The 71126-nt window shown below is 48.9% G+C and overlaps 1 protein-coding gene across 2 annotated transcripts; it reads right to left on the bottom strand.

The window, feature by feature from the left end:
• Positions 1 to 8782: 8782 nt before the first annotated feature.
• On the bottom strand, positions 8783 to 50848 carry olfm1b (olfactomedin 1b). 2 transcript variants are annotated; one of them, XM_055660303.1, is made up of 6 exons: positions 50395 to 50848; positions 34092 to 34241; positions 29211 to 29366; positions 21311 to 21530; positions 18936 to 19042; positions 8783 to 10072 (listed from the first exon to the last, which is right to left on the bottom strand). In XM_055660303.1, exons 1-6 carry the CDS (start codon positions 50482 to 50484, stop codon positions 9398 to 9400), a joined length of 1398 nt encoding a protein of 465 aa, XP_055516278.1. In that variant the 5' UTR covers positions 50485 to 50848; the 3' UTR covers positions 8783 to 9397. The 2 variants fall into 2 exon arrangements, with proteins under 2 accessions (XP_055516278.1, XP_055516277.1); XM_055660302.1 differs by lacking the exon at positions 50395 to 50848 and adding an exon at positions 42098 to 42294.
• Positions 50849 to 71126: the final 20278 nt, after the last annotated feature.

The raw sequence follows: 71126 nt of genomic DNA on the forward strand, positions 1-71126 counted from the left end.
AAAGGTGATTTAAAAGCCTGCGATTTGTAAATGAATCTGGATCCAGTGTGTAGGAAGTGGTTGGAGAGACTTCAGTGTTTCCATTCAACCAGCTGGTGCCAAACAGGACGTTGAGGAATAACAAGCTGCCCAGAAGCATGAGTGAAAAACATGTTGTTGGTGTGTGTGTGTGTGTGCGTTTTGCTCGACAGGTGAATGGGTTTGTAGCGGGGCAGAGGCAACAAATGATGTCACCCAGCGGAGCTCTGGGAGTTCTCTCCCCTGCGGGGAATCTGTGACTTCACTGCTGCGTTAAATTAAACTGGCAATTGTTCTCAGACTGAACCACCCGTCACACCAACCAAGTGCCATCTCCACGCGGGAGTTTCCAGCCGCTTACCAATAGACAATAGTTGCAGCAGTAGGCCATTCGGCCCTTCGAGCCATTCAATGTGATCATGGCTGATCTTTTTTTTTTTTTTTTTTCCAGTCTCCAAAACATCCTTTATTATTCAGTTACACTTCATCAAATGAACAAGAATCTCCCTTCACTGAAAGGGTTCTGCTTGACATACCCTTGACGTGCCCATCGCGACCACCAGGTCCATGGATAGATTCTTCCCGACAACCCCCATCAGGTTAATTGTACATGGATTAGATAGGTTTGGAGGGATATGGGCCAAGCGCAGGCAGGTGGGACTGGGACTAGTGTAGATGGGACATGTTGACCAAGTTGGGCAAGTTGCGCTGTAGGGCCCTATTACACAACATTAACCCTAACTGTGAACGTCTATGGTTCTCTTGTTGCACTAAGGACTTTAGCTTTTTTTTTAATTAATTTTTTAAAATAATAATCTTTTTATTATTTTGCACGAGTACTGTGATCATAAATTTATATGTTTAATGATTGAAAAAAAATTGTATGATGCTATATTTTCGGAGTCAGTGATTTACCCCCCAACAACACTGCGAGGCTCTTCCACAATCTACACAGCACAAGTCAGGAGCGTGATGGGTGAGTGCCCACTGGCCTAGTTGAGCGCAGCTCCAACAAGACACCGCTTCCTTACAGCGCCAGAAACCCGGGTTTCATCCTGACTATGGGTACTGTCTGTACAGAGTTTGTACGTTCTCCCCGTGACCTGCGTGGGTTTTCCCCGGGATCTCCGGTTTCCTCCCACACTCCGAAGACGTGCCGGTTTGTAGGTTAATTCATTTCAGTAAAATTGTCCCTAGTGTGTAGGATAGTGTTAGTGTGTGGGGGTCGCTGGTCGGCACGGACTAAGTGGGCCCAAGGACATCCTCCATGCTGTATCTCTGAACTAGACTCTCAATATACTCCACGCCACCCAGGACAAAGAAGTCTGCTCGATTGTCATCCCATCAATAATGGCTCAGAGAGCATTGGCTGAAGGGTCCATTCCAAGGAAGCACTAGTTCTATGTTTAAGAAGGAACTGCAGATGCTGGAAAATCGAAATTAAAGCACAAGGCATTGGGGATTCAGTATTGATGTGGATAGAGAACTGGCTGGCAAACAGGAAGCAAAGAGTAGGAGTAAACGGGTCCTTTTCACAATGGCAGGCAGTGACTAGTGGGGTACCCCAAGGCTCAGTACTGGGACCCCAGCTATTTACAATATATATTAATGATCTGGATGAGGGAATTGAAGGCAATATCTCCAAGTTTGCGGATGACACTAAGCTGGGGGGCAGTGTTAGCTGTGAGGAGGATGCTAGGAGACTGCAGGGTGACTTGGATAGGCTGGGTGAGTGGGAAAATGTTTGGCAGATGCAGTATAATGTGGATAAATGTGAGGTTCTCCATTTGGGTGGCAAAAACAGGAAAGAAAGCAGACTATTATCTAAATGGTGGCCGAATTGGGAAAGGGGGAGATGCAGCGAGACCTGGGTGTCATGGTACACCAGTCATTGAAGGTAGGCATGCAGGTGCAGCAGGCAGTAAAGAAAGCGAATGGTATGTTAGCTTTCATTGCAAAAGGATTTGAGTATAGGAGCAGAGAGGTTCTACTGCAGTTGTACAGGGTCTTGGTGAGACCACACCTGGAGTATTGCGTACAGTTTTGGTCTCCAAATCTGAGGAAGGACATTATTGCCATAGAGGGAGTGCAGAGACGGTTCACCAGACTGATTCCTGGAATGTCAGGACTGTCTTATGAAGAAAGACTGGATAGACTTGGTTTATACTCTCTAGAATTTAGGAGATTGAGAGGGGATTTATAGAAACTTACAAAATTCTTAAGGGGTTGGACAGGCTAGATGCAGGAAGATTGTTCCCGATGTTAGGGAAGTCCAGGACAAGGGGTCACAGCTTAAGGATAAAGGGGAAATCCTTTAAAACCGAGATGAGAAGAACCTTTTTCACACAGAGAGTGATGAATCTCTGGAACTCTCTGCCACAGAGGGTAGTTGAGGCCAGTTCATTGGCTATATTTAAGAGGGAGTTAGATGTGGCCCTTGTGGCTAAGGGGATCAGGGGGTATGGAGAGAAGGCAGGTACGGGATACTGAGTTGGATGATCAGCCATGATCATATTGAATGGTGGCGCAGGCTCGAAGGGCCGAATGGCCTACTCCTGCACCTAATTTCTATGTTTCTATGTTTCTATGAAGGTGGACAAAAATGCTGGAGAAACTCAGCGGGTGCAGCAGCATCTATAGAGTGAAGGAAATAGGCAACGTTTCGGGCCAAAACCCTTCTTCAGACTGACATAAGCACTGCTTTATGTTTGAAGCAATCATTTCATCCAGTGCATGGTGGCTGTAGTGCAGTCTACATACAAAACTCATTGTTATCACTCACCTTGGATACTCCAGCACAGCACCACCAGCACCAAACTCCAAACTCACAAACTGGACCAACAGCGCAACACCAACACGCATGGTTCTCCGCTAAGTTGCACATCACTTTGACTTGGAAGTGTATCACTGGTCTTCATTATCACTGGGTCTGAATCTTGAGGGGGAAGATTTATGATGAACGTGAGGGGCAACTTTTTCCACACAGGGGGCGGTGGGCACATGGAACGAGGTGCCAGAGGGAGTAGTTCAGGCATGTGCAATGAGAACGTCACAAAGATATTTGGACCGACACTGGTTTTGGACAGATTTAGGCGGCCATGGGCCAAACGCAGGGAAATGGGACCAGTTTAGATGAGGCATCATGGTCGGCATGGAAGAGTTGGGCCGAAGGGCCAGTTTCTGTGCTGTACGAATCAATGTGGAATTCACTCCACTGAAGTTGGAACACGGCGAGACCCAATTAATGAGTAAAATTAAAGACGTTACGAGGATGTGGCCAGCACTCGAAGGCCTGAGCTGCAGCACAGGGACAGGTTAAGCAGGCTGCAAGTTTATTCCTTGAAGCGCAGGAGGATGAGGGGTCATCTTTATCGAGATGTGCAAAATCATGAGCTGAATGGATCGGGTAAACGCACGGAGTCTCATGCCCAGAATCGAGAACCGGAGGACATTGGTTTAATGTGAGGCGGGAAAGATTTAATAAGAACCTGCGTTTACTTACAGAGGTTGGTGGGTGTATGGAACGAGCTGCCAGGGGAGGTAGTTGAGACAGGTACTATGGCAACGTCTAAGAAACATTTGGACAGGTACATGGAGAGGGCAGATTTAGAGAGAGATATGGGCCAAACGCAGGCAGGTGGGACTAGTATAGATGGGACATGTAAGTCGGTATGGGCACGTTGGGCCGAAGGGCCTGTTTCCTCACTGTGTGTATAACTGTAAGTAAAGAAGTTCCTAACCACCAGGGTAGGACGAAGGTCTAGGATCACACCACATCCAGCTGGGAATGTTGGCAAGCAACCAACAGGAGGAAGAGGCTTCATCCACATTCATCCTCAGTCTAGATGGAGATCACAGGCTTGTGTGGAGAGGACTATGCTGACCTCTTTGCAAATATATCTCGCTGAAGTGTGGAGGGTATAGCCCCACAGCTCCAAATCCCTGCCCCTTCTCCCTCTCCCTCAAGATTCCCATCGCCCATCGCAGTAGAAGCTGATTCTAACGGGTTCTGTCTGTGGACTCTGTAATATCTCATCCGCGGTGCTGACAGCTCCAGCTGCTCCAGCTGCTCCAGCACTGCGCTGCAATGTCATAATTCATAGCCTGAGATCGACAGCTTCTCCCCCAACGATATGAAAGGGAATGTGGCCGTGGGAGAAGGATGAAAGAAGACATCAGCTGTGAATTTGTTGAATGGCAGCAAAGGCTAGGCTGAACAATCTCCAGGTGTTATAATCCCCCTACTATAACATTAGCTTATTGTAGCTTAGTTCAGAGATACAGCGTGGAAACAGGCCCTTCGGCCCACCGAGTCCGTACTACCCAGCGATCCCCGCACACTAACATTATCCTTCACACACTTGGGACATTTTTTTTACAATTTTACCAAACCAATTAACCTACAAACCTGCGCGTCTTTGGAGTGTGGGAGGAAACCGGAGCACCCGGAGAAAACCCACACCGGTCACGGGGAGAAGGTACAAACTCCAGGCAGAGAGCACCTACAGTCAGGATCGAACCGGGTCTGTGGAGCTGGAAGGCAGCAACTCAACCGCCGCGCCACCGTGCCGTGAAACCGCCTGGACTCACCACTCCATATTGTTGTAACAGTCTTACGACCCTCGCTTTAAGTTCTCTCAATTCTGGAGAAACTCAACGGGCCAGGCAGCATCCATCACTGGAGAAAAGGAATAGGCGACGTTTCGGGTCGAGACCCCTCTTCAGTTTAGTTTAGAGACACAGCGCGGAAACAGGACCTGTTCTGTTCTGTGTACGTCTTTGGAGTGTGGGGAGAAACCGGGGCACCGTGGAAAATTCACGGAGAACGTACAAACTCCGTACAGACAGCACCTGCAGTCAGGATCGAACAAGGATCTCTGGCACTGTCCCACTTAGGAAACCTGAACGGAAACCTCTGGAGACTTTGCGCCCCACCCAAGGTTTCCGTGCGGTTCCCGGAGGTTTTTGTCAGTCTCCAGAGGTTCCCTGTTCTGGTTTCCTAAGTGGGACAGGGGCTTAAGGCAGCAACTTAACTGGTGCACCACCGTGCTGCCTGGAATATTCAGCATTGCTGTCAAGATTGTAACCTCTGCACCACCCGCCCTCATCCTCCCCACCTTCTCCCTCTCCCCCAACCTACAAACGCATTTCTCGGCAAGTTTCAGATCACCCATATTTTTTTTGAAAATTGCAGTTGCTGCTGGAAAAACACATTGGATTGCTTTTCTCCATGGAAGATAGGATATCAATGGAAGTTGATGGATTTGTTTTGAGTGCTATGCTGGCAGGAAGCAGCAACAATAATCACATATCAATTCCACTGCTGTAACCTTTCCAGGTCAATATCCCAAGGGCAGCAGTTGTGGCATTTTATCTCTTCAGCTAAATACAGAAATAACTGGAAGGTTACCGCTGAGTCTCGTTGATATTTTGAACAGTCATGGTGAGGTGGCAGAAACAAGGAGAAGAAACCGAGGTTCGACCTTGGCATCAAGAGATAAGATCCCCCCCCCCCCGTTCACAAAGGACTGGGGAGACCCCTGCCTCTCATTGGCATAAGGGACAGAAGTTTAGGGGTAATATGAGGGGGAACTTCTTTCCTCAGAGAGTGGTAGCGGTGTGGAATGAACTTTCAGTGGAAGTGGTGGAGGCAGGTTCATTGGTACCATTTAAAAATAAATTGGATAGGCATATGGATGAGAAGGGAATGGAGGGTTATGGTATGAGTGCAGGCAGGTGGGACTAAGGGGGAAAAAAATTTGTTTGGCACGGACTTGTAGGGCCGAGATGGCCTGTTTCCATGCTGTAAATTGTTATATGGTTATATGGTTATATGCACCATCCTATCGAACCTTCAGGTTAGATACTAATCTCTCTCCGCATTGCGATAGCACACATCTGTGTGAAGACCTGTCCACTTACATGAGTTCATAAGGTCTAGGAGCAGAATTAGGACCATTCGGCCCATCAAGTCTACTCCGCCCTTCAATCATGGCTGATCTATCTTTCACTCTCAACCCCATTCTCCTGCCTTCTCCCCATATCCCCCGACACCCATGCCAATCAAGAATCTGCCTATCACTGCCTTAGAAATATCCATTCACTTGGCCTCCACAGCCTTCTGTGGCAATGAAGTCCACAAATTCCCAACCATCTGACTAAAGAAATTCCTCCTCATCTCCTTCCTAAAGGAATCTCCTTTCATTCAGAGTCTATGACCTCTGGTTCTAGATTCTCCCACCAGTGGAAACATCCTCTCCACATCCACTCTATCCAGGCCCTTTCACTATTCGGTAAGTTGCAATGAAGTCCCCCCACCCCCTCATCCTTCTAAACTCCAGCGAGTAGAGGCCCAGTGCCGCCAAACGCTCATCATATGTAAACATATGTACACTTTGTCCCATCAAACACTTCTAGAAACTCCACCATTTGATGTTTTCCATCAGCGGGTTATAGATGGTGCACATCAAAGTTTAATATATCAACTTGGTGGGTTGGGATTCATTACTTATGTACAATTACCTAAGTCAGAATGATTGAGTCTGAATAGTTAAGGGAAGAATTGACAAAGGTGTTTGCATTTTATGTAGGACTTTGATAGAGCAAAATTGGACAACTATGTCCACTGGAAGGTTGGAAACTATCGTTAGTAGATGAGTGTAGATGAATGGCAAAGGGCCAGAGGAAAGATGACAATTTATTTAACACAGGGAGGTATAAAGGTTTGAATGAACAGTCAACGCGGAAATAAATGTTGAAAGGGATTTGGATAAGTAATGAAGGGAGAACTGTTTAGGGTGTGTGAGTGGGGCTAATTGAAACACTCTTTCAAAGTGTCGGTTCAGTGGCGGTGAGGGGAAGGGCCTTCGATGCTGCGGGCTGTGTTGATTTTGATGAGTGGGTGTGAGAGGTTGCTGTTCCAGGCTCATCAGCCAGCAGCTGAAGGAACATTTTTGCTAACAACACAAGGAGTGAAGGATTCACAGCACATCATTGGACTCCTTTTAATGATAAAATAGAAAGAGGGAAGTACAGAGGTTGAGTTTAACAGTCGCACCGTTCCCTTCTAACAAAACAGTCAGTAGCAGCACAAGCCGACCTCCGCCTTCGTCGATAGTTGTGGAGATAAAATTCAAATACACGCGCACACACGCACACACACACACACACACGGACACACACACACGCACGCACGCACACACGCACACACACACACGCACGCACACACGCACACACACACACACACACACACACGCACACACGCACACACACACCCTGACACACACACACACACACACACACGCACACGCACGCACACACACACACACACACACGCGCGCGCACACACACACACACACACACACGCACACACACCCACGCACGCGTGGACACACACACACACACACACACACACACACTCACATACGCACACACACACACACGCACACACACACACACACACACACACACACACACAGACACGCACACACGACACACACACACACACACACGCACGCACACACACACACACACACACACACACACACACACACGCGCACACACACACACACATATACACACACAAGCACGCACACACACACACACACACACACACACACACACACACACACACACACGCGCACACACACACACACACACACACACTCACCCTGACAACGGATGGACACACACACACTCACACTCACAAACAGCAGTCATGTTGAGATTCATGCACACGCACATACACACACACGCACTCACTCTTATGCATATAGACACATATACATACACGCACACGCACTCACACAAATAAAGATATGTAGGGGTCCTCCCCAATACATGCATAAACACTCAAAGACACATATGCACACACATAAACACGCACACACATATATACACGCACGCACACATGCACACAGCACAGAAAAAGTAATGGGCACACATAAGTGACCGAGATATACATACACTAAATACACAGACACACTCACCCCTCATTCACACAAATGCACAGTTTTTGCAAAGGAATGGAACCATATTGTAGCAGCTGATAACTGTAGGATTTACTAATGTGATGATGACATGGTCTGGCCGTCGGCACCTTATTGATGGGCTGAAGATGCAACTTCTACAAGTAGCCCTGGGTTGACCTTCAGAACCAAACCTTAAAATACCAGGTGCTTATGATGGAAAAAAGTACTCCAAGTTAATGACATCTAGATATGAAGCACCTCACGTTGCAATATCAACACACGTTTGTTAAATGGGCTATAACAATGTGCCACCGACAAGCTGTGACACATAATTCACGATATGACTCACTTAATGCAGAAACCAGTTTTTCGACAATTACATCTCTTCACAATAAATAGCAACCTCCTTCCCAGTGATGATGATGAGGCAGCTGTGTAAGTTTGCAGCAGGTAACAATGAGAGGCAAATCCATCCAGTCCAATAGTCCCATCCAGTAGATTCTTCCCGCTCCTTTGGTAGTGGGTTAGTAGTTGCAACCTGGTCTTTGTCACTGTCTTCCCCCTCCCCTGGTGCCTGGGGACTGGGTGGTGAGGGGGAGGGAGACATGGGCGTGAGGGTTCATCTGCCCCTGACATCGGCGGGAGTATCGGAGATAGATTGATCAATGGGCACAGATGCCTCTTGCGCATCAGCTGGGATCATTGACGTGGTTTATTCAGGACCCGCTCCCGGTTCCATTCCCACCACGGATCCCTTGGTTTGGTGGGAAACCACTTGGGTTCACCCCCCCCCTCCCCCCCCCCCCTCAACATTTGAGGGGGGTGGGGGGGGGGGGGGGGGGGGGTGAGGTTAGGAGGAGGGGGGGGGGGGGGGAAATGGAGTGGGAATAGAGTGGGAAAGAGTAAAATGTGGAGTTGGTAGGTGAGGGGAGAGATGAAGTGAGAGGAGAGCGGGCAGAAGGGCAGGGAACGGGGCCTGGAGGCAAGATCAGGAAGGGTGGGGAGGTGGCAGAGGGATTGAATGGAGGGTGAGAGGGGTAGAAGGGAAGGTCGGGCAGAGTGGGTGAGATGATATGATGGAGCTCCCAGATGGAGAAAGCGTTGCGAGAGGGAGAGATGGGGGGACATGATGGAGAGGGGGAAACGGAGAAGTGGAGGACAAAGATGGAGGACTAGGAGAAGGATGGGCAGGAAAGTGTCCATTCCTGGTTGAGTCCGACTCCAGCTCTTGTTGTGTTGGGAACCGGACAAAGTCAATGTTTAACGAGAAGCTCTCTCAAACGAGGAGAATAACCTAGACAGTCAATGATGCTAAGTGTTGTTTCTACAGAATATATATGCACCTGTACACCTCTACAGATCTATATCTCTCTCTATGGACTGCCCCGCCGTATAAATGAAGGCGAGATTTAGAATTCGTCGGACTTTATGATGTGAAAGAGGGTGACATTGTAGAGGACCTGGTGACCATTGTTCCAGGTGTACAGGGCTCTGTCCTTGGGATTGTAATCCAACATGGAGATGTGGGAGTACTGGTTGTGGAACTGGATGTCGGTGTACTCGTAGGTGGAGGTGTTGGTGTTGTACGAGTAGTAGACCTTGGCGCCACCCAGGTGGGAGTTGGTCATGTAGAGGGTGCCGCAGATCATGAAGGTCTCGCCGGCGCTGCGCTTGGGGTAGCCCGTGTTCCAGCTGCGCACCACCTCCAGCGTCACCAGGTCCAGCTTGCTGATGACGATGTTGCCCGCGTTCTGGTTGGTGGCGTAGACGGCCCACAGGCCGCCCTCGTCCACCATCAGGTCGATGTCGGAGTGGCCCCCCCACGAGTAGGGGTACACGTTGTTGTAGCCGGCGTAGTCCAGGCTGCGCTGGATCAGCAGGCGCTCGCTGGGGATGTGGAACTTGATGATGATGTGGCTCTGGTACTTGTTGAAGTAGAGCGTCTGGTTGTAGACCACCTGCCCCGTGCCCGACCACGGGTGCGGCAGCCGATGCACCGTGAAATTGTCCGTGCTCGTGAAGTCCTGCAGCGACTTGTACACCCGCACAAAGCGGTTGTTGTGGTAACCATCCATGTAGTAAACCTGGGGGCGGGGGGGGAGATAAAGACACCATCAAGATGCATTCATCATTGCCTGCAGCTCAATGTCACAGCTGAAGTTTTTTTGGCCTTCCATCACAGCTATGTGATGGATGTTTATGTAAAATGTAATTATGTTGTGTCTGGGGTCTATTGTGTGTAATGTATGGCTGCAGAAACGGCATTTCGTTTGGACCTCCAGGGGTCCAAATGACAATTAAATTGACTCTTGACTCTTGACTCTTGAACTTCCCTGTCCAGTAGACACAGGGCAAAACCAAACAGGAGAGCTTAAAATTGGCAAAGGGTTTGACTGGGGAACTGAATGCCCTTCACCTGTATCCACCTCTCACCTGCCATGGGAAATCTCCCTCACATGTATCTACCTATCATTCCCCAAGTCAAATCCCACTCACCTGTAACCACCTATCACTGGCCACCCACAATAGACCTATATTCTATTGTCCATGACCCTAACCTGTATTCGCCCATCACTTGTGGAATTCTCTGCCTCAGAGGGCGGTGGAGGCAGGTTCTCTGGATGCTTTCAAGAGAGAGCTAGATAGGGCTCTTAAAGATAGCGGAGTCAGGGGATATGGGGAGAAGGCAGAAACGGGGTACTGATTGGGGATGATCAGCCATGGTCACATTGAATGGCGGTGCTGGCTCGAAGGGCCGAATGGCCTACTCCTACACCTGCACCTATTGTCTATTGTCTATTGCCAGATCAAATCCCCCTCACCTGTAACCACCTATCACTGGCCAAATCACATCCCACTAACCTGTATTCACCTATCACTTGCCAGATCAAACCCCTCTCACCTGTATTGGAGTGCGGGAGGAAACCAGAGCTCCCTGAGAAAACCCACACAGGTTACAGGGAGAACAAACAAACTCTGTACAGACAAGCACCCATAACCAGGATCAAACCCGGGTCCCTGGTGCTACAAGGCGTCAGCTCTACCACTGCGCCACCATGCTGCCCCGTCACTAAACTAAACTCAAATACCAGAGTGCACAATATATTTTCTCAGCATTGCAGTGTAACAGTTCCAGAGAAGATGAGCTATAACGGCAACGAGGTAGGTTGGAAGATCGAGACTGGACTCGAGTTTATGGAAGGATGGTTCAGATGTCTGCTGACAGATTGCGGACAGTTCACCATGCTGGGAATGATCAGATGGTGGGTGGGCTCAGCTGGATACTATTACAGCTGAAACCATTAGAACAGCTGGATATTAAACTATGGCCATAGGGACCTAGTACTGTGTCAGGAGGTTTTCACTCAGAACTAAATATAAATAACGAGAAATCTATGCGCAGAGCACCTGACTACTATACACGTAAGATCAATATGTACATGGTTTCATGTGCTTGCATTACATCTGCTGTAAGTTCTACCCTAAAGGAAATTGGACCAGGCATTTGCAGCTGGGATTTACACTTTGCACGACAGCTAACTTCTTCCAGCATCATTCGGGCATGAAATTAGAAATGGATCGAACGACCGACAATCTGGAATTTATATTTTAAAACTCTGGGTCCAACAGTGGCCAGCCTTGCGGGAAGCGGTGAAAACAGCGTGGATTAAAGTATCTGGGACGCCAATGCTTTTGCTTTCCGAATGCGGCTGGCTGAATTTTCACTGCTCTGTGCAGTGCAATCATTGCTGCTGGGTCATTCAGCGCATGGCGAATGCGGGAAGCACGGCACACGCATGCACCTTGCATTGGCTACAAGCTTGCAGCTGCATGGCGAGGGGATATGATGGCAGACGCGCAGTGTGTCTCCCTGGCAACTTCAACACCCCTCCATCGCAACTGCGGGACTGTACTTTAGTTTAGTTTAGAGATACAGCGCGGAAACAGGCCCTTTGGCCCATCGAGTCCGCGCCGACCAACGGCCACTCCGTACACTATCCTACATACACTGGGGACGATTTACAATTTTACTGGTCAATTAACCTACAAACCTCTACGCCTTTGGACTGTGGGAAGAAACTGAAGCACCCGGAGAAAACCCACGTGATCACAGGGAGAACGTGCTAACTCCATACAGACAGCACCCATAGTCAGGAGAGAACCTGGGTCCCTGGCGCTGTGAGGCAGCAACTCTACCGTTGTGCCACCATGCCGACTGTACTGTAAGGCTATGGAGGGTGGAGTTTAAGGCACTGCCTCACTTCCCAGAGACCAGGGCAGGGATGACATGGCAGCTTCACGCTTGGCTCCCAGGGAAACACATGGAGGACATTTTATAGTCACACTGTGCAGAAACAGGCCCATTGGCTCCAACGTGCCCACGTTTTAATGCAGCAAATCAGGGAGAATCACGCTCACAAATGTTTAAGGATACGTGAATGAATACGTTTTATTGGCCAGGAATTCACATACAAGGAATTTGCCTTGGTGCTCCGCCCGCAAGTGACAACATGACATTGGTGACACACATTTCACCAATTTAATATTGTTTGTGGGTTACCAAAATGGGTTTTAGGGCTAAATAAATAAATGGGGATATGTCACAATTGTGGGAATGGTCATATGATGGGCCGAATGCAAAGTGCCGGAGGAACTCAGCGGGTAAGTCAGCAACTGTGAAGGGAATGGACAGACGGGATCCTTCTTCCTGCTGTCCTGCTGTGGTTGCCTCAGCTGGATACTGTAGAGAATTCATCAGAAAAACTGGATCATCGAGGATTATCTACAGAGACCCTGCCTGCTCAGTATCAGAAAGATTTCTCTCAACTAGCAATGTAACTAGAAATCTAAAGTGCATAGCACCCGATTAATATGTACATAACTTCACTTTGTGCATGTTTTAATGTGCGATTTGTCTACATAAAATGACACACTGAAATTGGGTCAAATCTGATTCATCGGTAAGAGTACCTATTCTGATCTCCACACCCAAATTTTAAAAAAATCGATAGTATATAAGGGCTAACATCAATAAAATGTCCTTCGTAACTCAGGCGTTCCCCGAATGCTCTTTGGTGTAATCACCATTATGATCTAGAAAGCACAGCTGACAATTTGTAGACAGGACAGCCTCCAAAACAGCAAGGACATGAGTTCAAGGTAATTTAATTTGCAACATTGCTTAAGGTGTGAATATTGGATGTGATCTTTCATTCCCACTCAGGAGAGCAGGAGGGATTTCAGAAAACACCATTGATAGCGGAGGCACGGTGGCGCAGGTGGTGGAGTTACTGCCTTACAGCGCCAGAGACCCCGGTTCGATCCTGACCTCGGGTGCTGTCTTCTATGTTCCTATCACGGGTTATTGATAGGGGACGATCAGCCACGATCACAATGAATGGCGGTGCTGGCTCGAAGGGCCGAATGGCCTCCTCCTGCACCTATTGTCTATGTTTTTCTATGCACGGAGTTTGTACGTTCTCCCTGTGATCGCGTGGGTTTCCACCAAGTGCTCCGGTTTCCCCCCAAAGGCGTGCGGGTTTGTAGGTTCATCAGCCCTCTGTGAATTGCCCCTTAGTGTGTAGGGAGTGGGATAACAATGGAACGTATGTTGGCATGGACATGATGGGCCGAAGGGCCTGTTTCCATGCTGTATCTCAAACCTAAACTCAACTAATAATAAAGGATGCCAGCGGAGTGATATTGAGGAATTTTGCAGAGGATGAAATCTTTATTGACCAATGGGGAGGAAAGCTTTGAACTGCACGACGACATCGATGACAGACACAGAATGCTGGAGTAACTCAGCGGGACAGGCAGCATCTCTGGAGAGAAGGAATGGGTGATGTTTCGGGTCGAGACCCTTCTTCAGATGGTTTGGACAGTGGGGCAGAGAAGGGACAAACAGAAATGAATGCAGAGGAGCAGGTGCAATAGGGTGAGGACATCTAGAGGAGGAGAAAGAGGGACTGGACATCCACAGGTAATTAAAGGCAGCAGGACATCCTAACAAGGTGGTTATGGAGGATGCTGCTGTAGTAGCAGAGTGAAAGCGGTTGGACCGGCTAGATGCAAGAAGATTGTTCCCGATGTTGGGGAAGTTCAGAACAAGGGGTCACAGTTTAAGGATAAGGGGGAAGTCTTTGAAGACCGAGATGAGAAATTATTTTTCACACAGAGAGTGGTGAATCTGTGGAATTCTCTGCCACAGAAAGTAGTTGAGGCCAGTTCATTGGCCATATTTAAGAGAGAGTTAGATGTGGCCCTTGTGGCTAAAGGGATCAGGGGGTATGGAGAGAAGGCAGGTACAGGATACTGAGTTGGATGATCAGCCATGATCATATTGAATGGTGGTGCAGGCTCGAAGGGCCGAATGGCCTACTCCTGCACCTATTTATTTATTAAAAAATATAGTAGAGAATTGAGGTTTTCCAGGTTTCAATATGGTTCTGCGTGTGAGACCCTGTCCCACTTAGGAAACCTGAACGGAAACCTCTTGAGACTTTGCGCCCCACCCAAGGTTTCCCTTCGGTTCCCGGAGGTTGCAGGTGGTTGCCGGAGGTTGCAGGTAGTGGAAGCAGGTAGGGGGGCTGACAAAAACCTCCGGGAACCGCACAGAAACCTTGGGTGGGGCGCAAAGTCTCCAGAGGTTTCCGTTCAGGTTTCCTAAGTGGGACAGGGGCATTAACAGTTCACAACTTAGAAATGCATGGATACATGGATACTTGGGTACATGGATAGGAATGATTTAGAGGGATATGGGCTAAATGTAGGCAGGTGAGGAGCAGCCTCCAACAGGAAGAGACCGGGGACTCTGGTGCCGACGACTCACCGTCACCGTCGCGGGGCTGGCCGAGTCCGGAGCGGGTGGAGCGGTGGAGGAGCGCTGCTGCCGCTGCTGCTGCGGCCCGACCGGAGAGTCGGAGGCTTCAACTGCAGGTCTGTGGACGGCAGCACCGGGAGCCCGCGGGTCCCTGGAGGGAGACCGCTTTTTCAGGGCTCTTGCAACGGCAACTTCCCCCGCCCGAGTGCAGGGTCGACGAGCTCCTGGAGCGGGGCCTGACATCACCGCCCCGCGCGGCTTGGAATGGCCGCGGGACTCTGCGAGTGCACGCCGGGGGCTCTAACACCAAGACCCGGTGTGCGACCTCGCACCACCCGGCGTGGCTTTAATGGCCGCGGGACAATCGCCATCGCCAGCCAGCCGGGAGCTTTGACTTTGACTCTGACATCGGGGGGGGGGGGAAGAGTGCAGTGGAGAGATAAGTTTATTTGGCCTTCCATCACAGCGATGTGATGGATGTTTATGTAAATTATGTTGTGTCTTGGGTCTATTTGTTTGTAATGTATGGCTGCAGAAACGGCATTTCGTTTGGACCTCAAGGGGTCCAAATGACAATTAAATGCATCTTGTATCTTGTAGGTGGGACTGGTGTAGATGTGGCATCTTGGTCAGCAGGGGCAAAGCTGGGCCCAAATACCTGTTTCTGTGCAGTGTGGATCGATGGTAAATCTACTGGATCTGGAAACGTTAAGTATAAAGTAAGTAATTCCTTAGCGACGGTGCAGTCAATAGAGCCAAGCACAATGCTGAATGTCAAACCCTTGCTTCTGCTATCCTTCACACCTTTAACTCACTCTTGACATTTAGCGATTTGGCCAATTAGTCTAATTAGTTCATGCCCAATCCACCAAACACAAAATCAATTAAGAAAGCAAAATTGTGAGTGTGTTTCCTGGTCCACCTCCGGACAAACCGCTGACAATGTTAACCCAAGCAACACATTTACAAACTGGTGAATGAAAGGAAAACATGATCAGCATAGCTCGAAGTTGGCCCATTGTGCTTAGAATATCCTGCACTTAATTCCTTAGCCCACCAGCCAACCAAGATAATCAAGGCCAGAGGCCTTGGGGCTAAATCTGTAAAGTTTTATTTTATGTATTTTTATGTTAATTTAATAATTAATTATTATCTATTATTAATTTTAAATTATTGTTCATTATTATATTAACATTTTATGTAACATTTAATTCGAGAATAAACAGGAGGTCACTCTCTTAGGGATCTCTCCGTCATTTCCCTCAGCTTTATACACCTCATAAGATCATAAGTGATAGGAGCAGAATTAGGCCATTCGGCCCACAAGTCTACTCCGCCATTCAAACATGGCTGATCTATCTCTCCCTCCTAACCCCATTCTCCTGCCTCCCCACCCCATAGCCCCAGACATCCGTACTAATCAATAATCTATCTCTGCTATAAACATATCCATTTCTTCTCTCCAGAGATGCTGCATGTCCCGCTGAGTTACTCCAGCTTTTTGTGTCTAACTTCGGTTTAAACCAGCATCTGCAGTTCCTTCCTACATATTCCCTTATCATGTATCTATACACTGTAAATGCACTGATTGTAATCATGTACTGTCTTTCCACTGACTGGTTAGCACACAACAAAAGCTTTTCACTGTACCTCGGTACACGCGACAATAAACTAAACTGGACTGAGATACCCGTCATCAGCTGCTTTGAGCCCCAGGTTTTTCAGGATGCGTCTGTAACTGAGCTTTTAGACTCCTGCCTTAACATTGCTCAGTCGAGTTTCGTTTGACACCACCTCCAGCCTCTCCTCATTCTTCCCCAAACACAAGGAACATCTTTAACTGCATCCTTCACTCATCCTGTTGAAACCTTTCACATTTTTTGGAGACACAAGAGGCGGCAGATGCTGGAAACGTGAGCAAAAAGGCAAACTGCTGGAGGAACTCAATGGCCCAGGGCGGAAATGGACAGACACCGTTTCGGATTGAGACTGAAGTGGGGTCTCGACCCAAACCTCGTCTGTCCATTTCCCTCCACAGACGCTGCCTGACCCACTGAGTTACTCCGGCAGTTTAGTTCATTCGATTCCTTACCAGTTTTCCAAACTTTGTGCCATCTTCATAGTGCACCGCATACCCAGGCCCGAGGCCTGACGCATATCACAATTGGAGCGGTCCCAACACACCACCATTTCATTCCTCCCTCTATGGACATTGACAATAACTCTCTGTCAATCCTGAGTCAATTTTGTGCTGCTACTGCTAGCTTGATCCTTTGGGCTTGGTACCCTCTGATGAACACCCAGGTTCAGGAATAGCTACTTCCCCACAGCCATCAGGCTATTAAACCTGGCTCGGACAAAACTCTGATTATTAATAACCAATTATCTGCTATTTGCACTTTATCATTTTATTTATTCATGTGTGTATATATTTATATTACGGTATATGGACACACTGATCTGTTTTGTAGTAAATGCCTACTATGTTCTGTGTGCTGAAGCAAGGCAAGAATTTCATTGTCCTATACAGGGACACATGACAATAAATTCACTTGAACTTGAACTTGAACTTCTTCTCCCTAATAAGACCATAAGACAAGTGGGCATTCGGCCTATCTAGTCCACTCCGCCATTCGATCATGGCTGATGCATTTTTGCCTCTCAATGCTATTCTCCTTCCTTCTCCCCGTAACCTGTAAAGCCCTTCCTTCAACCCCCCCCCCCCCCATACCCCCTCCCTCCTTCCCCCCCCCCCCCCCCCCCCCTCCTTCTTCCACCCCCATCACCCAATTACTTGGACAATTGTCTCCTTGATTTCCAGTCCATTAGGGGTTAGGCGGCAGGTACTTTGATCGGCGTTTACTGGTCACCGTTCGGTGAGCGTATGGTCGGCACGTGGACGGGCGTTTGCCGGTCACTGCCCGGTGGTCGGTACGTGGACTGGTGATTACTGATAACTGTTTAAGAAGGAACTGCAGATGCTGGAAAATCGAAGGTAGACAAAAGTGCTGGAGAAACTCAGCGGGTACAGCAGCATCTATGGAGCGAAGGAAATAGGCAACGTTTCGGGACGAAACCCTTTCGGGTTTCGGCCCGAAACGTTGCCTATTTCCTGAAACAAACATAGAAAACAGGTGCAGGAGTAGGCCATTCGGCCCTTCGAGAATGCACCGCCATTCAATATGATCATGGCTGATCATCCAACTCAGTATCCTGTACCTGCCTTCTCTCCATAACCCCTGATCCCTTTAGCCACAAGGGCCACATCTAACTCCCTCTTAAATATAGCCAATGAACTGTGGGCTCAACTACCTTCTGTGGCAGAGAATTCCACAGATTCACCACTCTCTGTGTGAAAAAATGTTTTCCTCATCTCGGTCCTAAAAGATTTCCCCCTTATCCTTAAACTGTGACCCCTTGTTCTGGACTTCCCCAACATCGGGAACAATCTTCCTGCATCTAGCCTGTCCAACCCCTTAAGAATTTTGTAAGTTTCTATAAGTCTGCAGAGGGCGCTCAGCATCGCCAAGGACTGCTCTCACCACAACCATGGACTGTTTACCCTCCTACCATCCGGGAGGCGCTACAAGTCTCTCCGTTGCCGAACCAGCAGGTCGAGGAACAGCTTCTTCCCGGCGGCTGTCACTCTACTCAACAACGTACCTCGGTGACTGCCAATCACCACCCCCCCCGGACACTTATTATTATTTATTCAAATCATTTGCTATGTCGCTCTTCCAGGGAGATGCCAAATGCATTTTGTTGTCTCTGTACTGTACACTGACAATGACAATTAAAATTGAATCTGAATCTGAATCTGAATCTGAAGATCCCCCCTCAATCTCCTAAATTCTAACGAGTCTGAAATTCTGAAATGGTTTCCTATTCGGCCCGAAACGTTGCCTATTTCCTTCGCTCCATAGATGCTGCTGCACCCGCTGAGTTTCTCCAGCACTTTTGTCTACCTTCGATTACTGATAACTGGTTCGGTTGGTGGAGGGCATGTGGTAGATACGATGATTGGCGTTTACCAATCACGCCACGGTGGATAGGTTGACCGGTGCGTGCCGGTGACTGCTCGCTAGTGCGGTGGGCGACCGGACTCGCCGTTTGCCGGGACTTACCTTGGTGTCGCCCTCTGGCGAGGCCGGGTCAGTCATCCAGGCTCCGAACCGCGATCCTGACGTCTTGATGGTGACCGGGTTACTGATCCCCGTCAGCTTGCCGCAGGCTGGAAGTGACGGAGAGAGTGTGACCCTGGGGCTGAGAGGCAACAAGACCACCCCGCTGGGGCAGCCGGCACAACGCCTCCACCACCTACCGCTGCTACACACCGAGTGCTGGAGTAATCCAGCCGGACAGGCAGGCAGCATCTCCGGGAAAAAGGAATAATGTGACGATTCTGGTCTGAAGAAAGGGTTCCCATCCAAAATGTCACCTATTCCTTTTTCTCCAGAGATGCTGCCTGACCCGCTGAGTTATATTCTGTCTACCTCTTGCCCGGATGGCCCGTGTCCTGCAGCAGTGTGTCCGTGGCATGTCCCTACAACCCAGGTGGATGTCCAGAGGGAACCACGAGGCGGTGGCGCTCTGATCGAACTCCCCACCGGGTGTACGGCCACTAGGGCAGAGGGGACGTGCTGGGGTTGGGCTTCAGCTGGTGGGAGCAGAGCAGCAGCCTGTTGCAGGTGGAGAGGCTCATCAGAGGAAGGGTGCTGGGATTAGTCCCACACAGTGGGGGTGTGCTGGGGTTAGTCCCACACAGTGGGGGTGTGCTGGGATTAGTCCCGTAGAGTGGGGGATGTGCTGGGATTAGTCCAGTATTGTGAGGGATGTACTGGGATTAGCCCCGTAGAGTTGGGGATGTGCTGGGATTAGTCCCGTAGAGTTGGGGATGTACTGGGATTAGCCCCGTAGAGTGGCTGGATGTGCTGCGATTAGTCCCCATAGAGTAGGGGATGTGCTGGGATTAGTCCCGTGGAGTGGGGTGTGTGCTGGGATTAGTCCCGTGGAGTGGGGTGTGTGCTGGGATTAGTCCCGTGGAGTGGGGTGTGTGCTGGGATTAGTCCCCATACAGTGGGGGATGTGCTGGGATTAGTCCCTTACAGTGTGGGAGAGGGGGGAAGGGTGCTGGGATTAATCCCCGCAGAGTGCTGGGATTTCCCCCACCAGCTCTGGTTCCCAGACATTCCCACCCACTGATGGCGAGGTGTGCTTTGGTTTCCAAATGTGCTGCTTATCTTTTCCAGGGAGCAACCTCACTGCCCCATCCTTAACACGACAGGAGCTCCAGTGTCGTCTGTGTGAGCAGTCCCTCCTCACCGCGATCGGATCTCCCTGGGGGTTTAGTTCGGAGAAACAGTGCGGAAACTTATACAGAAGTCCAATGACTTCATCATTAACCTAATTTAATGTGTGAGCCAATTGCCAAGTGATTCATAACAACTGCCATTTGGCCCACATAAAAATTAATGATGACTTGTTTCCTTCCTGGTTTCCTTGCCACCGAATCTGTGCCGACCAGCAGTCCCTGTACACAAGTGCTAACCTACACACAAGGGAGAATTTATACTCTTTAAGGGCCTGTCCCCTGTCCCACTTACGCAACTTTTTCGGCAACTGCTGGCACCCGTCATAAGTTGCCAAAAATGTTCAACAAAATTCAGCGGATGCCAGATAGACACTACGACTCTTTGGGCGACTGAGGAGACGACTCACGACCGTACAGGCGACATGTCGTGGGGTGAAGCCTGTATGGTCGTGAGTAGTTGCCCAAAGAGTCGTACCTTGTTCTGGTCGCCGCTGGATTTTCAATTTTCGGCGATCTGTAACGACCTATGACGGGTGCCGGCAGTCGCCGAAAAAGTCGCGTGAGTGGGACACGCCCTTTACTGATTGAAGCCAATTAACCTACAAACTATACGTCTTTGGAGTGTGGGAGGAAACCCGGAGCACCTGGAGAAAACCCACGCAGGTCGCGGGGAGAAACGTCCAAAGAGCAAACGTACATCCCAAAGACGTGCGGGTTTGTGGGTTAATTGGCCTCTGTCGATTGTTCTTAGTGTGCTGGGAGTGGATGATCAAGTAAATTGCCGCTAGTGTGTAGGGAATGTGGGCTAATATAGAACTAGTGAGAACAGGTGATCGATGGACAGAATGGACTCAGTGGGCCAAAGGGCCTGTTTCCATGTGGAGCCAAGGAACTGCAGATGCAGGTTTACACAAAAGGACACAAAGTGCTGGAGTAACGGGCTGTGTGACGGGGCAGCATCTCTGGAGAACGTGGACAGGTGACGTTTCGGGTCGGGCCTGTTTCCATGCTGTGTCTCCAAACTGAACTAATCTAGACTGGGAAACCTGCCACTGCCTGCGATCCAGCCCCTACCCCACACACCCCGGGGAGAGGGGGAGGGGACGGGAGGGGAGGGGGAGGGGAGAAGAGGGGTGGAGGAAGCCATCTCCGCACAACCCGCTCGAGTTCGCGTGATTCAGGGCCTACCTAATTTTTGCATGCAGGCCCGAAGCCTGTCCTCAAGACTGGAGACTCTGCCCAGGAGCTCCTCGTAGTCATACGCTCCGATCTCCTCCTGCAGTGTGGCCAGTACAGCCGTCAGATTCGTTGCTTCCGCCTTAAACTGCAACACCAACTTAGCGTCAGCTCTATACTGCTCCAGCACGGGGATCAATGGCAACAGTTCATCCATTTTCGATTTTAGGGCCTGCAACGGGTAAAATAATCTCTATTCAGTCGTAAGTGTGGCAAAAAATAAACCCCCACCCACCACCGCCCCCCCTCTCCCCCCCCAACAGCTCCCTGCCACCCTGTCTAACCCGACTGAAGAAAGAAAAGAAGATAGTTTCCATTTCTTTCCCATCTTTTGCAAACTCAGTTGCAGCTGCTCGATTATTATATTGTCACTGTAATGTCCGACACACCACAGCCAACTTGGGCAGAGGATGCTGCCACAATCGGAAAGGTGACAGTCAGTTTTGTTTAACTGTTGCCGATCGAGGGACAAGGGCAGGGCAGTGGGAAGAAATTCCTGGCTATTCCTTAAGGTATTAGCGGGGTCTTTTACCTGCAAGGGGATTATGTGCCTGTGTGTGTGTGTGTGTGTGTGTGTGTGTGTGTGTGTGTGTGTGTGTGTGTGTGTGTGTGTGTGTGTGTGTGTGTGTGTGTGTGTGTGTGCGTGTGTGTGTGTGTGTGTGTGCCCGTGTGTGTGTGTGTACAAGAGGCATTGCGTGCTCCCTGCATCGTCACTCCCAGGGGCAGTGGTCCCAGGATCATTGATCCTCCTGCATCATGTGGCTAAGCAGCACAGAGTGAACAGCACACCAAAATAGTTCGGAAAAAAAAGAGCCTTTATTTATTTTTTTATTTTTTAGAATGCGATCGGGTTAACATGCTTTCAATCACGTAACAAAAAAGGACATTCAGAGATGCATCAACAATTTTTTTGATCTGTATATATACATTTTTTGTTTTTGAAATATTTTATTTAAAACTATCGCTGGTTAAATGGTTTAACATGCAGGAGGGCTCACAGCAAAAGGGTAACAAGTCAGCTTTATAAGTGTTAAAGAAAGCCTTAAAATTGTCACTGCGCGTGATTTTTTTTGATTTTTTTTTCCAAACTATATAATAGTGCAAGGTCAGGAGGCCAAGACCACGGATACAAAGAATTGGACTTGTATCTTCGTTCAATCTGTGTCGCTTTTCATAAAAACATTCTTAACTTAGCCCTGCGAACAAACAAAAGCAAGAGCAAGACTATTGAGGAGTTGTTGCTCTTTCCCCAACTCCCACAGATACACAAGTCCCCTCCTCAAAACCTGACCCACCACAACACAGCCTACGATCTTGAGAATCCCCACTGGAGGTGAGTGAAGGGGGGGTGAAAAGTCAGACCCTTTTCTGGACACAAACTGCTGGACTCATGCCCCTGTGTCCCACTTAGGAAACCTGAACGGAAACTTCTGGAGACTTTGCGCCCCACCCAAGGTTTCCGTGCGGAGGTTGCAGGTGGTTGCAGGAGGTTGCAGGTAGTGGAAGCAGGTAGGGAGACTGACAAAAACCTCCGGGAACCGCACGGAGACCTTGGGTGGGGCGCCAAGTCTCCAGAGGTTTCCGTTCATGTTTCCTAAGTGGGACAGAGGCTTAACTCAGCGGGACGGGCGGCATCTCCGGAGAGAAGGAATGGGTGACGTTTCGGGTCGAGACCCCTCTTCAGGCTGAGTGAGTCAAGGGGAGAGGGAGACCCGCGATGTGGGAGGGTGAGGTGGGCAAAACGACAGATCAAAGCAGAAAATGATCAGGAAATGTAGAAGGGTTCATTTTCGGCTGAGGGGAAGGAGATAGCAAGGCACACCACGAGTAAAATTGATCAGACGGACAGTGTAAATGGTGGGGGAACCTTGGTGGGGGAGGGACGGAGAGAGAGGGAAAGTTAGTGAAATCAATGTTCATACTGCAGGGTTGTAAACTGCCCATGCAAAACATGAGGCGAGATGAAATATTTTCAAGTTGTGAAGGTTCCCCACTGCGGTGGCCGAGGTATCTGGGGCATGATTTGGTTGAGTGGACCAAGAGTCATATATCCAGGTTTCGTGCTGAGACCAGGCTACCTGGCAGTGCAGGTTTGGTGGAGAGTACAGTGAGATCCGCACAATCCTCCCCATCAGAGAAGGGCTTGGCCGACCCATTGGGAACTTGGGTCCCAGAAGCTGTGAGACTCCCATGGCCACTGGGGATTAATGCACAAGCAAATATTCCAAAGGGGAGTGGGGTGTTGAGGGTGGGTGCAGCAGAAGGGCAGAAGGGTGTGGACTGAAGGTAGGATAGGGACAAGGGACCAGGGTGGTGCAATGGCGCAGCGGTAGAGTTTGCTGCCTTACGGCGACAGAGACCCGGGTTCGATCCTGACTATGGGTGCTGTCTGTATGGAGTTTGCACGTTCTCCCCATGACCCGCGTGGGTTTTCCCCGGGTGCTCCGGTGTTGGCCCACGTGCAGCTTTGTAGATTCATTGGCTTTCTGTAAATTGTCCCGATAGGATAGGATGTGTGGAATAGTGGTAGTGTACGGGGTGATCACTGGTCAGTGTGTACTTGGTGGGCCGAAGGGCCTGTTTCCACACTGCATCTCTAAAGTCTAAAGTTTCATGGAGGTGGAAGGCAGGAGCGCTGGGGAGGAGAGGCCAGGGTCAGGTCAGGGGCATAGGGTGGAATGGGAAGCGCGGAGAGGCAAGGAGGACTACAGGGGAGTGGTTCCAATGGGACAAAGCATGCACAGGGAGAGGGCATGTGGGTTCAGCTGGGGAGGTGATGGATAGGAGAGAGGCATGGGAGGTCGGGGCACAGAGGATGGAGGTGTCGGAGCTCATGGGAAGGGGTGATAGGGTGCGGGGGATGGAGGGTGTTGGGGAACAGGGTGGGAATGTCAACATGCACGAGGCTGGGAGCATTGGAGACACGTGGAGTGGCGGCATTGAGGTGCATGGGGCAGGAACGTCCGGTGGTGTTGGGGCCAGTTGCATGGAGCACTGTGTGTGTGGTGGATGGCTACGTGTGTGAAAGGGACAGACACAAGAAGCTGGAGTAACTCAGCGGGACAGGCAGCATCTCTAGACAGAAGGGTTGGGTGACGTTTCGGGTCCCTTCCCAAACTCACCCAGGTTCATTTCAGAAGTGATAAATTGGCCTCCACACTTCATCAGTGAGTGGAATCATTTTTTATCACACATCTAATCCTTCTGCCTATTAATTAACCATGCCTCTGTAGTTACTGACTTCACTAACAATTGTCTTTGCTGTTTATACTGTCAAGGGCCAGCGTAATTGTATCCACCGCAATTAGTCTCCCTTCACTCATCGATATTCCAAAGAAAACAACTCTAATCCTCATGTCCTCACAAATCTCCTCTGCTGCCGCCCCACATTCACCACCTCCTCCTCCCTGGAGTACAGTGACCACACACGGCCACAGATCACTAGCTGTGGTCCAACTGATGGCTTGCACCGTTCCAGCATGAACCACTTGCTCTTGTATCTCTGGCCAAGTATCCTTTCTCTCTCTCTCTCTCTCTGTTTCCTGCCAGCTTCAGGGGTTAGCGCACGTGCTCTCCAAGAACCGTCCCTTCCTCTACACTTCTTGGTGTACAACTTATCGTGGATTTCGTTGCCTTGTTTGTGTCCTCCCCACATCCAGCGCCTCCGGTTTTTCCTGAATGTACTCTCTCTGTTATCTTGCTGCCCACCTTCCCCGGTCCTGTATCCGAGAACGTTCTCAGGGTGCACGGAATGGCAGAGTTGGGTGCGCGGGATGGAGGGGTGTTGGGGTGCACAAGATGGGGATGTCAATGTGCATGGGATGGAGATGCATGTGACATTGGGGTGCACGGGACATGTTACGCGTGCCTTTGGATTGGGAGTGTTGGGGTTCATAAGAGGGGGATGTCAGGATAGAGGTACCTAGACCCGTAGTGTTGGGGTTCATGGGACATTGGGGTGCAAGGGACGTGTTATTGGGGCAGCCCCCAACTTTGGTATTAGCAAAGTATTAGCAAAGGACATAGGTTTAAGGTGAGGGGGGAAAGATTTAATAGGAACCTGAGAGGCAACTTTTTCACACAAAGGGTGGTGGGTGCATGGAACAAGCTGCCGGAGGAGGTAGTCTAGGCAGGGACTGTCGCAACGTTTAAGAAACAGTTGGACTGGTACATGGATAGGACAGGTTTGGAGGGATATGGGCCAAATGCAGGCAGGTGGGACTGGTGTAGATGGGACATGTTGGTCGGTGTGGACAAGTTGGACCGAAGGGCCCGTTTCCACACTGTATCACTCTGTGAATCTATGGAAATGGGACATTATCAGCAAAGTAGAGTCCTAACATTTACACAAAAAAACCCGTCTGTGCACACTGCTAACAATATGATATAAAAATCTATCCCCAGTTACACCGTCATCTATTCCTTTTCCCCAGAGATGCTGTCTGACCCGCTGAGTTACTCCAGCTTTTTGTGTTTATCTTTGGGAAATTCTAGGGATCGGGAGGACATGTTGGCCCTGCCACTTACACCAACTCAAAATGATCTGCCAAGATTCCAATCTCTTTCTGACCATTAATATTAAGCTAATTGCTCTTCTCGGCTTCCTTCATCTCCATTTTAAATGTATGCCAATCCCCTGATCCAATTCCATTTTTAATATAGGAAACATAATCCTGCCTTTTAAACTCTTCTCTGGTTTCTCTTGAGTATGAATGGATGCAACCTATCTGGAATAGTGCATTATATCCTTCATGTTTAATGAATTCATCAATGGTAAATTCATAATTGACGTATAAAGATGCATATAAATTTATGAGAGGCACAGATAGAGTAGTTCCTTTCCCCCCCAGGGTAGAGATGTCAAAGACTAGAGAGCACAGCTTTCAGGTGAGAGGGACAAAATTTGAAAGGAGGCGTGGAAGATTTTTGTTTTGTTTACTGAGGGTGGTGGGTGCCTGGAACGAGCTACCAGAGGTGGAGGCAGATACGATAGTGGCATTAAAGATGTCTTTAGATAAACAGATGCAGAAAAGTGAGTGATAAAGATCAGGCGTAGGCAGAGGGAGTTGGCTTGTCTGGTTATCACGTTTGTCAGGGATAGTGCGGGTTGAGGGACCTGTTCCTTTGCTGTACTGTCCCACATTCTATGACGGTCTCAATGTCTTCATTTGTGTTCCTTCCAGTTTAGTGGCTCAGTCCTTTCCCCAGTTTATCTTTTGTTAGGGGACAATGCAAGGTTAACATTATTATTATTACCTGTTGTTGGGAGACTCATGGATGGCCGAGATGGTTTTATCCACTGGAATCCCAACAGCTGCCAAGCTACTGATCCACCCAGCCCTCTCCCCCTCCCTCCCTCCCTCCCTCCCTCCTCCTCACTCCCCCCCCCCCCCCCCCCAGCTCCCCGCTTTGACACAGCGATGTCAACTTGCGCTAATGCATCACGGTTAACATTGTAAAACATCTCAAGGCACTTCACCGGAGCATTTAATACCAACTCCCCCCAACAAGGATAACAGGCCAACAATTGGTTGATGAGGTTGGTTTTATGGAGCAGTGTAATGGAGGAAGAGAATATACCAAAGAGAATGGTCCATTTTGGTACCATCAGCTGAAGGCGCGGCTGGGCCTTCATAAGGCACTTGTGAGGCCACATTTGGAATATAGTGAGCAGTTTTGGGCCCCGCATCTGGGGAAGGATGTGCTGGCATTGGATAGGGTCCAGTCCGGAGGAGGTTTACAAGAATGATTGGGTTAATGTATAAGGAGTGTTTGACAGCTCTGGGCCAGTACTCGCTGGAGTTTAGAGGGGGTTGGGGGATGCTTCCAGCGGTGGGACAGTCTAGGACCAGAGGGCGCAGCATCAGAATAAAAGGATGTACCTTTAGAATGGAGATAAGGAGGAATTTCTTTAGCCAGAAGGGTGGCAAATCTGTGGAATGCATTGCCACAGATGGTGGTGGAGGCCGACATTGGGCATTTTAAAACGGAGATTTAGTGGTTCTTCATTAGTAGGGGCATCAAGGATTATGGTGAGAAGGCAGGAGAATGTATTTGAAAGGGAAAAATAGATCAGCTATGATGGAATAGCAGAGCAGGTTCGATGGGCCATGCAGCCCAATCCTGTTCCTCCGTCTTATTGTGTCGCGATGGTGGGGGTGATTACACAACGGAGAGTGCCCGGATTGTGGTGGGACAGGGGGACATTGCAGGGGAAGGATGTGGAAGGATTTCAGACAAATAGGGGAGTTGAAAGATATGGGTTCTGTTGGGTGGAGAGTTGGCCTTGGTTGGTCATGGCCAAGTGATGAGTGCGGAGACATTGCTGTGGCTTAGCCAGTGGCTGGGCGGTGAGGCACAGGAGAGGAGGGAATTTCCTGGGGGATAGTAAGTGGGAGGCAAGGGAACAAACAAGTTGGGTGTAACACAGGATTGGCCAGCTTGTCATTGTCAGGTGGCTTTTGTGATGAATTCAGGTTACAAAACACTGCTGCTCGTGTCACCAACCTGGGGCACATGGTTCTAGTTGAGATCTCCTAATATAAACACAGGGTCTGCCAGATCGGGAAGAGAGAAAATAACACGAGAATAATAATAATAATAATAATAATAATGTTTTGTTTATAGGGACAGTGCATATTAATTAACATTTGCATGTAAATATGCGAGATTGTAGCCAATCAGTAGCTAATTTCCGTCTCTAGTCCCAGGCAAAGGTAGGTGAAGTGTCTTGCCCAAGGACACAACGACATTACACACTGCAAGATTCGAAGAGGTTTTATTTTGGAAGTCACAAAGACGTTTGACTGAGTGGGGAGTAATATCTTTACACAGTGGTTTATAGCACCGGGGAATGATGTTTCCCAAGAGCAAATTGAGCGTATGGCATCCGCAAGGAGAAATTGGGAATGGATTTGAAATGCTGCAAAGAACTGGGATGGGGCCAATGTCCGGAATGACCTTCTGTCTGTCTGTAGTGGATTGCAGGCGAGGTCTCTTTACCCGAGTTATGTTGAAGTTTACAGAACCCGATGAAAGATTTAATAAATATCTTTCAATGATTGGGAAGTGTCGGCAAATAATAATTGATGAGCATTTGACAAGGAATCGGATTTAATAGCTACAGATAATGAGTTTGTGTTTATGTGGCATTGAGGCTGCTTGATTTACAGGCTGAGAGGATATATAAATGATGGAGAGTGGTAGGGAGTTACTAGATGAGCAAACTCAAACAGCTGTTCTTATTCTTCTGAATGCATATTATAAAAGCCACAGACGCGTGTGGAGGCCAAGTCAATGGATACGTTTAAGGTGGAGATTGATAGATTCTTGATTAGTACAGATTAGAAAGACCTTGATAATGTGAGGATGTTTCCACTAGTGGGAGAGTCTGGGACCAAAGGCCATAGCCTCAGAATAAAAGGCTTTAGAAAGGAGATTAGGAGGAATTTCATGAGTCTGAGGGTGGTGAATCTGTGGAATTCATTGCCACAGACGGCTGTGGAGGCCAAGTCAATGGATATTTTTAAGGCTGCGATTGATAGATTCTTGATTAGTACGGGTGTCGGGGATTATGGGGAGAAGGCAGGAGAAGGGGGTTGAGATTGAGAGACAGATCAGCCGTGATTGAATGGCTGAGTTGACTTGATGGGCCTTGTGGTCTAATTATGCTCTTACAAGTTCCAGAGTTGTTTTGAGATATTCCCACAGGGAGGATCTCTGGAAATAAGGGATCAATGTGATATCACAAGGTAGAAAATTTTTCAATGACCCGTGCATGTACATTAAGTATCAGTCCTCCCACAGAGTAGCTCCCGTACGCAGAGTGTGACTATCGGTACGCTTGGTATACCTGAAACTGTCGGGAGAGATGTGCTTTGTGAGACTCCTCCACCAGTCGGAACTTTGACTCCAAGCCTCGCATCTGTGTTTCCATTTTCTCCACGTACTGGAGGTCCCGCTGGGTCCGTTGGTCCAGCACCTCGATGGACTGAGTCATGTTCTGCACCTGTGCCAGAGGAAGGGGAGTCAGATTCACCTCCATTAACTGACTCAAAAAGGCAGCCAGTACCACCAGAGACCCGCACCATCCTGGCCACGCACTCGGTCCACGCCTACCACCGGCAAAAAGGCACGGGAGTCTGTAAACCGTAACCACCATGTTCCACGATAACTTCTTCCCAACAACATCAGGCTCTTAAATGCTGCACAACACTAACGACCACTAGAATCATAGAAACATAGAAATTAGGTGCAGGAGTAGGCCATTCGGCCCTTCGAGCCTGCACCGCCATTCAATATGATCATGGCTGATCATCCAACTCAGTATCCCGTACCTGCCTTCTCTCCATACCCCCTGATCCCCTTAGCCACAAGGACCACATCTAACTCCCTCTTAAATCCTTTGTTTGGACTAAGGATTTTGCGGTTTTCCTGCACTAGTATTGGGGATATTAATTTCCTTATTTTTGTTTATTGTATGCGATCTATGTGCATAGTTTAGTTTAGTTTAGGGATACAGCGCGGAAACAGGCCCTTCGGCCCACCGAGTCTGCACCGACCAGCGATCCCCAGACACTAACACTATCCTACACACACACACACACACTCGGGGTGATTTACAATTATAACCGCATCAATTAACCTACAATCCTGTACGTCTTTGGAGTGTGGGAGGAAACTGGAGATCCCGTAGAAAACCCACGCAGGTCACGGGGAGAACTTGCAAACTCCAGACAGACAGCACCCGTAGTCGGGATCGAACCCAGGGTCTCTGGCGCCGTAAGGCAGCAACTCTACCGCTGCACCACCGTGCCACCCAGCTAATTCCCATCAACCATCGGGCTCTTGAACACCGCACAACTGTGAACTACAGACTGCCTTTGTTTGGACTAAGGGCATTGGGCGTTTTCTTGCACTAATATTGGGGATAGAAACATAGAAAATAGGTGCAGGAGGAGGCCATTCAGCCCTTCGAGCCAGCGCCGCCATTCATTGAGATCATGGCTGATCGTTCCCTATCAATAACTCGTGCCTGCCTTCTTCCCATATCCAATGACTCCACTAGCCCCTAGAGCTCTATCTAACCCTCTCTTAAATCCATCCAGTGACTTGGCCCCCACTGCCCTCTGTGGCAGGGAATTCCATAATTAATGGATACGAATTAATTATTTTTTTCTGTAATGCATGTTCTCCATGTGTAGAGTACGTACAGGCATATACAGTGTTATGCTGCTGCAAGTTGGAATCTCATTGTTCCGTATATGTCAGTACATCTGACATTGAAACACTCCTGACTCTCGACTTGACGTAGAGACAGGGGGCACTTTCACTTTCAGCAGTGGCCCCTGCGTCATTCCCTCTAATCAGCCACAGACAAAAACCACAGCATGCAGTGGTTCAGCGCAGGTCAGGCAGCAGGGGATACACTTGTACATGATCAGTGAGTCTGCAGAATGTTTCACTCACAGCCATCGAGGATGGGAATCCACACAGACTCAGTGACAGTTTGCCTACGGAAATATACCCGCATTGGAAATGCCAGTCGAGTTGATGATAATAGAAGGTACAGTTCAGGATGTGTTCTTATATTTTCATATCCTCAGTGGCTCTGTTGTGTGAAGCACTCACTCACTGATTGTGTAGAAATAGCGGAGTCAGGGGATATGGGGAGAAGGCAGGAACAGGGTACTGATTGTGGATGATCGGCCATGATCACATTGAATGGCTGTGCTGGCTTGAAGGGCCGAATGGCCCACTCCTGCACCTATTGTCATTCTCCTGCCTTCTCCCCATAACCCCTGACACCCGTACTGATCAAAGTAAGAATAACACATTCATTCATTGTAAATTAATAAATAGGAAAAATTGGTCTCTGGGGCAGCCGTTCAACTCAAAACCGTGTGGCTCTGCATCAAGGTGGTCTCTAGTGTTGTAACGATTGAAAGGTGATTTAAAAGCCTGGGATTTGTAAATGAATCTCGATCCAGTGTGTAGGAAGTGGTTGGAGAGACTTCAGTGTTTCCATTCAACCACCTGGTCTATTGAAGGGGAAAAGGTTTAACAGGAACCTGAAGGGTAACCTTTTCACACAAAGGGTGGCGGGTGTGTGTGGAACGAGCTGCCGGAGGAGGTAGTTGAGGCAGGGACTATCGCAATGTTTAAGAAACAATTAGACAGGTTCGTGGATAGGAGAGGTTTAAAGGGGTTATGGGCCAAACGCAGGCAGGTGAGTCTAGTGTTGACCAGTGTGGGCAAGTTGGGCCGAAGGGCCTGTTTGCACCCTGTGTGACTCTATGAGTGTATCCGGTGTTCCGAGCCTTGTATTATTTTAGTTGCTATGGAGTTATACCCCAGTCTCCCTCAGTGTCCACATTACAACAGCAAACAGCAGTGGAGATGATGAGACTGGCTGCTGATGAAAATGGTTCAGCAAGTGACGTGCGAGAGAGTGGTTGACGTTCACACCAGCAGCGATTGTGTTAGTGACCAACTGCACTTGGTGGGGAACCGCTGAATGACAGTGCGGGGAGCAGGAGGAACATTAGTAGCCTCTATTGGAGATAGAGTTATTTACACAGGGAACCAGGCGAGGGGTTACTGACTGACAGAGCGAGCATGCCAAATAACATGAGTGGTGATGCAGTCCTCAGCATGGTGACAGATTGTACAAACCTACTGTTTCAATTTCATTTGACGTCTATTCACGCCAGTCTGACAAATTAAATTAAAATATTCCACATGTGACAAAATTAACAGATTTATTTTTTTTTTAAACCTGCTTCACTTTTAAAACTGAGATCTAAGCAGTCACATTCACTAGTGTGTAGGAAGGAACTGCAGATGCTGGTTTAGAAACATTGAAAAATAGGTGCAGGAGTAGGCCATTCGCCCCTTCGAGCCAGCACCGCCATTCAATGTGATCATGGCTGATCATCTAATCATCTACCACCACATCTTTACACTGAAGATAGACACTGGAGTAACTCAGCGGGACATGGAATGGGTGACATTTCAATAGACAATAGACAATAAGTGCAGTAGGCCATTCGGCCCTTCGAGCCTGCACCACCATTCATATGATCATGGCTGATCATCCCCAATCAGTACCCTGTTCCTGCCCTTCTCCCCATATCCCCTGACTCCGCTATTTTTAAGAGCCCTATCTAATTCTCTCTTGAAAGCATCCAGAGAACCTGCCTCCACCACCCTCTGAGGCAGAGAATTCCACAGACTCACCACTCTCTGTGAGAAAAAAGTGTTTCCTCGGCTCCGTTCTAAATGGCTTACTCCTTATTCTTAAACTGTGTGGCCCCTGGTTCTGGACTCCACCAACATCGGGAATATGTTTCCTGCCTCTAGTGTGTCCAAGCCCTTTAACAATCTTATATGTTTCAATGCTGCCTGACCAGACGTCACGTCAGTATGGTATAATGTGGTATCATTGGTACACTGTAATGGAATGAATGCACAATGAGGAGACTAACTGTGTGCCTTGCATTGCCACATCAGTCTATCTGCTCCATGCAGCCCTCTGCTACCTAATCACCCCAAGGTGAAGAATTCTACAGTAAAATGGACTACTTTATGCTCCTTATTCTATGTAACCCTACCACCATATCCCAATACATTTTGCTTCATGCATTTATTGAGATTTTCTTGTTAACACATCCCACCTTACCTGTTTGAAGCACGACACACCATACTAACCTGCGTTCTAACCCCTCCTTCGAGGATCAGCTTTCTCCCAAATTTATTTGCTAGTTTAGTTTATAGATACAGAGCTGAAACAGGCCCTTCGGCCCATCGAGGCAGAGCAGACTAGCGATTCCCGCGCACCAACACTATCTACACGCCAGGGACAGGCTTGGATAGTTGGATTGAATAGCCTCTCTCTTGACTTCTTCAATGTTCTCAAAGTCCTCCAAATGTTGAGTTTTTTTCACCAAACTGTGCTGGCGGTATATCTGATGTGTTGAGGTCCACTGCCTCAGGCTCATCATTGTGCCTCCCTCTCCATACCCACTGGTTGCAGCCTGACCTGACCTTGAAGATAGAGTAATTCAGCGGGACAGGCAGCGTCTCTGGAGAGAAGGAATGGGTGACGTTTTGCATCAAGACCCTTCTTCTCCCATTCCTTCCCCCCAGAGATGCTGCTCGCCCTGCTGCGTTACTCCAGCATCTTTGGTGCGCCATAGAGGGAGTACAGAGAAGGTTCACCAGACTGATTCCTGGGATGGCAGGACTTTCACATGAAGAAAGACTGGATAGACTCGGCTTGTACTCGCTAGAATTTAGAAGATTGAGGGGGGGATCTTCTAGAAACTTACAAAATTCTTAAGGGGTTGGACAGGCTGGATGCAGGAAGATTGTTCCCGATGTTGGGGAAGTCCAGAACAAGGGGCCACACAGTTTAAGGATAAGGGGGAAATCTTTTAGGACTGAGATGAGAAAAACATTTGGTGGTGAATCTCTGGAATTCTCTGCCACAGAAAGTAGTTGAGGCCACAGTTCATTGGCTATATTTAAGAGGGAGTTGGATGTGGCCCTTGTGGCTAAAGGGATCAGGGGGTATGGAGAGAAGGCAGGTATGGGATACTGAGTTGGATGATCAGCCGTGATCATATTGAATGGTGGTGCAGGCTCGAAGGGCCGCATGGCCTACTCCTGCAACTATTGTCTATGTTTCTAAGTGAATCAGCATCTGCAGTTGCTTCCTGCACCCCCCCCGTACCTTCTCCAGGAGCTGCCGCAGCTGCTTGGTGCGAGCATCACGTGAGCACAGAGTCTGCTGGGGGGCCACCACGGTGCAGATACACCTCCCCTCGCTGTCAGGCGCGGAGCTGAACACTCGCCAGCCATCCTCCGCATTATCTGGTAGTACCTGGAGGCAGAGATTCACAGAATGATACAGCGTGGAAACAGGCCCTTCGGCCCAACATGCCCATACTGGCCCAATACACGTCCCAGGTACACTCGTCCCACCCAGAGAGAGAAGAGTCACTCAGACGGGCCAGAGACTCTGGCAGTAGAGCAACTATTACAGGTCTCACCATCTTAGTTTCATTTAGATTGGAGATACAGCACAGAAACAGGCCCTTCGGCTCAGCAAGTACACTCTACCTGTAATAAGATAAGGCGTAGAGTGGCTTAGGTACATGCAGTAGTATCCCATAGTGTACAAAGCACATCTTGAAACCAGGTTGAGATTCTGGACATTTAAAGTTTTTAGAGATACAGCGCAGAAACAGGCCCTTTGGCCCATCGGGTCTGTGTTGACCAGCGATCAGCGGGCTGGTCGGCACGGACTCGTTGGGCCAAAGGGCCAGTTTCTGCACTGTATTCTCTAAAAACTTTAAAAGTCCAGAATGAACACTATCCTACACACTAGGGGTAGGGACATGTGTGGGAGGAAACCAGAGCACCCGGGGAAAACCCACACGGTCACAGGGAGAAGATACAAACTCTGTACAGAGAGCACCCGTAGATAGACAGAATCTGGCACTGTAAAAGTATCCCATTTTTCCTTTAAGAGTATATTTGACCCATGGAAATCTTTCAACATGTTGAAAATTTTTCACGAGTTAACACATTTCCCGAGTACCTGCCGTTAGCGTTACGAGTCGCTAAGTTGCGTCCACGAGCTCCGACGTTCCCGCTACGTTCATTCTACGTAATTACCACGGGTTTGATGTGTTTTTAACTCGGGATAACTCGTGGGTGGACTCTCACCGTGAGACAGGGGTTTCCTTCAGGCAGCAACTCTACCGCTGCACCACCGTGCCAACCCAAGATCAAGTCAATTCAAGACCAAGGCGAGATGGGGACAAGACGGAGAGCTGCAACATTTGGAGTGCAAATGCATTTGGCTAATATTTTCTCCTTTATGAATTAGGTTAGTCCCTGTGCAGTACTGAGGGAGTGGACGAGAATAGCCCTTCATCAGAAAGTTCAGAAACGCATTGTAAGCTGCAAGGAGGCAGTGGGTTAGAGAGAACAAAGGAAATATCTGCGCTAAGGTGGAGATCAGGACTATCCAGGTGATAAAATACTTTGGTTAATATGTGCAGTTGGGGGGTGAGAAACATAAACAGCTGAGGATTTGGTGGAACTTTGAGATACCAAGAGCAACAGCTAGCTGCTGGACATACAAAAACATGCTGGAATTACTCAGTAGGTCAGGCAGCATCTGCGGAGAGAGAAAGCCCAAGTTTAGGTGTATGAGGGAGGGTGTATGTGTATGATGCCATAGAGGGAGTACGGAGAAGGTTCACCAGACTGATTAATGGGATGGCAGGACTTTCATATGAAGAAAGACTGGATAGACTCGGCTTGTACTCGCTGGAATTTAGAAGATTGAGCGGGGATCTTGCAGAAACTTACAAAATTCTTAAGGGGTTGGACAGGCTAGATGCAGGAAGATTGTTCCCGATGTTGGGGAAGTCCAGAACAAGGGGTCACAGTTTAAGGATAAGGGGGGAAATCTTTTAGGACCGAGATGAGAAAAACATTTTTCACAGAGAGTGGTGAATCTGTGGAATTCTCTGCCTCAAAGGGCGGTGGAGGTAGGTTCTCTGGATGCTTTCAAGAGAGAGCTAGATAGGGCTCTTAAAAATAGCGGAGTCGGGGGATATGGGGAGAAGGCAGGAACGGGCTACTGATTGGGGATGGCCATGATCACATTGAATGACGGTGCTGGCGAAGGGTCGAATGGCCTACTCCTGCACCTATTGTCTATTGTCTATTACACACAGATTACCCGCTTCCATGCTGTGGGTGAATCAAAAGAATTGCAAATTATTTGTGATTAGTTTATTGCTTATTCACACGTGTAGCGAGGTACAGTGAAAGACATTTTGTTGTGTGCTAACTAGTCGGCGGTTATCTTAGGAAACTGCTTTGTTCTTTAAGAAGAGAAGAGAGAACATCTCTGCTGGTGGGCTAGCGGTGAACAACATTGAGATATTTACAAACCTTCTGCCGAGCCAACCGAGCAGAATATATCAGTCATTAGTAAAAGCTGATTCATATTTTACAATTACAGCCACAGCATTCTGAGCAATTTATTTAAATTTATGTGGCTTGGAAAACAAATTAAATTGAATGATTTCGGCTGTTCTTTTATCCATTCACCTCCGCGTTTTTACGCTGTTATTCTTGTTCACTTAAAAAAACAACCTATCGACAATTTAACCACACAGGCAACGACACTGAATCACCCGGTGAATAACATTATCACTTTCGTGCGAACACCTGTTCACACAGACTTTAAGCATTGCCTCGGTCCGCACATTCCCGCTCCTGCCATCGCCCACACTTTAACTCCATGGGGCTCAGGCACCAACGTCACCTCTAATAGGCAAAGCCATGGACGGCATGAGAGTGTGTGTGTGTGTGTGTATTCAGGCAGGCTTGAAATCTGCAAAGTGGTGGCAGAAATTGACTCAATTCTGAATCAAATAGAAAAGACAGGAAGCAAAACTAGAAGGGCCGAATGGCCTACTCCTGCACGTATTGTCTATTGTCTATAACTCTGCCCGCCCCGCCACTGCAGGAGAAAGCTAAACAAATAATGCGTGGGAAGGAACTGCAGATGCTGGTTTACACCGAAGATAGACACAGAATGCTGGAGTAACTCAGCGGGACAGGCAGCGTCTCCGGAGAGAAATAATGGGTGACCTTTCGGGTCTCGACCCAAAGCGTCACCCATTCCTTCTCTCCAGAGAAGCTACCTGTCCCGCTGAGTTACTAAAAATAATGCAATGAAGGCAGGAGTTAGATAGAAGAAGCGAGTGAATGAACGAGTGAATAGAGGCACAGTTTAAGGTGCTTATCCCAACCAAATACAAAGAACAAATTATACTGTTATACAGTTTACAGAAAATAATGAGGAGATGGTTGAGTGGGGAGAAATAATCGTAGCGATTAAAGTTTAAATAACTTCAATAATGAGAGGAAATAATACGCGCCAAGCAGGCAATGGAGACTTCACCAGTTGAATTCGGAAACAAAAAAGGATTTAAGACTGTTTGGGGAGTTGTGGATATGTCTCTTGTTTACAGCAATGAAGCATTAGGATGAACAAATGCAGAGATTAAATAAGCATACAGCGAAGTAGAGCGGGTTTAACGTGGAGTTTGAATTATCAAAATGAATGGGATGTAAACGCTTCAGTCAGCAGGCTAGCTGTTCATCATGTGCCAGATAGGTTTTTCTTAATACATCCCAGAATTGACAAGGGAAAGCCAGGCTAGATTTAGTAATGAGCCAGAATTCACTGTCAACCTAAATAATGCATTAACACTTAAGTGATCAGAGAACAGTCAAATCCAATATTTGAAAGGAAGATGCAGCTATTAAGTTTGTGGGTTTCGTTACGGGAGGTCTTTGAAGAGTTGTAAGGTTGTTCACGACTACAATGATAGATGACCAGTGAAATGCGTTAAAAACGTTTTAACAGAGGCAGCTTATGCTGAGGGTCGAAAAGCAGGATTTTTTCCCCCCAAATCTAAACCTGGACAAGCACAGTGGCCAAAGTCAACCTATATAAAATCCACAAGCTATCCTAACATACTGATGACCAGGGGGATATACAAGGATGCATAAAGAGGATATTATCACAATCGATGGCATAGGTTACAACTCGAGTAGGAGAATAAATCAGCAAACAGGGTTTTACTGAGACCATGTGGTCCCATTGAAAGCCATCGGGCTGTAAAAGGAAATAAGGAACTTGTGCAAAGGTTGTATAGTTACTGTAGGGGATTGCATCTGGATAGGAATCCTCCATCTTAATATATAGCAAGACAATGCAAGCGGCATAGCGGCAAATTCCCAGAAGCAGATGTTTTCCCAATTGGCCGGTAGGAGGTGGGCTGCAGGAGGTGCCCCCCGGTCCCGGGACACAAGGTGGCTGGCGATGAGAGGAGGGCGGCCGAGTCGGTCATGGGCTACGAATGGGATCGGGAGCAGCTCCGGTAGAACGAACAGGCGGGAATCCGGACTTGGATCTCGATAAGACGGCGCCACACATTATTAAATGCAAAATTAATTTCACTGTGTAATTGCCTAGGTGACAATAAATATCCAATGAACCATTACAATGAAGTCGGCAAGAATATGGTGGATGCATTAGCTATCGTCTTCCAAAACACAGAGTGCTGGAGGAACTCCGTGGGCCAGGCGACATTTATGGCAGAAATGGATTTGGATTGGGACCACATTCCCTCCACAGACGCTGCCCGATCTGCCGAATTCCTCCAGCACTTTTTGTTTTGCTCAAGACTCCAGCATCTGCTGTTCCTTGCGTCTCCAATAGTTCTCTTGGTCTAGGAAGCAGAATGGAAAATTCATTATTTAGCCGAGGGAGTTGGATCCGCTGCCTGGAAATGTATAGTCTATAATCAAGCATATATTGGCTGGATGTCTTGATAAATATTTTATCTAATCAATGGGAGCTAGAGTAAGCTAAGCCTTGCTAATGAACTCAACTGAGCTTTCTGAAGGGATGACTTTAGTAACGGACAGAGGAATATTATGTTCATAAGTTTAAGAGCAGAACTAGGCCATTCAGCCTTTTAAGTCTACGCCGCCATTCTATCACGGCTGGTGTATCTCTCCCTCCGAACCCCATTATGACGATAGACAATAGGTGCAGGAGTAGGCCATTCGGCCCTTCGAGCCAGCACCGCCATTCAATGTGATCATGGCTGATCATCCCCAATCAGTACCCCGTTCCTGCCTTCTCCCCATAATCCCCTGACTCCGCTATTTTTAAGAGCCCTATCTAGCTCACTCTTGAAAGCATCCAGAGAACCTGCCTCCACGCCACTCTCTGTGAAAAACAGTGTTTCCTCGTCTCCGTTCCAGATGGCTTACTCCTTATTCTTAAACTGTGGCCCCTGGTTCTGGACTCCCCGGGGAGGGGGGAGAGGGGGAGGGGAGGGGGTCTGTTTGTTAATGTAGATTTTGCCACATTAGTAACCCCTAAGGCAACACTGAGCAGCGTAGTCGGAAGCTTTGTATTACAAAAGCATTGGGATGGAAAGCAAGGGCAGTATTTTCCTGCAAAAATATGTAATTATTAAGGAACATTTCAAGCTAGAACTGACCATATCCACAAGTACTTGCCCATAGAGACGTGAGGTTTACAAACGTTTCTCAGTGGAGATGGCGGTGCAGGCTTGGACTGGCAGAAATGGTGTCCGGGTGGGTATACAACGAGAGTGTGAAGGGATCGGGGAACGGCGGTGGGGAGAGGTCACACACACATCGACGCAATGTTATTGAATGGAGGAACTGGCTCCGACAACTCAATGACATTCCAAAAAGGACACAGAGTGCTGGAGCAACTCAGCGGGTCGGGCAGCATCTCTGGAGGACACGGATAGGTGAAGCGCCTCATATTTCAATTGGGCAACTTCCAACTCAGCGGTATGAATCTTGATTTGTCCAATTTCAAGTAACCGTTTCTTCCCCTCTCCCTCCTCCCCCATCCTAGTCACCCTGCCAGTTCCACTGGTCACATCCATGTATCTCCTTCGTAATCACCTGCTCCACAGCCAACCATTGTGAGCTCCGGTGACGGCTTTGATACCCTTTGTTTTTAAGAAGGAACTGCAGATGCTGGAAAATCGAAGGTACACAAAAATGCTGGAGAAACTCAGCGGTTCTGAAGAAGGGTTTCGGCCCGAAACGTCACCCAATCCGTCTCTCCAGAGATGTTGCCTGTCCCGCTGAGTTACTCCGGCACTTTGTGTCCTTTTTTTGTGTAAACCAGCATCTGCGGTTTCCCGCTTCTAGGCTGGATCACCACCCGTTGCGCTGCGTGGGGACTAGTGGAGATTTGGCCCGCTTGTTACAGCGCGCCACCTTGTTCGGGGGAGACTCGAAGTTTGGGGAGTCAGAGTGCTGGATCCCTGTCCCACTTAGGAAACCTGAACGGAAACCTCTGGAGACTTTGCGCCCCACCCAAGGTCTCCGTGCGGTTCCCGCAGGTTTTTGTCAGTCTCCCTACCTGCTTCCACTACCTGCAACCTCCGGCAACCACCTGCAACCTCCGGGAACCGCACGGAAACCTTGGTTGGGGCGCAAAGTCTACAGAGGTTTCCGTTCAGGTTTCCTAAGTGGGACAGGGACCTAAGCACAGAACTACCCGGCGAGGGGGGGACTTAACACCATTTGGGCGGCACGGTGGCGCAGCGGTAGAACCACTGCCTCACAGCGCCAGGGACCCGGGTTCGATCCTGACTACGAGTGCTGTCTGTACGAGTTTGTACGTTCTCCCCGCGACCTGCGTGGGTTTTCTCCGGGTGCTCCGGTTTCCTCCCCAAACTCCGAAGACATACAGGTTTGTAGGTTACTTGACTTGGGTTTGTATACTTGGTGTAAGTGGGAAATTGTCCCTAGTGTGTGTGTGTGTGGTGTTAATGGGCGGGGGTCGCTGGTCGGTGCCCCGACTCGTTGGGCCGAAGGGCCTGTTTCCACGCCGTATCTCTAAACTATACATTTACCGTTGGGAGCGGTGTACGCTGAGTTAGCCGCGAAACACTGTCTCTCTCGCGGAAGACATATGTGCTGGAGAAACTCAGCGGGTGCGGCAACATCTATGAACCCTTAGGGTTTCGGCCCGAAACGTCGCCTATTTCCCTCGCTCCATAGATGCTGCCGCACTCGCTGAGTTAGACAATAGATAATAGACAATAGGTGCAGGAGTAGGCCATTCGGCCCTTCGAGCCAGCACCGCCATTCAATGTGATCATGGCTGATCATCCCCAAACAGTACCCCGTTCCTGCCTTCTCCCCATATCCTCTGACTCCGCTATTTTTAAGAGCCCCATCTAGTTTCTCCAGCACTTTTGTCTACCTTCGATTTTCCAGCATCTGCAGTTCCTTCTTAAACACCCTCTCTCTCTCCAGTCCCAGCTGCATCGTTGGCGTTTCACACACCCTAGCTACCCTTCACATTACATTACAACTCAGTCTGAAACGGCGCGATCACACGGCACCTGTCCCACAGAATCCCCTCTTGATAAGATCCCAGAGGGAATCTCCGTCCCATCCTCTCCCCTGCCAGATCACACCGACCCGACCCGACCCCTCGGGCACAATCACCGCTATAACCTCCCCGGTCCACACCGCCGATCACCGGAGCCTAGTGCGTGGACGGGCAATGTTAGACGAGAGGGTGAGAGCGCGGATGAACCTTCACAAATAAGTTACACATCAGCGGGACCACCTGTCAACGCCGTTAGCTCATTCATTAGTCAATCCTCGGTCACCCCTATCCACTACCACCCCGCCTCCCCCTGGCGTTTTATTCTCCCCCTCCCAACCCTCGCCCCCATCGATATCCCCTGCACATTTTCGGCCGTGGGTTCGCTATCTGTTCCTTCATCCCTCCGTTCTCAGTCTGCCTCCTTCCCTCTCTCCCACTCCCCAGCTTTTCCCATCTCCCCCAGTCCATCTCCCACCCACCCTCTCATCCGCGGGACCCCAGCCCCAGTTTTCCCCCGCACCCTCCCCCTCCATCCATCTCCCTCTCCTCCCCACCTCTGAATCTCCCGACCCTTTTCCCCTCCCCTCCCCAGTCGCCCCCACCCCCTCCTCCTTTCCCAGCCTCTGCTTCCCCCCATTCCCACTCGCTCAGCCTCTGCTTCCCCCCCATTCCCACTCGCTCAGCCTCTGCCCCTTCCCCTCCCCATCCCCGGGACCTCCCGCCCGGTCGCCCCCCACACTCACCCCGGTGCTGCGGTCGAGGGAGCCGGCACTGGCGGCGGTGAGGCGGGTGGCGTTGAGACCGACCAGGGCCGGCAGTGTCTGGGACATCCAGTTACTGATCATGGCCATGGTGCTCAGGACAATCCCGATCTTCAGCAGAGGCACCGTCATTGCGGGAGCGCTGCGGTTCTCTCATACCGAGTAACGTGGAGCGGGCGGGGCGGCGGGAGGGGGCATCTGCCGGGCGGGAGTAGACCCGGTCCCAACCGGGGCATGGCGGCAGCTGGCGGGCGGGCGAGGCGAGGCGAGGGGCGGCGGTGCTGGGAGGCGCGGATACCGGGAGCTGCCGCTCTCGCCGCTGACTGAAGAGAGACTGGAGTCTGAGCGGCCGCTGCCGCCCACACGCACGGTTGGTCCCGCCCCCGGTACAGGAGGGAGAAACGTAAAGACCCTCCCACCCACCGGTAAAGACCCTCCCCCCGGTACACACCGGCCCGGCCCGGCCCGCCCCCGGTACAAGACCGGCCCGCCCGCCTCCCGGTACTACACCGGCCCGGCCCGCCCCCGGTACAAGACCGGCCCGCCCCCCCCGGTATAAGACCGGCCCGCCCCCCCGACCCCCCCGGTACTACACCGGCCGGTACAAGCCTGCCCGCCCCGGTACAACACCTGCCCGCCTCCCGGTACTACCCCCCCCCCCGGTACAAGATCTGCCCGCCTCCCGGTCCCACCTGCCCGCCTCCCGGTAAATACCGGCCCCCTCCCGGTACAAATGCCCCCCCCCCGGTGATCAGCGACCCTCCCACCGGCCGCTCCCTACTCTCCGATCCCCCTCCCCCGCTCCCATCCCTTCCCACCTTCCTGGAGGGACGGGGAAAGCCCGTGAGGGTCGCTGACACAGACCCCCTAAGGTCCCACGTTGGGGAACTGTACACGAGTTAGCCCCAGTCACACGGGCTGTGTGCAGGTCAGAGTCCAGTGAGGGTCAGTGTGTGTGGTTGTGTGTGGGGGGGGGGGGGGGGGAGACATGTACCCCAGTGGGGGGGGGGGTGTGTGTGTGTGTGTGTGTGTGGGTGGGAGAGACACCTGTACCCCAGTGGGGGGGGGGGGGGGGGAGAGACACCTGTACCCCAGTGGGGGGGGGGGGGGGAGACACCTGTACCCCAGGGGGGGGGGGGGGGGAGAGACACCTGTACCCCAGTGAGGGTCAGTGTGTGTGTGGGGGGGTGTACCCCAGTGTGGGTGTGTTGGGGGGGGGGTGTGAGGGTGTGTGTGGGGGAGACCTGTACCCCAGTGGGGGGGGGGGGGGGGAGAGACACCTGTACCCCCAGGAGGGGGGGGGGGGGGTGGGGGGGGGGGGGGGGGGGGGGGAGACACCTGTACCCCAGTGGGGGGGGGGGGGGGGGAGAGACACCTGTACCCCAGCGAGACCCACATTTCAGCCAGGGTGAATGCCTATAGTGCAAATAAAATGGGGAGAAAAAAAAAACGAAATCCGCATTGAAAATAAGATTCAAAAGCTGGAATGATTTATTACTTCAGTGCCCTCATGTAAGCTGAATTCTCAGCCCCTGGTTGCTATGGTGACAGCGCCAGGTTGCAGCCATCTCTCTCTCCTCTCCTCTCCCCCCCAACCTCTCTACTGCAGCACCCGGCCTCCCCCAGCAGCGCCCCGGCCAGCAGCAGCAGCACAGAGGAGGCAAGTAGCCCGGGCATCAGGCGCTGGATGTGTCACTCAGCTACATAGTTTCAGCACCACATCCCAGCGGGACAGTTCCCGCAGTGTCCACTTGCAGCCCGTGGCTGCTTTTCAAAGGGAAACACAAGCGGGGCTGGAATCTGGAGCAAATGGCACAAGGTGCTCGAGGTACATTAACTCAGCGTCTGTGGAGGGATCTCTGGGAGAATGGTCGTCTTATTAACACGCACCCCACACACCCCCGTTGGAGGTGGTTGAGGCAGGAACTATCCCAACGTTTGAGAAACAGTTAGACAGGTACATGGATAGGACAGGTTTGGAGGGATATGGACCAAACGCCGGCGGGTGGGACAAGTGTGGCTGGGACATGTTGGTTGGTGTGGGCATGTTGGGCCGAATGGCCTGTTTCCACGCTGTATCTCTCTATGACTCTATGACACCAGTCACTATGTGAGGAGGAAGGGACTGCAGGTGCTGGTTTACACTGAAGATAGACACGACATACTGGAGTAACTCAGTGGGACAGGTAGCATCTCTGGAGAGAAGGAATGGGTGATGTTTCAGATCAAGATACTCCTTCAAACTAATTTAAATGTTCCCTTGAAGATACATATGCCAATTCAACATTCTTGGCTCATATCTGTCACCCTTTTGTCACTGTTTCATCTCCAGCCTTTGTCACCACCCATCTGTCAATGTACCACCCCCTCATCTGTATCCACCTATCACTTTCCAGGCTTAGTCCCTTGATCAATTTGCCTTCACAGTTTTCTCCCCACAGATGCTGCCTGACCTGCTGAGTTCCTCCAGCACTTTGTTTTTTTCCTCAACTAGTTTGCATTGCTTTTAGTTCAGTTTCAGCTTAGTTTAGTTTATTTTAGTGATCCCGCACACTAGGACTATCCTACACACACTAGGGACAATATATATATATATATTTTACCGCAGTCAATTAACTTGCAATCCTGTATGTCTTTGGAATGTGGGAGGAAACCCGGAGCACCCGGAGAAAACCCACGAGGTCACGGGGAGAACGTACAAACTTCGTACAGACAGCACTCGCTGTTAGGGTTGAACCTGAGTCTCTGGCGCTGTAAGGCAGCAACTCTACCGCTGCACCACTCAGATCTTTTGCTCCTTAGGCTTTCAGCCATAGCAGAGATGCCTGCATCCTTCTTCTTCTTGCGTATGGCGTGCACAGCCTAAAGTTGTAGGACAACATGTTCTATTTGATCTTATTTGATTGTGCACGCCAGGTTGATTGCATTCGTCGAAACAGGGCGGACTACGTGAAGGTTGCAATCTCCCACCCCCCCCTGCATCCTGATGAATATTAACTGCCCCTTCCACCATTGCTGCTTTCACTGACCCACACCTGCCCACTGTCTACACAGCCTTAACATCCTCCCCTCCGCCACCTTACACCTCCCATTCTCCAAACACGGCTTGCTTTACTGCTACATTCTGCTGACTCCACAATTGTAATCTTTCGCCTCTGCTTCTTCAGCTGCCGAGCGTCACGCCTCTGACATTTCTAAGACAACTTCCTCGACCAAACCTTTGACCACTCGTCCGATATCTAACGTGGCTCAGCGCCAAGAAACAGTGTTTGAAACTATTTACTGGTAAAACACCGTTGGGAAGGAGCTATATAAATGCAGGATGTTGTTTCACATTGTGTTTCCACTGCATTGTCCAAATCCTGGTGCTCAGAACCACTTGAGATCAAAGGTCTGAACTGTAAGTAAGTAAGTCTTGCTACAAGTAAGAATTTCATTGTTCGATCTGGAACATATGACAATAAAACACTCTTGACTCTACAACTGTAAGGAAGGATGGGAGAGAGGAGTATGAGATGGAGTTACTTAACATTAGAGAATTCACTGATCATACCGCTGGGGGTGAAATATGAGGTTGTACCTCACAACCCTGCAGTATGAACATTGAATTCTCTAATTTTAAGTAACTTCATCTCATACTCCCCTCCCTCCTTGAGTGGGAAAGTGTACCCAGTGGGCTGAAGGGCCTGTTTTCAGACTAGAAGGGTTTTGGCCTGAAACGTTTGCCTATTTCCTTCGCTCCATAGATGCTGCTGCACCCGCTGAGTTCCTCCAGCATTTTTGTGTACCTAAACTAAACTAAACCTTTCTTCACACAGAGGCTGGTGAACTTTGTGAATTCCCTGCCCAGTAGCGCAGTTGTTGATCGGATCCAGAGCTGCCGTTTCTGGATAACGAGGGAATCAGGAAATAGGGGTGGAGGATTGACCACCATCATGTTGAGTGTCAGAACAGGCCAGATGGGCCGAAGAGCCTGCACCCACTCCCATTATGTAAGAAGGAGTTGCAGATGCTGGTTTACACTGAAGATGGACACAAGATGCTGGAGTCTGTGTTACGCCAGCATTTACTGTCCTGTTCCTGTTATTATGTTCTCATTAGCCCCCTTCTCTAGCCATCCTTCTGCTCACAGGGTCTTTGGATACGGTTCATCTGCCCTTCCCCAGGTTACGATTATATCACGTTCCCCATCGCATTAGAATTCCTGCAGCTTCTGCAACATTGCTGTGGACATGACAGGGTTAAGGGCCCTGTCCCACTTTCACCACCTAATTCACCACCTTTTTTACTTCTGGACATTTTTCATCAGGCTAGAAAAAACGCCCCGACCTACTTGATGCCATGAGTACCTACGACTAGCATCACGACCTGCTACGACCTAGCTACGACCTCCTACGACCTCGTGACGACCACGCTGCGAGTATGAGTCAAGGGCAAACTCAGCAGAGGTCGTGAATTAGGTCGTGAAAGTGGGACATCCCCTCTAACCAGCCAGCTTTACAGACCGACTTAATCTCCCTCTTTAACATTCGGCTCCTCATTAGTTTAGGATGGCCTAGAAAATGTGATCACAAGTGACAAACTCTCAGCAGGAGAGCACTTAGATCTGGAGGCACGTGGAATTGCAGATGCCTGAATCTCGTGTAGAGCAAAGAGCTTGAGTAACTCAGCGGGTTATGCAGCTTCTCTGGAGAAAAGGAATAGGTGACATTTCGGATCGTGACGTCTTCAGGCGTTTGAAGAAGCATCTCAACCCAAAACATCACCTATTCCTTTTCTCCAGAGATGTTACCTGATCCGCTGAGTTACTCCAGCTTTTTTTGCCTGCCTCCAATCACCCTGCTCACTTCCCCTTCCTCATACACTCATCTCCCATCACAATCCCTCCTTTTCCTTTGATCCCTGCTCTCCCATCTCTCCCGTGCTTTACATTTCACTCCAATTCTCTCCTCATCTGGCTCCGTTTTATCTCCTGTTCACCTCTAGCCTTTGTCACCCACTTCACCCATATGTCAATCCCTTGCCAGGCTTTGTCTATCTCTCTTTTCCCACATTCCCCCCTCCCTCTCCACTACAATCAGACTGAAGAAGGGTCCAGACTCGAAACATCCTCTGCCCATTCCCTCCACAGATGTTGTCCGACCCGCTGAGTTCCTCCGGCACTTTGTGCTTTGTATGTACATTTACCCACCAGACTGTCTTAACGCAGCTTACTGGAAGATGTCCATTGGAACTCATGAAGTTCAGCTCTGGGATACATTTTCTCTGGGCGGACTGAAATGCCGACTCAGCAGAATGATTTGTGTCTGAGGGGGATAGGCTGCCTTGTAATTCTTTGCTGTAAGATTGAAGGCCAATCTAGCTAAGATGCTGCAACTTTAGAGTCATACTGCACAGAAACAGACCATTTGGCCCAACTTGCCCATGCCAACCAAAATGTTCCATCTATGCTAGTCCCACGTGGCCACATTTGACCCTTATCGCTCGATACCTTTCCTATCCAGGTACCTGTCCAAATGTCTTTTAAATGTTGTTAGATTACTTGCCTCAACAACCGCCTCTGGCAGCGCGTTCCATAAAACCACCACCCTCTGTGTGAAAAAAAAATCCCCTTGGGTCCTATTAACTACTTCCCCTCTCACCTTAAACCTATGTCCACTGGTTCTCACGCAAATGTTCATGGAGCAAAAGACAGAGTGCTGGAGGAAGTCGGCGGGTCAGGCAGCATCTGCGGAGGGAATGGACTGGTGATATTTTGGGTCAGGACCCTTCTTTGGACTGGGAACCAATGGCTTTGGACACTCCAGCGAAGAGAGATCGGGCCGATGGACATAAACCGTTAGATCCTTCAATTGACAGAGATTACATCTTGTTGGAGAATGGAGAACGGAGAATAGAGAATGAATGTTGACCTGAAGGTTAGAAAAGTGAGACTTTGTAGGCAAAAGGTAGCATTAGAGTGTGGGCATGCAGTTGATTCCATGAGCTGGATAACAGCCCATGGAGCTCAGGAGGGTAACTCAGCACGATTCAGAGTAGCCATCACCCTCTGGAACAGAGGGAGAGTCTGAGGTGACAAAGTAGAAGGGAAAGGCAAAATGGTAGAGGAATGGGGGGAGGAATGGGGCAGGAGTTGAGTTCAAAGAACAGGAGAGACAGAAGGTGAGGGAGAGAGAGAGAGAGGGGGGGAAGGGGGGAGAAAAGATGAGGGAAGGAGGGAGAATAATGGGGAGGGGAGAACATTGGAGAGGAGTTTAGTTTAGTTCAAAGGGCAGGAAAGAGGGGAGTGGGAGAGAGAGGGAAAAAAGGATAAAAGATAGAGGGAAAGTAAAGGGGGAAGAGAAAAGAGAAGGGAGGAAGTAAGATGAGAGAGGGGATGAAAAGAGTGGAGAGAGGAGAAGGGAAGTCGAGTGAGTAGAGGAGGCAGGAGGAAGCAAGAGAGGGTGAAACGGTGTGAGGCAGGTTCAGGAACAGAATGAATTAAGGAATTAAGGAAGGGTGGGAGGCTGAAAAGGAGAGGCGGCAGGAGGAGCATATCCCTTTAAGGGTGAATGGTGGTGCCTGTCCCTTTAAGGGTGACTGGTGGTGCCTGTCCCTTTAAGGGTGAGCCGTGGTGCCTGTCCCTTTAAGGGGGGAGATGTCGCCGGTGGGGACTGCATAGTGCGGGGAGCAGCGACGCCTGCTGCCAGTGGGCGGTAGCGCAACTCTAATCCAACTTCACATCTCCATGGAGAGAAAGAGACGCTCAAACGACAAATCATTTGCACCGGGTAAACGATGAATAACGGGAGTCAGCCATCAGGTACAAACTGCAGCTCAATAAACCAAATCACAACCCAACACACAAATCACCAGACCTTCCCCCACCACCAGATTGAAACGTCAAACCAGTGCAAACCCGCACTCGGTTACAAGAGGACACAGCAATTTAGCAGAATGTTAACACTGGGACATGCTTCAACATATTGTTCAATATGAACCGGCCATGCAGACAGGTTGCATTAAACATCCCGGCTGCTTCTAAATAAATAAATACATATTGCAACTGTCCAGGTTTGAAGAGAATGTTTCCAGGCAAATGGGCTGTTGTATCCAAAGATCTTTGGTTGTATCCAACACAGCCCTTTGTCTCTCTCCCCCCTCCCCCCTCCCCCCCCCCCCCCCCCCCCCCCCTCATCTTCCTCCCTACCTCCCCCCCCCCCCCCCCCATGACACCGGCCTCCCCCCCCCCCTCCCCAATTTACAATTATTTCCATCTCACGATCCACGCCAGCGTTGAATCGCTCAAACCTCTTCCCAGCCCGACCTCCAACCCCCTCCCCCCCATCAGTTCCTTCTCCCCTGGGTCTGCCCAACTTCCCTGCATGTGCTTAGGGGACACACCATGTGCCGGTGAATTCAAGCCCACCCCGCCACCCCCGTTGAAATGATCAAAAACCGATATTACATATATGTGTGTGTGTGTGTGTGCCCCCCTGGTTCCAAGTACACGTGCAAATGGGCCCCTTCTTTATTTCACCCCCCCCACCCCCCCACCCTCCTTTAACTCTCTTCACGATTTAAAGCCCTCCCCCATTTGCTGCAAGGTTTCACATTCATTGCCCCGGTTGGAATAATATTAACAATCCTTAATCCGAGAGGCATCTTATCTTCTGCCCCAGCCGTGTAGAAGGCTGTGTGTTCTACACTGGGATCTCCTCTGGACCTCTGGACCTGCAGATAGATCCCCGAGTGACACCGAGTCATCCTTCATCCCAGGGGACTGCCTGAACAGATCTAACTCTGATAAAGTTTGCAGTCAGGATGTTGTTACTTACCTCTAGATTGGCGGGTCGTGGTCTGGGGCTGCTTGCCCGCGTTGTCCCACGCCCACAGGCCTCCTTACCATCACCCCGACCCCTCGCCCCCCCCCCCCCCCCCTCCCCCCTCCTGAAAACCCCCCCCCCCCCACATCTCCAATGTCCCAGGTCAGACCAGCCCTGACCTTCGGCTGCTCAACCCAACAACATCTCAACCCATGTTCCCCAACCTCGCCTCAACCTTCTCCCCTGGGTCCCGACCTCACACGATCTCACACGACCACCCAACTCTGCACCCTCCATCCCGAGACCCGGGCCAACCTGACCCAGACCACCCTGACCTCCTCCCCTACGGCCAGGTCTCCCTCCCTCATCGGTGACCCCTGGACCCCACCATTGACCACTCCACCCCCCCCCCCCCCCCTCCCCCCTCCAGCCTCTTCCACAGCGGGGTGAGATGAGCCGTGTCCCGGACCTTACCTGGGTGAGCTGGACACTGATGAGCAAGACCCCGAGGATGAGGAGCCGGGCTCGGCCGCGCTCCCTCCTGCCCGCGGGCTGTGGCTTCATGTTGCTCTCGCTCCCTGTGCGCTTGTCCCGGGCTGTCCTGCACCTGCTGTCCCGCCTGCCTTGTCCCGGCTCGGCTCGGCTCGGCGTCGCTGCCCCTTCCCCCTCCCTCCCTCTCTCACTCTCTCCCCCCCCTCTCTCACTCTCCCTGGCTCGGTCCGGGTCAGGCACCTGCCTGCAGCCGCATCTCAGCCCCACCGGCAGCGAGTGAGCGAGTGAGTGAGCGGGCAGAGCAGGCGGAGCGGAGCGGAGCGGAGAGAGAGGCGCTCACAGCCCGAGTGTGGAGTCCGGGAACTAGCGCAGGATGTGACATCAATCCGGAGGGAGGGAGGGAGAGGGGGAGAGGGGGAGAGATAGAGAGAGAGAAGGGAGAAGGCGAGGGAGGAGAGAGGGAGGAGGAGGAGAGAGAGATAGAGAGAGAAAGAGAGAGAAGATAGGAGAGAGAGAGAGAGAGATAGGGAGAGAGAAGGGGGGTGGCAAGGGGAGGAGAGGGAGGGAGAGAGGGAGGGAAGGAGACAGAGAGAGAAAGAGAGAGGGGAGAGAAAGGAGAGAGGAGGAGCATGAGAGGGGAGAGAGGGGGTGTGTGAGAGAGAGAGAGGAGGAGAGAGAGAGAGGGAGAGAGAGGGGGGGAGAGAGAGAGAGAGATAGGGAGAGAGGAGGCAAGGAAGGAGAGATGGAAGGGAGAAGGAGAGAGAGGGAGAAAGGGGGAGACAGAGAGGGGAAAGGGAGGGAGGGGAGGGGAGGGGAGGGATGGGGGGAGGAAAGGGAGGGGGCAGGGGGGGTGAGGATGTGGGCTGGGGAGAGAGTAATGAGGGCGGGAGATGGCAGGAAGGGGCGAGAGGGTACGGGAGGGAAGTGTAGAGATACAGACAGCACTGAAACAGCCCCCACAGTCCACAATGTGCCCTGAACACCAAATGTACATATATGCTGCTTCCACCTTATTCTCCCTACATTTCCATAACCCCCCCCTCAGAGTCTATCCCCAGTTACAAGACATTTGGATTACTCAACCAATTTGGATCACTCAACAATTAACCGACCAACTGCAGTCCTTGGGATTTGGAAGGAAGCCGGAGTACCTGGAGGTAAACCATGGGGAGATCTTGCAAACTCCACACAGACAGTACCCGAGGTCAGGATTGAACCTGGGTGGCTGGAGCTCCGCAGCTGTACCACTGTGCCCCCCCCACACACACACGCAAGCAGTGATAGGAGGATGGAATGAGAGGGAGAGCTGGGCGGAGAGAGAACGAGAGCCAGTGAGAGAGAGACAGAGATAGATAGAGAGGGGGGTGGTGTGGAAATAGAGAGATTGCGGGAAAGGTGAATCGGGGAACGAGAGACAATATATGCAGGAAGGAACTGCAGATGCTGGTTTATACTGAAGATAGACACAAAGTGCTGGAGTAATTCAATGGGTCAGGCAGCATCTCTGGAGAGAAGGAACAGGTGACTTGTTGGATCGGATTCCTTTTTCAGAGTGAAGAATGGTCTTGACCCGAAACGTCGCCCATTCCTTCTCTCCAGAGGTGCTGCCTGACCCGCTGAGTTACTCCAGCACTTTGTGTCTATCTTAGGGCAGGAGAGATGCAGGTGTGGAGGGGCGGGAGGGAATGAGTGAGGAAGAGGAGGAGAGATGGAAGAGACAAAAGAGAGGGAGAAGAGCAGAGAGAGGAGAGGAAGAGGGACAGAGAATGAGGGAAGAGAGAGGGCCGAGGGAGAGACAAAGGGGGAGAGACGGGGCAGAGAGAGAGGGGGGGGGGGTCTGTAAAAAGTTTCACAATTTAATCTTATCTTAAATAATTATTCAATTGTTTAAATTTCCATTTCATTGATTATTTCTTTGGGTATTTTCCTACACTTTTTGATATTGGCTTCTTTGTTGTCTGTGCAGTTTTAATTACATTTTTTTAATTTAAATGAAGTTTAATTTAATTTTACCATCCATGGTAAGTCACAAGTAGCAACATGATTCTTGTTTTTATAATGAGGTCACCAGTTTAAATTTCCCTGCTGTTCCACCGTGGTTTATTAGTACATGTTCCATTCTAATCCCTTAAAACCAGTCCTCTCTCCAGCACACCCCAAGGTATTATTTTGGTCTTCATCTACCAAGGCATGCTTCATAGTTCATATCGGAATCATTGTTTTGTTGAGATAGTCCCCAGGGACAAGTTACAAAATTCTTAAGGGGTTGGACAGGCTAGATGCAGGAAGATTGATCCCGATGTTGGGGAAGTCCAGAACAAGGGGTCACAGTTTAAGGATAAGAGGGAAGTCTTTTAGGACCGAGATGAGAAAATCATTTTTCACACAGAGAGTGGTGAATCTGTGGAATTCTCTGCCACAGAAGGTAGTTGAGGCCAGTTCATAGGCTATATTTAAGAGGGATTTAGATGTGGCCCTTGTGGCTAAAGGGATCAGGGGGTATGGAGAGAAGGCAGGGACAGGATACTGAGTTGGATGATCAGCCATGATCATATCGAATGGCGGTGCAGGCTCGAAGGGCCGAAGGGCCGAATGATGTTTCTATGTTTCTATGTTTCTATGTTTCCACTAGGTCCAAAGGTCATAGCCTCAGAATTAAAGGACGTTTCTTTAGGAAGGAGATGAGGAGGAATTTCTTTAGTCAGAGGGTGGTGAATATGTGGAATTCATTGCCACAGAAGGCTATGAAGGCCAAGTCAATGGATATTTTTAAGGCAGAGATACATAGAAACATAGAAAATAGGTGCAGGAGGAGGCCATACGGCCCTTCGAGCCAGCACCGCCATTCATTGTGATCATAGATAGGATGGATTCTGGGGTGTCAGGGGTTATTGGCAGAAGGCAGGAGAATGGGGTTGAGATGGAAAGATAGATCAGTCATGATTGAATGGCGTAGACTTGATGGGCTGAATGGCCTAATTCTGCTCCTATCACTTATGAAGATGAATTTAGAGGGATAGAAACATCTAGAAACATATGAAATTCTTAAGGGATTGGACAGGGTAGATGCAGGAAAAATGCTCCCCATTTTGGGGGGAGTCTAGAACCAGGGGTCACAGTTTAAGAATAAGGGTTAGGCCATTTAGGACTGAGATGAGGAAATACTTTTTCACCCAGAGAGTTGTGAAGCTGTGGAATTCTCTTCCACAGAAGGCAATGGAGGCCAATTCACTGCATGTTTTCAAGAGAGAGTTAGATTTAGCTCTTAGGGCTAAAGGAATCAAGGGATATGGGGAAAAAAGCAGGAATAGGGTACTTATTTGTTTTTATTGTATGTTTAGTTATTATTGATTCTGTGTATGACTGCAGGCAACATAATTTCGTTCAGACCGAAAGGTCTGAATGACAATAAAGGATCTATCTATCTATCTATCTATCTATCTATCTATCTATCTATCTATCTATCTATCTATCTATCTATCTATCTATCTATCTATCTATCTATCTATCTAGCTATCTAGCTATCTATATCTATCTATCTAGCTATCTATATCTATCTATCTATCTATCTATCTATCTATCTATCTATCTATCTATCTATCTATCTATCTATCTATCTATCTATCTATCTATCTATCTATCTATCGTTGGATGATCAGCCATGATCATATTGAATGGTGGTGGGGATGAATGGTCTACTCCTGCACCTATTTTCGATGTCTCTATATGGGCCAAACGCAGGCAGGTGGGACCAGGGCCATCATTATAGGCCCTTGGACAAAGCAGTGGACTGGGGCCCCTACACTTGAAGATTTTTTTATGCCGAATCAAATATGCCGTCATACACTTGCGATGTTCTTCTCCGTTTCCATGTTCTAGAACATTCTACAATACATAGATTAGCACGGGGCCCCTATGCCCGTGGGGCCCCAGGAACTGCCCATGGATTAAGATGGCCCTGGGTGGGACTAGTGTAGATGGGGCATGTTGGTCGGCATGGTTAGGTTGGGTAGAAGGGCTTGTTTCCACACTGTATCACTCTATGACAGTATCAAGAGCATTGTGGATATCGGGAGGTAATCGGCCTCTTCCTGCGCTGGCATTTCTATCAGAAATATTGAGAAATAGGGTATGCACAGTGGCACAGCGGTAGAGTTGCTGCCTTATAGTGGTCACAGCGCCAGAGACCCGGGTTCGATCCTGGCTACGGGCGCTTGCCTGTACGGAGTTTGTACTTTCTCCCCGTGACCTGCGTGGGTTTGCTCCGAGAACTTCGGTTTCCTCCCACACCCCAAAGAAATACGGGTTTGTAGGTTAATTGGTTTGGTAGATATGTAAAAATTGTCCCTAGTGTGTGTGTGTGTATGTATGGAATAGTGTGTCTGTTTCCCCGCTGTATCTCTAAACTAAACTAAAAGATGTGACAAGCCTCTTTAAAATTTGACACGTCACTTTTTTTTAATCAAAGCGTATAATGCATGTTTGTTGCACGCTTGCACTCAGCCGGTCAAGTGTAAGTGAAGTGAGTGCTGGCCCACACACACTGCAGCTCCGCCATTCAGCGCCTCTCCCCGAGTCTTGCAGAGAGACCGAATCCACATCTCGTGCCTGCCTGCCTGCCTGCCAGCCTGCACGCCTTTTCACAAAGCCCATCAAACAGGAGCCATGGTTCCTGCAGCGTGTTGTATGATTTCATCGTCAGTCTTGGAAGACCTAATTCCATTTATACCGCAGTAAATAATTGATAACCGAGGCCGCAGCGTTATTTCTGGGGTGATTGTGATGTTGCATCGATGCAGTAGATAAGCGAAAAGTTAGTGTTTGAAGAAGGAACTGCAGATGCTGGAAAATCGAAGGTAGATAAAAATGCTGGAGAAACTCAGCAGGTGCAGCAGCATCTATGGAGCGAAGGAAATAGACTGCTCTCACCCCAACCACAGACTGTTTACCCTCCTACCATCCGGGAGGCGCTACAGGTCTCTCTGTTGCCAGGAACAGCTTCTTCCCTGCGGCTGTTACATTACTCAACACTGTATCTCGGTGACTGCCAATCACCCCCCCACACTCCTCCCACCAGTTAAAAAAATACTATGATTGTTTGCACGTAAATAGATTTATTTATTGCTCATATCTATGTCCCTCATCTAGGGAGATGCTAACTGCGTTTCGTTGTCTCTGTACTGTACACTGCACAATGTCAATAAAGTTGAATCTGAATCTGAATCTGAAATAGGCAACGGGTTTCGGGCCGAAACGTTGCCTATTTCCTTCGCTCCATAGATGCTGCTGCACCCGCTGAGTTTCCCCAGTATTTTTGTCTACCTAGTTAAAAGTTAGTGATGGGATCAGACAGGATCAGCTAACAGCACTCTCAGTTGATGTACTGGCTGGCTGATCAACTACACACTCCAAGTGGTGAACTAAATCCACTTATCTCAGCGACCCATTTCACTCTCTCGGCTATTTACCAATAACTATTCACCAAAGGTCATTTTGGGTTTAGGTTTATTATCGGCATGGGTACTGAGGTACGAACAGTGGAAAGCTTTGTTCTGCATGCGATCAAATCCGGTTAGATATTTAGTATTAGAGATACGGCGCGGAAACAGGCTCTTCGGCCCACGAGTTCCTGCACTAGTACTATCCTATACACTAGGGTCAGACAATAGACAATAGACAATAGGTGCAGGAGTAGCACCTTTGAGCCAGCACCGCCATTCAATGCTGATCATCCCCAATCAGTACCCCGTTCCTGCCTTCTCCACATATCCCCTGACTCCGCTATCTTTAAGAGCCCTACCTAGCTCTCTCTTGAAAGCATCCAGAGAACCTGCCTCCACTGCCCTCTGAGGCAGGGAATTCCACACTCACCACTCTCTGTGAGAAAAAGTGTTTCCTCGTCTCCGTTCTAAATGGCTTACTCCTTATTCTTAAATTTACAAATATTGATAATTTGCAAATTTTATCATGACATTAATATTTTCTGTGAGAGTTTGATTACACTGCTTGGTGAGTTGGCTGTAGGGTGACTGAGACTACTCAGTGGTCGGGTGATAGGTGTCAGTGAGACTCCTGTCTCCTCTAAAAGGATTTATTAGAGAGCAGAGTAGTTAGCGAGTCTGTAATTCTGGGACTCCAGTTGTTCTCTCCTGCGTCTGGTATTTCTTTTCCAGGTCTGCGGTGGATTGTCTCCGAAACCCACCCAGTTCTTGCCCCCTCCACGACCTTGGGTGCCACCCCCAACACAAAAAGCTGGAGTAACTCAGCGGGACAGGCAGCATCTCCGGAGAGAAGGAATGGGTGACGTTTCGGGTCGAGACCCTTCTTCAGAGCGAGAGGGAGACATATTGATATGAAAGGGTAAGGTGTGAAAATGAGGGATCAAACGGGACAAAGTTCAATGAAAATGTAGAATTCGTTGTCAGCTGCAGGGTGTCTAGGTGTCGGACTAGTTTGACTGACAATAAAGTTTCATTTCACTGATGGTTGATTCATTAAACATTCATTCATTCAATGGGACAGCCAGGTTCTTCAAACAGCTTCATTCATTCAGGCCATAAGATTCACTGAACATTCATTCAACAACATTCATTCAGGCATACATACTTTTTAAATATCGACACTTTTCATTCATTCATTCATATATTCATATTTTATTCAACCATGCACATACATTCATTTTCATGGATTCACCTAGCATTTTTAACATTCATTCATTTTGGAGAGTCACATTCATAAATTTTTCGATCATACATACTGTGTCTATTCATATCTGAATGACATTAAATTCATTCATTCATTCATTCATTATATTTATTCATTCATACATACATTCATTCATGCATTCATTCATTCAAACAATCATTCATTCATTCATTCATTCATACATTCATATCATTACATTCATTCATTCATTCATTCGCATTCATTCATTCATTCATTCATTCATTCATTCATACATTCATTCATTCATTCATTCATACATCACATTCATTCATTCATTCATTCATTCATACATTCATTCATTCATACATTCATTCATTCATTCATTCATTCATTCATACATTCATATATTTATTCATTCATACATACATGCATTCATTCATTCATCCATACATTCATTCAATCATTCATGCATACATTCATATATTTATTCATTCATACATACATTCATACATTCAATCATCCATTCATTCATTCATGCATTCATTCATTCATTCATTGTCACCTTCCCTTCAACTCACAATGATCCAGTCTACATTTTCCTTCAACTTGGTTGCCTTTGATCTCTCCGTTTCACTCCTTACCCTTCCATGTCTCCCTCTCCCCGTGACTCTCAGTCTGAAGAAGGGTCTCAATCCGAAACGTCACCCATTCCTTCTCTCCAGAGATGCTGCCGGTCTGCCTGTATCTTCGCACGACTCTCACTGTTTGAACTAAATCTCCAGTCTCGACTGCCCAGACACACTCCGTCTACAACTTCCCAAGCAGACGTTTTTAGTTCGGCCTCAAGATTGTTCGAAGATGATTTTCTTCCAGCAAAACAACACAATCATCAATATCTAAAGGTGGACAAAAATGCTGGAGAAACTCAGCGGGTGCAGCAGCATCTATGGAGCGAAGGAAATAGGCAACGTTTCGGGCCGAAACCCGAAAGGGTTTCGCCCCGAAACGTTGCCTATTTCCTGAAATGGTTCCTATTCGGCCCGAAACGTTGCCTATCTCCTTCTTCAGACTGATGTGAGGGTGAGGATTTGAGAATTAAGGGACAGAGGCTTAGGGGGAAAATGAGGGGGAACTTCTTTACTCAGAGAGTGGTAGCTGTGCGGAATGAGCTTCCTGTGGAAGTGGTGGAGGCAGGTTCGATTTTATCATTTAAAAATAAATTGGATAGGTATATGGACGGGAAAGGAATGGAGGGTTATGGTCTGAGTGCAGGTAGATGGGACTAGGGGAGAGTAAGTGTTTGGCATGGACTAGAAGGGGCGGGATGGCCTGTTTCCGTGCTGTAATTGTTATACGGTTATATGGGGGGGGGGCGGGAAGAAGAAAGGAAGAGGCGGAGACAGTGGGCTGAGGGAGAGCTGGGAAGGGGAGGAGAAAGCAGGGACTACCTGAAATTAGAGAAGTCAATGTTCATACCGCTGGGGTGTAAACCGCCCAAGCATTCGCCAGTCTACCTTCGATTTTCCAGACTCTGCATGCAGTTCCTTCTTAAACATCAGTATTTAAAGGTAGGTTGAAAGGCCCAAGTCTGTGGTAGGTACTGAATATTTATCATCACCCAGAGTTTGACCTAAACAGGCGTTAAAAACAAATCCAACCAAATTATCCTCCTGAACCAGCACTCAATCCACTTCTGTGGTTTCCTTGTGATCTTTGCAGGAATAAATAGGTTATTGCTGCGAGTTGGCAGGGGATGGATTTAATTATGCAATAATAACAACAACAGTATTTCATCACGACTGGCCTATTCTAAATTTAAAGCTGTTGTGTAGAATCTTGGAGGATGAAACCCCGTGCAACTCAGGCTCACAGCAATAGACAATAGACAGTAGGTGCAGGAGGAGGCCATTCGGCCCTTCGAGCCAGCACCGCCATTCAATGTACGAGAGCAACACAAGCACCGATCATTCTGTCCATTGAAGCCGTGCAGAACGGCAGTCTCCATTAAAGAGGATATTTCTGATACAGTCACCATGATCTTATTCCCCATACATCCTCATCATTCACTGCCTTGAAGAAAAGCAGGAGCGGTCCTCTTGGTGTCTCACGTCAACATTCATATTATATGATATTATATATGATGTGATATTATATATATTTTGATTAGTACGGGTGTCAGGGGTTATGGAGAGAAGGCAGGAGAATGGGGTTAGGAGGGAGAGATAGATCAGCCATGATTGAATGGCGGAGTAGACCTGATGGGCCGAATGGCCTAATTCTGCTCCTATCACATGAACTTAAGAACTTATTGTATTATTTTGTTGATGTGATTTGCTGTTTGTGCAATTAGCAACACATTTCCTTTATAATATTATCCTTCAAAAATCATTCATCTGAGTCTCCAAAGTGCTTTGGCAAATCCTGAGCGAGGGACTAAACCGACTGCTTCTAACTGTATCCTTTCCCCCAGCATCACATTGCACTCCTCTCCTCATCTTACACCTCTTTGTTTTATCTCTAGCCTTTGCCCATGTATCTTCCAGTCCACCCCCTTCCCACCTCTCCCTCACCTGAATTCACCTGTCGTTTGTGTAAGAAGGAACTGCAGATGCTGGTTTACACCGAAGATAGACACAAAATGTTGGAGTAACTCGACGGGGCAGGCAGCTTCTCTGGAGAAAGGGAATTGGTGATGTTTCGGGTCAACACCCTGGTGTCTATCTTCACCTATCATTTGCCAGGCTCTGTCCCGTCCCTAAGTCCGAAGAAGTGTCCTGAACGGAAACGTTGCCCACCCATGTCCTCAAGAGATGCAGCCTGACCCGCTGGGTTACTCCAGCGTTTTGTGTCTTTTTTATAACACAGAGCAAAAGCCTGCTTAACCCTCTGTACTTGCTGTAGATACACCCGATCAAGATGGTGCCTTTGGGAGTTGCTCACTGGCAGTCCCTGTCTAGAAACTGGAGCACACAAAGTGTCACACTGTGAAAGATAAAACATTAAAGACCGCAGAGGAATCTAAAAATGACGCCAGGTCTGAGATGTCTGGTGTTGTGTGAGCAGCCTGCGCCATTATCAGGTGAATCACAGGCTTTCAAAGTGTCTCTGAAGCTCGTGTCGAACACAAACAGTGCTGGAGCAACTTAACGGGTGAGGCAGCATCTCTGGAGGACATGGATAGGCAAGGTTTGGTGTTGGGGCCCTTCTTCAGACTGTTGCTCCCAACCCAAAACAATAGAAACATAGAAAATAGGTGCAGGAGTAGAGGCCATTCGGCCCTTCGAGCCTTCACCGCCATTCAATATGATCATGGCTGATTATCCAACTCAGTATCCTGTACCTGCCTTCTCTCCATAACCCCCTGATCCCTTTATCCACAAGGGCCACATCTAACTCCCTCTTAAATATAGCCAATGAACTGGCCTCAACTACCTTCTGTGGCAGAGAATTCCAGAGATTCACCACTCTCTGTGTAAATTTTTTTTTTCTCATCTCAGTCCTAAAATACTTCTCTCTTTATCCTTAAACTGTGTGACCCCTTGTTCTGGACTTCCTTAACATCGGGAACAATCTTCCTGCATCTACCCTGTCCAACCCCTTAAGAATTTTGTAAGTTTCTATAAGATCCCCCCTCAATCTTCTAAATTCTAGCGAGTACAAGCCGAATCTATCCAGTCTTTCTTCGTATGAAAGTCCTGACATCCCAGGAAAACGTTCAGGAACGCCGAGCGGATGATCCGCTATGTGGCTCCACCATCACAGAATCCAGTCCTGATCCAATTCTATTCACTCCACTTGTGATATGGAGTAAGAGCTGACCAGACCAGCCAGCAAGTCCTGCCATCATCAACGTTGTCCTGCTGGAGGTTTGCTCTCCTGAAGTTCTCGAACCTTTAGCCCAGCAGTTCCAATTAAAACTACAGCACCGAAGTCTCCCTGTTAGTGTTTCAAACAGCCCAGATACAGAGGGCAAATACAATCTAATCAGTGTTCCATCAGTACACACTCAGCTTTAAACAATGTGGCTGGCACATTGTCACAGGCAGCACTGCAAAGCCACACTTACCCATCAATAGCCTACTCACTGGTGCTGAGGCTAGACTCTGGCTAGATCCTATTACAGAACTTCAGACTATACACTTTAGTGGTGCGCGTGGAAACAGGCCCTTCGGCCCGACGGGTCCGTGCCCACCAGCGATCACCCCGTATACTAGCAATATCCTACACACTAGGAACAATTTACAATTTACAGAAGCCAATTATCCTCCAAATTGGGCCAAAGGGCCTGTTTCCGTGCTGTACGACTCTGTGACTCTGAGGCTCGTCGGGGGCCCGCCCGAAGGTTCGTCGGTCGGTGGGACCGGAAGAGAGATGGAGACGTCGGAGGCGAGCAGCGAGGGCCGGTAGGGGAGTGAACCAGGGTCATGCCTCCAGCACCAAGGCCGGTTACAGGAGGTGCCCCAGGGACACAAAGATGGCCAGGTGAGCCAACTGGACTTTGGACTTTGAATAATGGCACCAAAATCGGCGGCGCCCGCATGTGTAATAGATGCAAAAAGAATTTCACCGTGCAGATGCACATGTGACAAATAAAACAGTAATACCGTTATTGACTATTGACTCCCACATCCCAACTTCTTCCCACATGTCCATCTTCCACCTGTCTGTGGAATTCTCTGCCACAGAGGGTAGTTGAGGCCAGTTCATTGGCTATATTTAAGAGGGAGTTAGACGTGGCCCTTGTGGCTAAAAGGATCAGGGGGTATGGAGAGAAGGCAGGTACAGGATACTGAGTTGGATGATCAGCCATGATCACATTGAATGGCGGTGCAGGCTCGAAGGGCCGAATGGCCTACTCCTGCACCTGTTGTCTATGTTTCTATGTTTTCCATGTTTCAAATGTTGACATCGCTATCATCGTCCATCCTGAAAATCGGTGACAATCAGTGGGAGCCGTCACTCGTGGCAATGGATGATGGTGGTGGCAGAATTAGCTCGGGATACGACCAGTTTCCAGCCCTGCCACGTGGACGCTTCTGCTATGGGCCCCTCACATCCCATGTACCGTATACACAAGAGAGCCAAGTCTGCCATGTTCTTCAAATGGGACCTGACTCCCTACTTGGCCAATGCTTAACTTGATAGATTATATACAAACACAGCCCGAATACTAATGGATAAAAGGAGTGAAACATCCCTCTCGGTCCTTGTTGGCAAATCGCAGTCAGGATTCACCTCATCTCAGGGTCAGTCAAGATGAATATCACTCACTCAACAATTCTACGGCCTGATGGTGTCGGGGGGGGATGTGGATGGTGCCTGGTGTCGTGAAGGGGGTCGTAACTCTTCACCGGCCCCACTGCAAATGCAACCATCACTATTTAAGTGACAAATATTAATTTCAGTCAAGTCCAGTGGGGAGATGAAGCTTGGATTAAATCCTAGCCTTTGGCCGTCCGACACGCGATACTATTAAGATGAATGGGTACCTGCACTGCTTTCTGAAATCATCATCGCACATCTTTCAACAAACTAATTTCCTCCTTTCAAAATAAATCAGTGTGAGCACTTGAGCATTGGGAAGCAGGCATGGGAAGTCACCATGCCTTTAGTTCAAGCAGAGAGATGTCACAATGTGCTGGTAACTCATTATATTTTGCAGAAAACTCAGTTCCCAGCAGTTAATGAATACACCAGCTTTGCTTTGCATCAGTCCCCCCCCCCCCCCCCCCCCCCCGATCCTTAATCAAGATTACCTTTGACGGTTTACCATTATCTGTTGCCAGATTGTTCGACCCTAAGGAAATCTCTCTCTCGTGTTGTAGGTCGAGTGAAAATGCAAGCAAGCAGTCGCCCGGCATAATGCCATGCTTTTATTGTGGAATTAACTTATGTCCCTGAAGCATCCAAAAACATAATGGGCTACTTGTCACCCCGGACATGGGGATCACAAAATGGCTGCCAGAGGGGCTCAGGGAATTCACTGCTGGTCTGGTTCAGGCTGATTAAAATTCGGGCCGTCTCTCTGGGCTCGTAAAATCACAAACCTTTTTCCTGTACTCTCGAATGAATATTAAAGATCACAGAAAAGCTATTTCAAAAGAGAGCAGTGAGTTATTCCTGGAGTACAGGCCAGGAACAAATATTTAATTTTGGCTCAGAAAGCAGCAAGTGTACTCCAGTTGTACACAAATTGGCTGCAGTCCTTTCACATGCCTGAGTAAGTAAGTAAGTTTATTGGCCAAGTATTCACATACAAGGAATTTGCCTTGGTGCTCCGCCCACAGGTAGCAACATGACATACAGTGACAGTTACGAATGACTCGGAAAACACTAAACATTAATAATAATAATGAGGTTGAGAAGAGCGCAGAAGAAGAGCAAATCTTTCTTCTTTTCTTCTCTTCATTAAGGTTTCAGTCTGATGGGAAGGCTCTCCGCTTGCCAGTATGTGCAGGGCATGGATGGCAGGATATGGTGGCAGGGAATAGGGCGGCATGGTGGCGCAGCGGCAGAGTAATGCCCCTGTCCCACTTAGGAAACCTGAACGGAAACCACTGGAGACTTTGCGCCCCACCCAAGGTTTCCGTGCGGTTCCCGGAGGTTTTTGTCAGTCTCCCTACCTGCTTCCACTACCTGCAACCTCTGGCAACCACCTGCAACCTCCGGGGACCTTGGGTGGGGCACAAAGTCTCCAGAGGGGACTTATGAACATGAGACATTGGTTAAGGGTTATGGGCAGACTTCCATGGGCCTGTTATGGGCGATGTACATATATCCTGTGCCACTTGTTGAAGATCCCCTGAATCTTGGGCCAATCCCTTCCTGGTCACTTGCAGCAGATCATTTACCCAACTGATGTTTGTAGGTGAAGATAGAAACAAAATGCTGGAGTAACTCAGCGGGACCCAAGTCCGAAGAAGGGTCTCGACCCAAAACGCCCATTCCTTCTTTTTTTTTTAAAAATAAATATTTTTATTAGAAGCATGTATACCAATAATAATAAGCGACAATTGAATTACAGATTTCTTACATACTGTAGCTTCAGTTTCTTCCTTCTATCTGTAGATGCTGCCTGTGCCGTAGAGTTACTCCCGCATTTTGTGTCTATCTTCGGAGTAAACCAGCATCTGCAGTTACTTCCTACACATTTCGAGTGTTGTAGGTGATCCATCTCCCTCTGGCCAAGATCAGTTGTCCGGCCAATGCAAGGAGCTGCGCATGAAATGGGGGGGGGGGGGGGGGGGGGGGGGGGGGGGCCATCACTGGGGGTTGCATTTACAATGTGATCAGATTCAGATTCAGATTCAATTTAATTGTCGTTGTCTCTGTACTGTACACTGACAATGACAATTAAATTGAATCTGAATCGGAAATGCTCCGTTCCTGTTGCATTTACAATGTGACTCAGATTCAGATTCAGATTCAGATTCAATTTTAATTGTCATTGTCAGTGTACAGTACAGAGACAACGAAATGCATTAGACAACGAAATGCATTATGTTTCTCAGCAAGTTGAATAGAAGGGCCATGTGGTTTTTGTGTGTACAACAGACTGCAGGTGCGACGAGCCATTGACATTGCCAATCTGCCACAGCTCTGCCATCTGGTCTGTGCCCAGCCAACCAACGCACCACATGAACCATGTTGGTGTTCCCAGTGGGAGAGACCGCCTCCCCAACAGCCTGAGATACTAAAGGGATTCTTCCTCAATCAGAGATACACCGTGGAAACCACCCTTCAGCCCCCCAAGTTGCACCGACCGGCTATTCAACATTGGGTGTTTTGGAAACATTCACTTTGTTTGCTGGAACTGTGGCTTGTGACTCACTTTCAAATGACAGGATGGAAGAAGCCCTCTCTGGATTGGTACCAATAGACAATAGACAGTAGGTGCAGGAGTAGGCCATTCGGCCCTTCGAGCCAACATTGCCATTCAATGTGATCACGGCTGATCATCCCCAATCGGTAACCCGTGCCTGCCTTCTCCCCATATCCCCTGACACCCGCACTAATGAAGAATTCTGTATTGTATTCTGCAATAATGATTTAATTACTTGTGGTATGAGTGAAATCAATTGGTTGCCATACTCACATAGAAACATAGAAAATAGGTGCAGGAGTAGGCCATTCGGCCCTTCGAGCCTGCACCGCCATTCAATATGACTGATCATCCAACTCAGTATCCTGTACCTGCCTTCTCTCCATACCCCCTGATCCCTTTAGCCACAAGGGCCACATCTAACTCCCTCTTAAATATAGCCAATGAACTGGCCACAAACCAGCATGGCTCACCCACCCATCACGATGCCAGTGTACGTTTTCAGGAACGGCCCCAACTAGTCCTCTGCTGTTTCTCAAGGACTGCTATAAGCAGAGCGGGTCGACGGGATTTAAAAAGCTGACAAGAGATGACGAGTTGGTCCGCTGGTAATTAAAGTTTGACAGCGTGAGGTTGCGGTAATTAGTAGCCACTGATTTGAAAATGTCCTTTGTGAATTTGTTTTATTTTTCAAATAGATCTGTCAAATAAACCCCGATTACTAATTAAATTTATGAACAGTGATTAGAATTCAAAAATAGCTTGGCAGGGAGACGGGGAAATGCAGCTCTGGGACATCTACCAAAAAAAAATCAGCGTGTGTGGGAAGGAACTGCAGGTGCTGGTTTAAACCCAAGATAGACACAAAAAGCTGGAGGAACTCAGCAGGTCAGGCAGCATCCCTGGAGGAAAAGATGGGTCTCGACCCAAAACGTCACCTATTCTTCTCCTCCAGAGATGCTGTCTGGCCCGCTGAGTTACTCCAGCCTTTTCAAATGATCAGTGGAGTTCAGTAAAGCAGGATCATTCCGCAAATTCACTCCTCTCTCTCTTCGGCTCTCCCGGAATCCCTGTTCTCTTTGTTCCTGCAGGAACCAAGATTTTCTAGGATACACGGATTGCCGCTGGTTCGTAGTTTCCACTGGCTCTGATCCACATTGAGATTCAATCTCGTGCCCTCAGCTATCTGACCTGCTTTCACACATGGCAAACAGGCACAAGGTTAGAAGGGGCAGCAGTACTGAGCTCTTATCTATTTTGGCTCGCCTGCCTGGGCAGTCGGTCCCAGCACCACATTTGGTGGAAACATCGACATTTCATTCACTCTTGCCTTTCACAGTTCAAAGTCAAAAAGTTTGCTCGAGTTTAGCTTGTGAGTTTAGTTTGCAAACTTGAAAAGTTTGTCTGCTTAGGCTACTGTGAAACATCTCAATACTCAGAATGAAAGGACGTTCCTTTAGGAAGGAGATGAGGAGGAATTTCTTTAGTCAGAGGATGTTGAAACAAGTGTCCTCTTAACCTCTTCCTGCTCTAAGGAAAACTGACAAGGGCCTGTCCCACTTGCATGTAATTTACGTGTCATTTACGCGACAGCATTTATACGTCACGACGCATGAAGCGCGCATGGTGCCTGGTGACGTAGGCAGCGTCACGCAGTCTCGTGCAACACCCCCGGATTTTGGGATGTACAAAATCTTCGCGCGCCATCTGCCAAGTGGGACAGGCCGTTCACTTTCTCCAGTCTCTCCACACAATTGCTGTTCCAATAGAACTGCCAATATAATGGCAATGATAAAACTATTGCTGGTACACAAAAAAGCTGGAGAAACTCAGCGGGTGCAGCAGCATCTTTGGAGCGAAGGAAATAGGCAACGTTTCGGGCCGAAACCCTTCTTCAGACTAAACTATTGCTTCCTGGCTGTTGGTATTTGCCTCTCTCAGAGCCGTAAGGGTAAGACTCAGGTGACTGCTGAACTTTCAGTCATTCTACTTCTGAAAGATTCTCGCAGTGCAATTGTTGCCAACTTCACATCCTATCAGTCAAACAGCAGTCCCTGAGTACCTGTTGTGTTCTTGGAGCTGAACTGCGTGTCTGCAGTGAGTCCGTGTTTACTCCCCAGGACAAAAGTGCGGCACGGTGGTGCAGCGGTAGAGTTGCTGCCTCACAGCGCCAGAGACCGGGTTCTATTCTGTCTGTACGGAGTTTTTACGCTCTCCCCGCGACCCGTGTGGGTTTTCCCCGGGTGCTCCAGTTTCCTCTCACACTCCAAAGACGTACAGGCTTGCAGGCTAATTGGCTTGGAAAATTTGTGCATTGTCACTAGTGTGTGTAGGATAGTGTTAGTGTGGGGGAGATTGTTGGTCAGCATGGACTCGGTGGGCAGAAGGGCCTGTTTCCGTGCTGTATCTCTAAACTAAACCAAAGCGTGAGCAGGGTCAGGCCATTTGGCCCTGTGCCTTCTTCTCTATTCAATGTTAGTTTAATTTAGAGATACAGCATGGAAACAGGCCCTTTGGCCCACCGAGTCCGCACCGACCATCGGTCACTGGTTCACACTCGTTCTATCCCATTTTCTCATCAACTCCCCACACTAGAGGCGATTTTACAGAGGGACAATTAACTTAATGACCCACACGTCCTTGGAATTGTGGGAGGAACCTGGAAAATCCGGAGGAAAGCCGCACTGTCTGAGGGGGAACGTGCACACTCCACACAGTCAGGACGACAGATAGCACAATGGGCTAAGAGTTCGGCTGGCACCCGGAAGGTAGCCGGTTCAAATCCCGCTTGGAGTGCATACTGTCGTTGTGTCCTTGGGCAAGACACTTCACCCACCTTTGCCTGTAATGGAATGTTACGGCGGCAGGCGCGGGCACACCGCGACGCCCTGTGTCTCCCTTTCAAGGGAGATGCTAAAAATGCATTTCGTTGTCTCTGTACTGTACACTGACAATGACAATAAATTGAATCATTTCTTTCATTTCAATCATTTCATTTCATTTCATTTCATTTTTGTCAGCACCCGTGATCAGGATTGAACCTGGGTTCCTGGCGCTGGGAGGCAGTGGTTCTACCAGCTGAGCTACTGTGCCACCCAGGACTGATCCACATTTTCTCAATGTTCTGAAATGCATCAAGCCCAAGATAAACCCAGAGAGTTGTGAATCTGTGGAATTCTCTGCCACAGAAGGCAATGGAGGCCAATTCACTGGATGTTTTCAAGAGAGAGTTAGATTTAGCTCTTAGGGCTAATAGAATCAAGGGATATGGGGGAAATGCCGGGACGAGGTACTGATTTTGGACGATCAGCCATGATCATATTGAATGGCGGTGCTGGCTCGAAGGGCCGAATGGCCTACTCCTGCAACTATTTTCTATGTTTCTATTTCTTAACCTCCTTGGATAAAGAGAGCAAAATTGAGCACAGTTTTCCCGGCCTAGTCTCACTAAGGTCTTGTGCCACTGCAGCTGTTAGCCAAGCAAAATGGTGGCGCAGTGGTAGAGTTGCTGCCTTATTGCACTTACAGCATGGGAAACCTGGGTTCGATCCCGACTACGGGTGCTGTCTGTACGGAGTTTGTACGTTCTCCCCGTGACCACGTGAGGTTTCTCTGAGATCTTTGCTTTCCTCCCACACTCCAAAGACGTACAGATTTGTAGTTGTCTTGGTATTAATTGTCTTGGTATATGTGTGAACTGTCCCTAGTGTGTGTAGCATAGTGTTAATGTGCGGGGATCGCTGGTCGGTGCGGGCTCGGTGGGCTGGAGGGCCTTTTTCTGCACAGTATCTGTAAACTAAACCAAAGCTAGTCTGATTTGAAGCATACTCTAATAATGGCGGACAACCTATTTGCTTCACCCCTTGCTTACCCCTTCACCTGCACGTTCAAATCCAAGGACATCAGAGCCCTCTGAAAACAAACATTTCCCAATCACTTACCTTAAAATCCACACACTCAGACACTCAGCTTCTCTGTATCATCAAAGCTTGCTTTCCCATCCAGCTTTCCATTATCAGGAGCAGTCCGCTCAACTGTCAACTCAAATAGCCCTTTACCTGCTTATTTATTCATGTGTGTATATATTTATGGTATAATAGTATATGGACACACTGATCTGTTCTGTAGCCATGTTCTGTTGTGCTGAAGCAAAGCAAGAATTTCATTGTCCTATCGGGGACACATGACAATAAACTCTCTTGAATCTTGAATCTTAAATCTTCAACACAGATTGTAAGCAGCTGAAGTCTCAGCAATGTGTCCTTCCAACCTGCCAACCGAGATTGCCTCATGAATCACTCTGCCCAGCACTCTGTCTATTCGCCAGGGCTCGACAGTAAACACTGACATGACCTTGAACTTTAGAACGTAGAACATAGGAGAGTACAGCCCAGGAATAGACCCTTCGGTCCACAATGTTTGTGCCGAACATGATGCCCAGATGTACTGATCTCTTCTGCGTGCACACGGTCCATTTCGCTCCATTCCCTGCATATCCATGAGCCTGTCTGAAAGCCTCTTAGACACCACGATCGTACCTGCCTCCGCCACTAGCCCTGGCAGCGCGTTCCAAGCAACCGCCACTCTCATTGTAAAAACCTTGCCCCGCACATCTCCCTTGGACTTTGCCCTTCTTACCTTAAAGCTGTGCCCTCAAGTCTTGGACATTTAGGGGGCGGCACGATAGAGGTTGTTCTGACCAAGGGCGCTGTCTGTATGGTTGGTGCGTTCTCCCTGTGACCACGTGGGTTTTCTACAGCGGCTCCAGTTTCCTCCCACACTCAAAAGACATGCAGGATTTGTAGGTTAACTGGTGATGTCAATTGTCACTCATGTGTGGGATGGACAGGTAATAGTGTACAGGTAATTGCTGAAAGGTGTGGTCTTGGCCGGCCATAGAAACATAGAGATTAGGTGCAGGAGTAGAGGCCATTCGGCCCTTCGAGCCTGCACCGCCATTCAATATGATCACGGCTGATCATCCAACTCAGTATCCCGTCCCTGCCTTCTCTCCAAACCCCCTGATCCCTTTAGCCACAAGGGCCACATCTAACTCCCTCTTAAATATAGCCAATGAACTGTGGCCTAAACTACCTTCTGTGGCAGAGAATTCCACAGATTCGCCACTCTCTGTGTGAAAAAATATGTTTTTCTCATCTCGGTCCTAAAAGATTTTCCCCTTATCCTTAAACTGTGACCCCTTGTTCTGGACTTCCCCAACATCGGGAATAATCTTCCTGCATCTAGCCTGTCCAACCCCTGAAGAATTTTGTAACATAGGGCCTGTTTCCACGCTGTGTCTCTCAACTAAACTAAACTAATTTCCACCCTGGAAAGAAGATTCTGACTGTCCGCCCTGTCAATGCTTTTATGGAATAAACACTTTGCATGTGCCTTTTGTAAATCCAGGTATAAAATATCCGCTGATTCCTCCTCTCTGCCAGATCCAACCTCAGGAAGCAGAGGTCGGTCAAACACACGTTTGTTTTGTGTTTGCCTCTCTCCAAGTATCATATCCGCTTGTCCCTAATACTAGATTCCAGTGTTACACAAAAAAAGCTGGAGAAACTCAGCGGGTGCAGCAGCATCTATGGAGCGAAGGAAATAGGCAACGTTTCGTCCCGAAACGTTACCTATTTCCTTCGCTCCATAGATGCTGCTGCACCCGCTGAGTTTCTCCAGCTTTTTTGTGTAACCTTCGATTCTCCAGCATCTGCAGTTCCTTCTTAAACACTAGATTCCAGTGTATTGCCAGTGAATGATGTGGTCTACACTTCCCCGTCCACTCTTGTCTCTTCAGCAGCAGCCAGTATTTGATGTTGTCACTGCCAAGATCCAGCAAAGATCCAATCTCCTTCATCCGTTATCTGTGCAGCCATCATTCTAGAAACACTAGCTGTGACACGCAGGCTACATTAACATCTCTGCATGTTCCTTATTCCCTGCCTGCATTGCCACTCACTCCTCTTTACATCCCTACGGCAGCTTGCACAATCCTGTTATGCCTCTCGCTAGATTGTTCTTCCATTGACGAGTACATTGCTGCCGTTGCCACTTTCAGCCTGAAGAAGAAAACCAGCTCGGTTTAGCTGCTGGTTCCCTCGTCTTTGCATAGCCCACGTCTGGTTCTCCCCTCTCCCTGCTCAATGTTGGAGCTTCCTTCTCAGGAGGAGGCCCAGTCACTACCACCAACAATTAACCAACAGAGACCTGGATTAGATTTCCT

The sequence above is a fragment of the Leucoraja erinacea genome, chromosome 31, assembly GCF_028641065.1.
Source record: "Leucoraja erinacea ecotype New England chromosome 31, Leri_hhj_1, whole genome shotgun sequence".
Lineage (NCBI taxonomy): Eukaryota > Metazoa > Chordata > Chondrichthyes > Rajiformes > Rajidae > Leucoraja > Leucoraja erinaceus.

Bases quoted from the DNA above. Each gene is read 5' to 3' on its own strand.
- olfm1b (XM_055660302.1), bottom strand. From the start codon at position 42,247: ATGACGGTGCCTCTGCTGAAGATCGGGATTGTCCTGAGCACCATGGCC. The intron at 21,531-29,210 runs GTATACCAAGCG...TACCCGTTGCAG, and splicing joins ATCTCTCCCGACAGTTTCAG to GCCCTAAAATCGAAAATGGA. The intron at 10,073-18,935 runs GTAAGTCCCGGC...CCCCGCCCCCAG, and splicing joins CGCCAGAGGGCGACACCAAG to GTTTACTACATGGATGGTTA.